Raw genomic sequence first — 68567 nt, forward strand, 5'->3', positions numbered from 1 at the left:
TCTCTGTTCCTCTCCTGTTTGTTCTGTACTGAGTTCTAACCTACCCCAGGGTCTCTCGGACACATGTCCTCAGGCCAGGGGTGGAGGCTTGGCTCACCAGGAGAGTCGAGAAGACTGCCGGACTCCAGACTCCCCTCCCCGCTGCCTCCACCCCGGCCCCCAGGCCCACCGCGTGGAAACAGCCCCAATTGTGGGAAGTCCTGTTGCATCCAGATGCTGAGTTCCTGGGCAGTTTTCCTGCCCTGCTGAACAGAGGCCGGGCAGTGCACTCTGCTCCCCAAATGTACCACGGTAGTCTTGGTTTCTAGAATCAGCAGTGAATAGAGCACGAGAGTCAGAAGGTCTGATTTCCAGAGCTGAGATCCTGCGGGCTGGGCTCCAGCCCTGAAGAGCCTGCAGACTGATAGTAACGAGAAGTACAGAACGGGGGACGGGGCCCTTAAAATGTATTCCTCGCGTTACAGACGAGGAAGCTGAGTCCCAGTGAGAAGTGACACCTCGCTGGTTAAGGCAGATCTGAGACGGGTTTGCCAACTACGAGGTGGTTGGTGTTGGTTCCATTCAAGGTCTAGCGACCCATCCAGCATGTCCCAACAAAGCCGGCAAATCTGTCTCTAACAGACCCAGTGCACCCTCTTTCACAGGGCTCTCAGAACACAGAGGGGACCCAGGGCCCGTCAGGATGCTCCTTGGTCACAGCAGTGCCACCAGAATTAGCACCTTCTCCCGTGAGCCTCCTTCAGGTCAGGAGCAGCTGCTACTCAAGGGATCAAGCCAAGACCGGTTGGGCTCTGCTGTGTCTGATGTTCATCTGTCCGTCTCTCTGGGTCCAAACAGCACTTAGGGCAGAGGGAGCCTAGTGATAACGGGGCATTGCTGGAACTTGCTCCAGCCTGATTCACTGGGATGGAGTGAACTAGAAGAAATCAAGCATTGCTCCTTCTGCTGGCATGGTGAGGAAGGAAATGTCTACATGGACTAGAAGATGACACAGTGGCTGGCCTGGGTATCAGAGACGACACTAGATGAGCTCCTGGGGACAGCTTCCCCAAGCCTCTGGCAGGATAGCCTCATCCTCACTCTCCTCTCTTGGCTCCAGACAGGGAGTGACATCCTTTTTTCTTGTTTTTAAAGATTTTATTTATTTATTTGACAGAGAGAGAGAGACAGTGAGAGAGGGAACACAAGCAGGGGGAGTGGGAGAAGGAGAAGCAGGCTTCCCGCCGAGCAGGGAGCCTGATGATGCAGGGCTCGATCCCATGACGCTGGGATCATGACCTGAGCCAAAGGCAGACGCTTAATGACTGAGCCACCCAGGCGCCCCAGGGAGTGACATCCTTAAGCAGCAGGTGCAAAGACCCTGAAGCCTTGTGTTTCTCGCAAGACCATGCGGGCGAAGGGGGTGGCCAGACGGCCTGGAGAGGAACTCTAGCGTAGGATGCTTTGCAGCGGACCCCTGTGGTAGTGAGCGAGCTCAGAGCAGAGCCAGAGGGAAGCAGTGCCCGGAGGCTGGTAAGGGGTCATGGAAAGGGAGTGAGAGAGGTACCAGTGACAGGCCATCTCCAGTCAGTGTCGCGGTAAGGAGGGCCACTGTTGACGTCCTGGCCTGAGGTCCCATCAGTGCCGTTTATTAGCTCTGTGGACTGGGGCCCGTCCTGGCCTCTCTCGGACTGTCAGCTTTTCCTCATCTGTGCAAAGATACAGGGAGCAACGAGCCGCGCAGGTTGCTGTGGCCCTGAGGCCCACATGAGGGAAGGTCAGTGAGAGGCTTTGGAAAGCGGACAGACAGGAATGGTGATTTTTTACACGTGCGCTGCTGTCAGCTCATCTGCATGGCCGGAGGACTCTGAATCCTAAGCTGCCAGAGAATGGTTTTTACCATAAGATTGTATGCACAGCATTGTTGTCAGGGGTGACAGAAGCAAAGGGGCTTTCCTTCTAGAAGGGACTTCCCAGGCCCCACTAGCAGATGTTTATGAATCTTTAACAGCGTTCAGCAGTCCCCACGGGGTCTCTCTGCTCGCAGAGAAGGCGCCTAAAACTGAGGCTTGCACACGATACAGACGCGGGCATCGTGGCCATGTCGGGTGGCCTTGCCATCGACTGCCCCCCTTCCTAGGCGCCAGGCCTCCTCAGTACTCAGTCCATTAACAGAGTGATCTTTTTGAGAACAATAACGTCGTGATGGGAACCAGATGAAGAACTGAAAGAGACGTCAGGACCCAAGGGGTAGTCCTGCATTCATTAGTTGTAGTTTGCTGAGAGAAAGCAGATACCACTTATGATTATATTTGGTATCACGTTTTGTGACTTTCAAAGGACTGTTACATGTACTATTATTTAAGCCACATGGCATTCTTGGGAGACACTATCATCGGAGGCTTGGAGAGGTGAAGTGCCTTTTCTCAGGTCACCCAACTACTAGGTGACAATCTAGGTCATTTATCACAAATTCTGTTTGCTTTCCATGACGCTTGACTGCTTCTCACCTCCCGTGAACTTCCAGCCCTCCCCAAGGGTCCCTCCTGCCTCAGACCAAAGGCACACACGTCCTGAGTGCTGTACTCCTTCCATATACCACGTACTACTATAGTCTATGATGTTTTTAACTTCCGATTTTGAAATAGTTTCAAACTTATAGAAAAGTGGCAAGAAGGGTACAAAGGACTCCTCTATGCCTTTCATTGAGTTCCTCGATTTGTGTTTTGTTTTTACCACATTTGCTTCCTTGCAAGTATGTCCCATGCACTTCCCCTCCCTCCTCTCCCCTCCTCCTCTTTCATATAACATACATATGTAATTTCTGAGCCACTCAAGAGTGAGTTGCAGGTATGGTGCCCCCTTAGCTCTTAACTCTGCAGTGTCTATTTCCTAAAAACAAAGACATTCTCCCACAGAACCAGAGTACAACAATTACAATCGGGAAACTAACATGGATACAAAACTACCATCTATTCCAGAGGACCCCATTCAAATTTGTCATTTGGCATTCTAATGCAAGGTAGTGCCTTCCCTTCTCCCCATCTATTTACTATGTCTATATTAACTCATCTGTTACAACCTAATAATAAAATTATTTATTTTGATGCCTCAGTTGTCCTAGTCTTGGCCTGTGGGTAACTCTTCAGGCTGGATTCTGTATGTTTTGGACATGTTCCCATCATTCTTTGAGCACATCCTTACTTTACAGCACAAACAGATGCTCCAGGCTCATCTAGTCCTTTCCAGGCTGATCAGCCGGGTTCTTTTTAGTGGAAAATGATATTTAGAGGTCAAGATCTGGGTGCTTGGTATGCTCGCTGCTATTGGGTTAACACTGCTTCCAAGACCTCATAGCAGACAGAGCTAGAAATATATGTGTAAACACACACATACACACTTACATTAAAAACATGAGTTCAAACTAGGTACCCCTTTTCTGATCTACTGCCATAGGGTTTATTCCCTTTCCATAAATGTAACTCCTTTCACTAGCCTTGAAAAATATGGCTCCCGTTATCCTCAATATTTTAAGAATTTTCTTAATTGCTCTACTTGCGATCAGTTTCCTGACTGCATAGGTCATCTTCTCTGCTCCAAATTCAACAAATATGCCAGTGGGCCCAGCCCAATCTTGCCCCCAATTCTCCCGACCACACCAACTGCACTAGCTAAATCCTCCATCCAGATCAAAGGGAAAGAGGACAGGAAGGACATATTCCATAATTTTTTTAAAGGATTAGATTTATTGACGAGTTTGTCTTCATCACACATTGAAATCAACTCCACAGTCATTCAGATAACCTAAAGATATCTGTTCCAATAAAACAGAGCACTTTTAATGTGTCTAATCGAGTTATAGGGCCAATTTTATGAAGTTATTTCTGGATGAATCTGAAAAACAGATTATAACATGTGTGTATTCATTCATTCTGCATCTCTAAAGCTTTCTCATAATCTATTTTATATTTGTGCTAACTTGTGGAGATGACAATGCAGAAGCCCCTTGCCCTTACTGATAAGTTTGGAAACAAAACTTCAAAGAAGGCATGTTTACCAAACCATTTTCTTTTACCTCCTGCATGCCTAGCTCGACTACATTTCCCAGCCTCCCCTGCAGCCAGATGTGGTCACATGACTGAGTTCTGGCAAGTGGAATGTGGGCAAAATTGGTGAACACCACTTCCAGACCTGGCCCGTAAAACCTTCCACAAAATTCTGCATGCTCCCTGTTTCTTCCCCCATCTGCTGATTGAATACAGGGGATCCAGTAGAGGGTTCCAAAGCCTGTAGCAGTTAGCAGAACCACAAGATAGTGCTAGGGACCTGAACCACCACATCAACTGAAGGTCATTAACTGAACATCAGTATTAAACTGTCACGTGAAGGAAGCCTGGGTGGCTCAGTCGGTTTAGAGTCTGCCTTCGGCTCAGGTCATGATCTCAGGGTCCTGGGATCGAGCCCCGCATCGCATCGGGGTCCCTGCTCAGCGGGGAGTCTGCTTCTCTCTCTCCCTCTGCTGTTTCCCCCACTTGTCCCTCTAGCTTACACGGTCTCTCTCTCTGTGTCAAATAAATAAATAAAATCTTTAAAAAAAAATAAATAAATAAACTGTCATGTGAGTGAGAATGACAACTTCTACTGTGATAAGCCACTGAGACTTGGGAGTTATAAGTTGCATCAGTTAGGTCACCCCAACCAATACAGAAAGTAAACGAATTGTCCAAATTTACCCTTTACAAGCAATGAAGCATTGGGATGCGTGGCTGATTTAGTCATAGAATGATCTCAGGGTTGTAAGTTCGAGCCCCACATTGGGTGTAGAGATTACTTAAAAATAAAATCTTTGGGGGAAAAAAAAACAAACAAACAATGAAGCATAATGTTGAATGAAACCTTCTGATCCCTACCTGAGGGTTCTTCCCATCGGATAAAACCAAGCATGCACTTGATACCTCAGGACGCTGTAACTCTATCTTTCAGAATCTCTCACTATTCTAAAAGTGACATTTTCCTCCATTGCCCAAGTATATACTAGTCCTCCCCCCCGCCCCACCCCACTTCTCCCTTTTCTTTTCCCAAGGGGACTGTGACCCAGAGTTTGCTCTGTCATGGGTTTATCTTTATCAGATGGAAACATCTGGTTTGTTTAACATCTGATCTCTGGCAGAGAGCAGCTTACCCACCCCGTAGAGGTGAGTATCCGCAGTGAAAGGGGACAGCCCTTTAAGTTCCTACAAGTAGACTCTTGTTGGTGTGGAGGTAGTGGTAACACCTGTGGTCTCGGGATGAACCAGGTTGGGGTGCAAGCTGATTTCTTCTTCTGAACACAGTAGGCCAGGAGCAGTAAGGGTCACCTCTGCATCCTGGCTTCTCATAGGCTGATAATTACTGGTTCAGCAAGTTAGCACACCCAGGCTGCTAGAAACTTAAACCTTCCCAGAAAGGCTGTTCCTCACCTCTTTCCCACACGTTTTCAAGTTTTGAGAGAGCGAGAGAAGTCGGGTAAAGTGGGGAACAATGCAGTTATACAGGAGAAAGGAAAACTCAGACTGGAAATGTGGACACAAGAGACATCGGGAACTTTCCTAATATCACGGTCCAAATTAGAGAGTCAGAGTCACACAGTCCTATTTCTAGAGTTAGCCAAAGCCCCAAGGGTCGCCTCACCTTTGTTTCATAGAGAGGGAATCAAGGACCAGAGTGATTAAGGAGCACGTCCAGGGTCACAGAGGTAGTCAGGGGTAGGACTAGAACTCAGACCTCTCAAGTCCCAGAGCAGCGCTCTTTGCACTTTTCTTCTCCGCTTGCGGGTCTGATGGGAGCCTCTCAGTTCGAATGGTTGGAGCAGCAGATGTAATTATGATACTAAGTGCTAGAGAGTGTGCTCCCTGAGGACCTGTCTCTCCGTGACCTTGGCCAACTCCAAGCCTCCCTGAAAAACTTTCCCTGCTTCTACTAGAAGCCAGCTCCCCTCACCCTCCAGGGGCTGACACAAACAGTCTGTCTGGGGTGAGTCTCTCAATTCCAAGGTGAAGCCGGAGTGGGAACATCTCCGCTTAGAACTCCAGAGTGTCTGGGAAGGCAAAGTCTCCAGACTGGAAAGGCATGGAAATTTCCCTGAACCCAGAAGCATGCTTGGAATAGTATCAACTGCCGCATCACCACTCCAGGCCGGCCTTGTTAGCGAGGCAAGCCACAATCAGAAGATAATTAGCTTGCTGTTATTTATTCCCCACACTAATCAGCAGCCCACTGCTTGCACAGTGGAGAGGGCTCCCGCCCCCAGAGCTGTGGGGGTTCTCAGGGACCTTTAGTTACCAGCCGGGAAACAAGTAGCAGACAAAGGGCTGGGGAGAGGGGGAGAGGGAGGAGGAGCCCCAACCATAGGACCCCCGGTGGGGAGGGGGCGCTGCGGGCTTCCGCAGGGTGCACAGCTCCCTGGGGAGAGGCAGCCCTGGGACCCCCAGGAGCCCCAGACGGTGCAATACCCCTCTTCGTTTTGTTCTTAGGGTTGGGCTCTGGTCGATAAAGGGCGGCTGGCCTTCAGCTCCCTGTTCTGCCTCGCTTCAGTCAAATTGCCTTTTTCCAAGGCGACTTTCAAAAAAAAGATGACATTTATCAAAGCCTGCTGAGTGGTGACCTTGGTGGGAGGGAGAGAGGGCGGGTGTACTGTCTGTGGGAGCAGGCAAAGAAAATAAGAGAAACCTGGAAGGAAGGAAATGCTTTCAAACCTCAAAGTTTTTGGAACAATCACGGGAGAGACGGCTGTAGGTTTGAGAACAGGCACTCCGGGCTCACCTGCACCTCCTCCTGCCTCCTTCCTCATCCTCACCAGCATGTTCTCACCTCTCACTGGCAGTCCTTGTCTTTCCAGCCCAAATAGGAGACCAAAGGTGCTCCATTCAAATACCAATCGCTGGGAAGAGCTCAGACCTGTGACTTGATAACTTCGCGAGGAACTGAACCTTAGATCAGTAGCAGTTCCAAAATGTCTCTATAGAACAGGCTAGGAGGCTGCCATTTGGTTGGAAGGTGGGGAGTAAGGGGAGGTGAAGGACTTGTCCTGAAGCTATGTTTGCATAGCAGCACATTGGGGTTGTTTCCATATATTGTACATTTGTTTGGAATGGTGTAGATAAAACCCTTCCACACCTCTTCTTGTCCCCGTTGCCACACAGAGGACTTAGGGGACATCTGGTCAACCTCCGCCCCTACACAGCAATCCCCACAAGTTCGTTTAATTCTCTCCTCTGGCCTCCTAAGCCCTTTCTATACACAGGCTCATATGTTACCTGTCACCATGTATTGTGACTACCCGTGTCTCAGTTTCCTTCACCAAACCGTGACACTTGAGGACAGAGACAGTTTCTTATGTGTCTACCTTCGTATTGCATTTTTCTACTCCTAAACACTCACAGGAGTTCTTGCTATATGTGAATGAGGTGTGTGTTGATAGAGTGGATGAACAAACACATGAAAGGATATCTGTACAAAGTAGTCATCCGGCCCCGGCTTGAATGCTTCCTGTGATGGGGAGATCATTACCTCAAGATGGAAACAATCCATTACTGGACATTTGAAATGTCAAAAGATGTTTCTGTCCATGGGATGGAAATCTGCTTTTCTGACACTTCTACCAAGTAGCACAGTTCTTCCCTTTAGAGGCCCAGAAGAACAGAGGTCCTCCACCTAGGATTCCACAGACGAACTTTATGAGATCCCTGCCCCGAAGAAATGTGTATAAAATTGTGTGTGTGTGCCCTTGTGCTTAGGGGGAGGGAATCCATTGATTTCACAAAGGAACCTGTATCACCAAATTTTACAGCCACTCTGCATTTGTTTACTCCCTCTTCCTCATGAAAATGTACACTAGACAAACCAAGGGACCTCAAAATCCTTGCTTTTGTAGATTTTTCCCTCCTTACTTTTCTAAAGAAAGAAGATAGCCAAGTTGTTATGTGTCATGAGCAAAATTAACTCTGCTACTCTAACCACAGATGATTGGATGGGGATCAGTTCACATACTCAAGTTGACCACATATGGGTGGGCACACAGGAGGCCAAAGGAAAGGGCTTGATAGAAATTCTGCTCAAAAGGGTTCTCCAGGGCGCCTAGGTGGCTCAGTTGGTTAAGCGACTGCCTTCGGCTCAGGTCATGATCCCGGAGTCCTGGGATCGAGTCCCACATCGGGCTCCCGGCTCAGCGGGGAGCTTGCTTCTCCCTCTGACCCTATCCCCTCTCATGCTGTTTCTCTCTCTCTCTCTCTCTCAAATAAATAAATAAATTTAAAAAAAAAAGATTTAATATTTAAAAAAAAAGGGGGTTCTCCATATTGGATGGCAGCAATCCGACTCATTCAAAGCCTTTTACGGGGGAAGTACACGTCCTAGCGGTACCCACAGAAGGTGGGTACATCTGGGGCTATAAGCCTCTTTCTGCCATTTCAAACCACTGTTTCAGTTCCGAGTCTTGGAAGCATTGGGTCCACAGTGACGACAGCTAATAAAGCAACCCCCTAGCTACAATAAACCTCTCTGTGAGGTCCTGCAGGCAACCTGTCTTCTGAAAACTATGAGGCACGACTCTTCTTTGTGGTTCCAAAGATTCTGAGTGATACATAACCCTTCAACTTTCCGAAGTGGTTGTTATGACTTCCTCCCAAAATGGAAGGTATCATTGCTAAGTCATCCCTCATATAGGAGCTACCAAAGGATTCACATGCATTTGCATTTAATCCTCATGAAACTCCTTTAATAGTGGTTCTCAAGGGCGCCTGGGTGGCTCAGATGGTTGAGCGTCTGCCTTCGGCTCAGGTCATGATCCCGGGGTCCTGGGATCAAGTCCCGCATTGGGCTCTCTGCTCCTTGGGAGCCTGCTTCTCCCTCTGCCTCTCTCTCTCTCTCTGTCTCTCATGAATAAATAAATAAAATCTTTTAAAAAATATTTAAAAAATAGTGGTTCTCAAATTTGGGGGTACCAAGAATCGCCAGACTTCACCTTACATACAGATTCCCAAGCCTCCATCCCCAGAGGTTCTAAGCAAGTCTGAGGTGGGCCTTGAAATCCTCTTTTGCATCAAGTTCCTTGGAGATTCTGAGGCAAGCAGTCTGAGGCCCACCCAAGGAGAACACTGCCCTAAAGGGCAATGTTTCCCAACTGCCCTGATGATCAAAATGCTTCCCAGACTTTTTCCATGAGATTTCCAGTTCCGTGGATCAGAGGCTCTGGAATTTGTACTTTTAATAGGAGCAGGTATTACAACTTCCATTCTACATATGAGAAAACCGAGGCCCAGAGTAATTTATCCACAGCCATACAGTTAATTGATGACAGGGCTGAGGCTAGAACCCAGCTCTCTTGACACTCAGTCCAGTGCTCTTTCTACTGGGCCACAAAGGCCACACTACCTACCTAGAGTCCTGAATGTAACAGGCAGTTGATAGATGTTTGCTAAGTTGAATAGAATCCACATACATACTTTCTAGGTCCTGGAGGGAAGAAACAATTGTTAAAGCCTATTTGCATCCCACTTCACCCAGCCTCATCCCAAGGCATACAACACAGTGGTCTGCCCTAGGGGTTCAACAGATGTTTGCGAGAGAATGCATGATGATATGATTACTGGGCTGTTGACCATGCCATCAGCTACCACGGGCTGTGTTCCAGACTGTAAAGGAGCTGTCCAGAACTGAACTTGATATTCCAGCTATGGTCTGACCTGAACTGAGTGCAGCAGGAGCTTCTTTGCCTGTGGTTTTAAAGGAACTGCTGCCTGTTCTGGGAATCTGGACCTTGCCCTTCCTGCTGGTCTGGTGTGTGCCCTCGCAGAACTAATAGGAACTGACTGTTCTATTGCTGACCCTGGTACCTCCTCAACTCCCTCAGCTTCCACCGTGGCTTCCCACTCATTAACACATGGAATTCTGCTAGGCCTTTGGGATGCCTGGGTGGCTCAGTCGGTTAAGCATCCACCTTCGGCTCAGGTCATGATCCCAGGGTCCCGGGATTGAGTCCTGTATCGGGCTCCTTGCTCAGTGGGGAGCCTGCTTCTCCCTCTGCTTGCTGCTCCCCCTGCTTGTGCTCGCTCTCTGCCTCTCTCTGATAAATAAATAAATAAAATCTTTAAAAAAAGAAAGAAAGAAAGAAAGAATCCTGAACAAGGACAAAGGATGCAGCCCACTCCTACCCCCTCACACTTATAGAGCACCTACTACATGTTAGAGACTCTGTTAGGTACATGAACTCAATGAATCCCCACAATAACCCCATTAGGTAGGTCTTTTTATTGTGCCCATTTTACAGGTTAAGTAATAGCTCAAGTCACACAATGAGTGGCAGAGCTAGAATACGATCCCAAGAAGCCTGGATCCAGAGACTATGCTCTTAACCACAAAGCCACATGTCCTCTCCAGGTTAACTCAGCCCTGCTGTGAACCAGCTTGTGAACTTGACTGCTAAGGTATCTTCTAGGCCTGGTAGTCTACATTTCTGTCATTATGGGTAAGGGGCTGGACAGGCTAACAATATGATTATTAGCCTTGGGATCAGCTAAAAACAGTTTATGTGGTTGAAGAGTAGAAACTTCAAGCATAAACAAATAGCTAAGGACTCAAAAAGCATGATTAGAGGAAAAAGATTAATTCAAAGAGTTAGTCAAATGGCCTTAGAAAAGGGAAAAGTCCTTAACAGTAAACGTAACATTTAGTTTAATTATAATCCTTCCCCAAATTACAAAACACTGACTTCCTAAACTAGAATATTAACTTCCCAAATATAATACAAACTAATCAAGGATTCCTATGATAAGAATTTGCTGATAAGTCTCACATTAGTTAGGATTTAATTTTAGATATAAAGCCTTTAGAAATCCAAAGAGAGGGTTGCAGCTACAGGAAAACAAAATATTTCCAGACTGATGATGAAACTTGCTTTAAAAAAAAAAAGATTTTATTTATTTGAGAGCAAGAGAGAGAGAGTGTGTGCTTGAGGATGAGCAGGCAGAGGGATAGAGAGAAGCAGGCTCCCCGCTGAGCAGGGACCCAGATTCAGGGCTCGATCCCAGGACCCCAAGATCATGACCTGAGCTGAAGGCAGACGCTGACTGAGCCACCCAGGTGCCCCTGATGACAAAACCTGTTAATGAAAAAAATCCTAAACTCCCTTTGGAGGACCTCCTGGTTATCCAGGTTCACATGGCAGGAGCTCCGAGAAGTCTTATTTATAACAATGCCTTGGAACGAAGCCTTCCATCCCTGGGATGTCTGGTCAGCTGCAGGGTGAAGGTGGTGGTGGAACCCCACCCCTAAAGGCTGACATAACATTTTGTACCATGAATTTCTTTGTCAGCAATATTTCAAAGACACATTTATCTGATGACTCAGTGCTGGGCTATTTTGAGACGTCCATATGTGAGGGTCAAAACTCAAGAAAGTGTTCGTGATTTAGCCATCAGGAATGATCACTTGCCTACGGAAGGAGAATAACCCTGACCAAGAACATGAGCTGTAAATTGAACAAGGTGCCCTCAGATTTATTTGACAAGCCTGAAAAGCCCAGGAACTGGAAGGTGTCTGTGGCACCCCTCCACCCATGCCAATCACTCCTCTTCTGCCCAGAGTTAACATCCGTATCCTTGGGGTTTCTCCAGACCAAGTGGAGCTTCCGGGCACATGGGCAGGGTTGAGGTGGAAAAGGGTAAGGAGTTAAAAAAAAAAGGGAGTCAGATGTCAACTGTCCAAAATGAGGAAATGCTTGCCTCCTGGGCAGTAAATAATGGGTGGGCATGTTAACGGGCACGTTAAAAGGTTAAAAGGATCAGGGAAATGAGTGATAGCTTATGGAGGTGGGGTGGGGGGATGGCAACAGGAATCCTCCAAACTGAGCACCTTCGGGGACAAACCAAAAATGGTAACATGGGTGAACTGCTAGATATATAGAAAGGGCTCAACGCAATGCTAAGGGCTTACATTTTAGCCCTTTAAGCAATACTTCACAAAGGACTAATCTTTATTGCTACCTCTCCCAGAAATAGCTTCATTTTAGAGCCCCCTCTTTATAGAGATACTCCAAGAACCACAAAAATGGTACTGATGTTAGTAATACCACTGTGGTTCTCCACAAAATATAAGAATGTTTAAAAATTCTTTTTAAGATTTTTTATTTATTCGAGAGAGAGAGCGAGAGCATGGGGGGAGGGTCAGAGGGAGAGGGACAAGCAGACTCCCCGCTTAGCAAGGAGCCCAATGTGGGACTCCGACCCCAGGACCCTGGGATTATGACCTGAGCTGAAGGCAGACACTTAACTGACTGAGCCACCCAGGTGCCCCAAGAATGTTTAAAATTTTTTTTTTTAATTTTTTAAGTTTAAATTTTTGTTTAAAATTTGTAAATATTTTTAAATTGTAAAAGATAAGCCAGTGAAGGAGATCTTGTAAATCTGAATGTATGCTCCAAACAAGCAATACCCTAGAATGTGGGAACAAGGCAGATAATTGGGTAAGGTAATTTATATACAGGTGGACAGCAAGACCAAGGGATCTCCCGACTCTTATGGAGAAAACTAGGATTTTTTTTAAAAAGGTAATACTTAAAAATGATAAAGCACTTTCACAAACATTAGCTCATTTGATCCCCCACAATAACCCTATGAAGTGAGCTCAAATGCTGTTATTGTTCCCATTTTACAGATAACAGAATGAGATTTAGTAGAACAAAGTGAAATACCCAAAGTCACACAGCCTGTGTACAGCTGTGATTTGTCCAAGCCCAAATCCTATGCTTATCCTTACTTCTACATCAGGCACTGAGACTAACATATAATAAATGTACTAATTTGGGGTGCCTGGGTGGCTCAGTCCATTAAGCATCTCTGCCTTTGGCTCAGGTCATGATCCAGGGTCCTGGGATCTAGCCCCACATCGGGCTCCCTGCTCCGCGGGAAGCCTGCTTCTCCCTCTCCCACTCCCCCTGCTTGTGTTCCCTCTCTCGCTGTGTCTCTCTCTGCCAAATAAATAAATAAAATCTTTTACAAAAATAAATGTACTAATTTAATGCAATTGTTAATTAATGTTAATTCAACAAACATATTTTGAGTGCCTACTACTAGCCAGACCCGGGGCAAATCCCTGCTCTCAAGGAGCTTACAATCTAATGGGCAGGCAGACCTGTAAACAGACAAAAGAGTAGGTGAGAAGTGCTATAAGGACACACACACAACGTGAAATGGATCACACAGAAAGGAACACCTAAGTGCACCCAGCACCCTTCTTTAGACTACATTGTCCTAAAGAAGGGTGGCCAGCCTCATGGACTCTTTTTTTTTTTTTTTTTAAGATTTTATTTATTTGACAGAGAGAGAGAGAGAGTGCGTGCACAAGCAGGGGGAGCTGCAGGCAGAGGAAGAGGGAGAAGCAGGCTCCCTGACATGGGTCTGGATCCCAGGTCCCTGGGATCATGAACTAAGCCGAAGGTAGATGCTTAACTGACTGGGCCACCCAGGTGCCCCCTCACGGAGTCTTTAAAACGGAGTCAAAGGTAGCTTCTTAATAGGGTGCCTTCCTCCAGTGTTCTCCAGTTCTGAGTCTGTTGGCCAGTACTAGCTATTGAGAAAAGAAAAAACTCCTTCTAGTATAGAAAAAAGTAATCATCGAGTCTCAGAACCTATAGTAGACCTATCCAACCTCTTTTGCTCAAATGCTGAACTGCTCAAACAATCTTCTGAATTGTATTTAGGAACACTGGGTTGAACCATTCCAGCAAGAGGAAATAAACACCCACTAACCTGTTTATCCTACCAAGGTCTTCTTTTTGTTGTGAATTAATAGATAGTTATTCTGGTCTAGAAAGCAGCTGTGGGAGAGTCAGCATCAATCAATTCTCAGTGCCAGCGCCATCCAGTGGAACTTTCCGTGATTCTTTTTTCTTTTTTTTTTTTTTTAAAGATTTATTTATTTGAGAGAGCGAGAATGAGAGAGAGAGAGAGAGAGAGAGTACATGACCGGGGGAGGGTTAGAGGGAGAAGCAGGCTCCTTGCTGAGCAGGGAGCCCGATGCAGGACTCGATCCAGGGACTCCAGGATCATGACCTGAGCCGAAGGCAGTCGCTTAACCAACTGAGCCACCCAGGCGCCCCCGTGATTCTGTTCAATAGGGTAGCTAGCCTCATGTGGCTATTGAACATTTGAAATGCGTCAAGGGAAACTGAAGAGGCGATTTACAATGTTATTTAATTTTAATTAATTAATTTAAATGGTAATTTAATTGGTAGCCAGTGCCTACCAATTTGGACAGCACAGCTCTAGATCTTGCTACTCAAAGTGTGGTCTGCATCACCTTATTAGTTTGTTAGAAATACAGACTCTTGGGTTCCATCCCAGGCCTCTTGATTCAGAAACTGTATGTTAACAAGATCCCCAGGTGATCTGTATGCACATTAAAATTTGAAAATGGCATGGTCACTTCTGGATGAGCTGAAAAAAAAAAAGGATTGACTGAGGACCCTATTTGCAGTAACCTCTCCGAATTGCAGACACCCACACTTGAAACTGGTGTCTAGCGTAAAGGGCCTGCTTGCTTGCTTCTTGCTTTCTTTCCTTTTTAAAGATTTTATTTATTTATTTATTTATTTATTTATTTATTTATTTCAAACAGAGAGAGAGCACTAGCAGTGGGGAGGGGCAGAAGGAGAGGGAGAGAAGCAGACTCCACTGCTGAGCAGGGAGCCCCACGTGGCTGGATCCCAGGACCCTGGGATCATGACCTGAGCCAAAAGTAGCTGCTTAACTGACTGAGCCACCCAGGCACCCCAAGGGGCCTTCTGTCTTTATATCTGCCTCTCCTTTATCCCTTAAACAGAAAGGGCTCTAAGGACTAGTCTAAGTGGTCTAAGTATAGGGTGGGGGTAAGGAATGGGATGGGAAGAACACGTGTCCCAGGGATACTCATACAAAATAAATGATGGAATTCCCTTGATAATTACTGAATATGAATGATGAGTATATGAGAGTTCATTGTACTATTTTCTCTACCTCTGCATATGTTTAAAATTTTTCAAAATTAAAAACTGGATGTGATTTCAAAGATGATGTGTGTGATAACCTCCAAGATGGCCCCCAATGATCCTCTCCTTCTAGTATTCATGCCTTTGTGTAGTCTTCTTTCATATTAAATCAGGGCTGGTCCATGTGACCAAGGGGGAGATAGCAGACATGACCTTGGAGAGCTAGGTCATTGTGACTCCTGCCTTGCTCTCTCTTGGATCTCTTGCTCTAAAGGCAGTCAGCTACCATGCTGGGAGGACACTCAAGCAGGCCTGTGGAGAGGTCTTTACGGCCTCCTGCCAACAGCCAGCTGCAAGAGCGAGTCACATAAGCAAGCCTCTGTGGAGTTGATTTTCTAGCCCCAGTCAAACCTTCCAACGACCATAGCTCCACCTGACATATGACTGCAACTGCTTGAGAGACCTCCAAGTCAGAACTGCCTGCCAAGCCACACCTGAATCTCTGAACAACAGAAACCATGAAAGGCAATAAATGTATGTGGTTGTTTTAAGCCACTGAGTTTTGGGGTAATTTGTTATGCAGCAATAGAGTACTGATGCAACGTCATCTCAGTATTTCCTACTCCCTGAATACTCTCCCCACCTTATCACCAATGCCTCAAATGAACAGGAAAAGACCTTTCACACTACGCATAAGGTTAACATGCTAATACCCCTTGAAGAGATAATACATTCACTTAAATTCAATGTAAAACATATGTGACAGATATAAATTCTTTCTTTTTAAAACTTAGCAGGCTAATGTATTGAGACATTAATTTCAGTCTCGCTCCTGCTGTTGTAAGAGACTGGAAAGAATAAAAAGGTAATTTCTCCCTCAGGGTCTACCATCCCAAGAACAGCTATAGTCTTGAGTTATAAGGTCTAAGCTCTTCTTACAACTGCCTCACTCCATGCCCAACCCCACCACCACACACTGGTTAACAGCTTCTTGGTGTTAAGGGGCGCCTGGGTGGCTCAGCCCATTAAGCCTCTGCCTTCAGCTGGGGTCATGATATTAGGGTCCTAGGATCGACCTTGGGCTCCGGGCTCAGTGGAGCCTCTGCTTCTTCCTCTCCCCCTGCCCCTCCTCCCCACTCATGTGCTCTCCCCTCTCCTCTCTCAAATAAATAAGAAAATCTAAAAAAAAAAAAACCAAAACCCCAGCTTCTATTTTTTTTTTAAAGATTTTATTTATTTATTTGAGACAGAGAGAATGAGATACAGAGAGCATGAGAGGGAGGAGGGTCAGAGAGAGAAGCAGACTCCCCGCCGAGCAGGGAGCCTGACGTGGGACTCGATCCCGGGACTCCAGGATCATGACCTGAGCCAAAGGCAGTCGCTCAACCAACTGAGCCACCCAGGCGCCCCCAAAACCCCAGCTTCTTAAAGAAGACCACCCCGCCATCCCAGCTTTATCTTGAGGATTAGGTAATAGAGAAAATATGTTGGAATTGCTCCATATGGGAAAGGTTTTGGAGTTTCCAGAAGTGGAAGCCCGTCCCTGTCTTAAACGAAGTAAGAGAGACAGAGAGAGTGTGGTGCGTGTGTGGGTGTGTGGTCTGGGCAGGTGGGATCCTGGGGCCTGGAAGTAAGAGAGAGAGAGAGAGAGAGAGAGAGAGAGAGAGAGAGTGTGTGTGTGTGTGTGTAGTCAGGGCAGGTGGGATCCTGGGGCCTGGGAGTGTGTGTGTGTGTGTGTGTGTGTGTGTAGTCTGGGCAGGTGGGATCCTGGGGCCGTGTGTGTGTGTCTATGTGTGTAGTCAGGGCAGGTGGGATCCTGGGGCCTGGCCATGCACCACAGACCGCTCCCCGTTACCTGCACTCTGCCCACCTGGCTTGCAGGCTGCGGAAATGTGCCCTTCGGTGGTACCCCAACGATGGTGGAATAATAACAAGACTGAAACACACAACAAGGCTCTTCCCCAAATCTTTCCCCACATTTTTGAGACTTCGCAGTCCTAGAGAGAGAAGTGGGGGAACCTCAGAACGTGACTAATGAATTTCCCGCCAATACTGACAGGCGGGAGCTGAGCCAGGTGGCTTTAATTTGTAGGATGAGAAGACATGTGACGCTTCTTGTCCCGGAGTCAGTTGCCTCGCATTCATTCCAGCTAGACCTAGTTTCCCCGGGAGCGGTTTCGGTAGGCAGAAGGGTGGCGGATAGTGACAGGAATTCCAGAAGGTGGAGGAAGCAATAGGGGAGCTAGGGGCCAGAATCCCCTGCTGACGACGGTTTCGGTCCCCGGGCCCCGGCCCCGACCCCCGCGGAGGGAAGACGACCTGGCGCGGGGCCGCCCGTCCCGCTCCGACACAAACACACGCACGTGCGCCCCGCCCCCGCCGCGCGCACGCGCCCCGAGGCTCCGGCGGCGGCGACGGGCGCGCGCGCGGTGCTCGCTGCCCCCACGCCGCTCCCTCCGCTCGGATCGCGGCGCCTCCCGCTCCCCGCAGCGCTCCTCGCCGGACCCGCGGAACCGGAGGCGGCGGCCGTGGTCGGTGGGCTCCTGCGGGTGCAGCGGGCGAGGCGGCGGCGCGGGGGAGCGGAGCGGACCCCGGCAAGTCCCCGGGAGGCGATGGGGCCGGGCGCGGGCCCCTGCGTGAGGCGAGCGCCGCGACAGGCCGGCCAGTGAGGCGCCGCTTGGGGGAGGCCGCGACGGAGCTCCCGGACCCGCCATGGGCTGAGACACGTCCTCGCCGAGCAGGTGCAGTGACCAGCGGTCCCGGGGGTGCCCGCCCCGACAGGCCCCCGGGAACCCTCAACCCCGGCAGTAGGCGCCCTACCCAGCCAGGTGTGCCCTGTTGACCTTCCCTGGCTCTTCCCCAGAGGCCCTGCTGACCCCACTGTCAAACCCGGCGCGCGCAGCCCCTAACTAACATCCGGGGCATACCCCCATCCTACACTCCGTGACCCGAGCCCGGCAGGCCCCTGTGCTCGCCTCCTCTGCCCAGTGTTTTGAGCCCACTGCTGGCACAGCGCTTGGGAACTACCCAGCATCTCTTCGTTTCTCTTGTAGCCCAACATAGGGGTGGAGGAGGGGTGGGGGTGGAGTGTGACAGGGAGGAGGAAGGGTCAGTCCTTACCTGCAGAGGCCCTGGTAACCGCAATCCCCTCCTCTCTCTCTTAAGCCTGGGGTGAAAGTGACCCTTCCTTATCCCACCAGAACATGCCCGGGTGACTCTCTCCCCGATCTTCCTGGTGGCCTTCCTCGCCCTTCCCAGTGACACTATGCAACCCCAGCGCGACCCGGGAGGCCTCGGGCTCCTGCTGCTGACCTGGAGCCTGCTCCTCTTCGAGGCGGCCAGGGCCGGCCGGCCGGCGGTTAGCTGTCCTGCTGCCTGCCTGTGCGCCAGCAACATCCTCAGCTGCTCCAAGCAGCAGCTGCCCAACGTGCCGCACTCCTTGCCCAGCTACACGGCGCTGCTCGACCTCAGCCACAACAACCTGAGCCGCCTGCGGGCCGAGTGGACCCCCACGCGCCTGATCCACCTGCAGTCCCTGCTGCTGAGCCACAACCACCTGAACTTCATCTCCTCCGAGGCCTTTTCCCCCGTACCCAACCTGCGCTACCTGGACCTTTCCTCCAACCAGCTGCGCACACTGGACGAGTTCCTGTTCAGTGAACTGCAGGCCCTGGAAGTCCTACTGCTCTACAACAACCACATCGTGGCAGTGGACCGCTGCGCCTTCGACGACATGGCCCAGCTGCAGAAACTCTACCTGAGCCAGAACCAGATTTCCCGCTTCCCTCTGGAGCTGGTCAAGGAAGGAGCCAAGCTCCCCAAACTCACCCTCCTGGATCTCTCGTCCAACAAGCTCAAGAACTTACCGCTGCCCGACCTGCAGAAGCTGCCCGCGTGGATCAAGAACGGGCTGTACCTCCATAACAACCCCCTGCACTGCGACTGTGAGCTCTACCAGCTCTTCTCACACTGGCAGCACCGGCAGCTGAGCTCCGTGACGGACTTCCAGGAGGACCTGTATTGCGTGAGCTCCAAGAAGCTGCTCAACGTCTTCAACCTGAGCTTCCTCAACTGCAGCGAGTACAAGGAACGTGCCTGGGAAGCCCACCTGGGGGACACCTTGACCATCAAGTGTGACACCAAGCAGCAGGGGATGACCAAGGTGTGGGTGACGCCAAGCAATGAGCGGGTGCTGGATGAGCTGGCCAACGGCACGGTGACGGTGTCCAAGGACGGCAGTCTTCATTTCCGGCAGGTGCGGGTTGAGGACGGGGGCGTGTATACCTGCCACGCCACGGGGGACGCTTTCAACGAGACGCTGTCTGTGGAGTTGAAAGTGTATAATTTCACCCTGCACGGCCACCATGACACCCTCAACACGGCCTACACCACCCTCGTGGGCTGCATCCTCAGTGTGGTCCTGGTCCTCATATACCTGTACCTTACCCCTTGCCGATGCTGGTGCCGGGGTGTCGAGAAACCGTCCAGCCATCAAGGAGACAGCCTCAGCTCTTCCATGCTTAGCACCACCCCCAACCACGATCCTATGGCTGGTGGGGACAAGGACGATGGTTTTGACCGGCGGGTGGCCTTCCTGGAACCTGCTGGTCCTGGGCAGGGTCAAAACGGCAAGCTCAAGCCAGGCAACACCCTGCCAGTGCCCGAGGCAACCGGCAAGGGCCAGCGGAGGATGTCGGATCCGGAATCGGTCAGCTCGGTTTTCTCTGATACACCCATTGTGGTGTGAGCAGGATGGGTTGGTGGGGAGATTCTGCCCCAGGAGAGGTAATGCACCCCCTGAAGGATATGAGGGCATGCAAGAGTGGGCTGGCTGCCCAAGGGAGTGGGTTCCTCCTGACCTCAAGGGAATTGGTCATGGGTACAGTAGCTGGCTCGACCTCAACCAGGGTGTGGTTGCCACGACTTTCAAATAGGGATATATTAATCCTCAGGCAAGTGCTACACCCCTACCCAAAGCCCTGGGAATTCTCCATGTGGTAGAGGAAAAGGAGCATGTCTGAATTGGGTGGGAATGAGGAAGGGGTGGGGGGAAGAGCAGATTCCCTAAACTTTTTCGAGGTCATCCTTAGCTCCTTAAGAGAAAATCATTCGGGGGAAAAAAAAATTTTTTTTTTTTTCTATCTCTGCCCACCCACACCTGTGATGTTGTGTGTGTTGGGGGGCGGATCTTCCACAGGAGCCACACTGGGGAAGAGCTGTAGCATCTTCTTTGGCCAGGAAGTCACACTTCACAGCTGGGGAAATTGGAAACCTTGGGAAAAAGGAGTCAGGAAAAGGCTGAGACCTCGATAACGCTCCCTAAAGCTGTTGTGATTTCCCACTAAATGCGTCTCTTTGCCGATGAGTCCTGGGTGGACAGATCTTTGCAGGAGTCTGGCCTGTCGCCTGTCAGATATAGCGACAATGAGAGATGCGGTACCTGTGGCAGGCCCTGGAATCAGTGGCACAGAGGGATACAGCATGAACTGAGGGGGTCTGTGTCACGGGACGGGTGCTGGCACAAAACTCGTAGATGGCAGATAAACTCCAGATGCGCTGATTGTCTGGTTGGTGAAACCCTTGGGTAGCACTTGGTTCCCAGTACCTGTGTGTCAGACCAGGGTGGGGGCTGCTGAAAGCAGAGCTTTTATGCATGCCTGCCACAACCTGGGATGGGGGGCCGCTTCAACACGAGGAGGAGGAGGAGGAGGAGGAGGGGGAGGAGGAGGAGGAGGGTAAATCAGCCTCTGTAATGTAGCATCCAGCTGGACCTACCTGACTGCCTGATGCCATCTCTTCCCTCAGGCTTCTTAGCAAGCTCGGGTCATGAGCGGGTGCTGGATGAGCTGGCCAACGGCAGCTCGGAGGAGGGGGAGGGGGAGGAGGAGGAGGATTGAGTTTTCCCTAATATGCTGCTCTGCAAATGGAGGAATCCTGGAGAGTCTGGCCCCAGCTGCGTTACATTGGGCTTGGGGTGGAGGGGACCAGTTATGTGTCTTCTCTATGTTGACACCCTGCTGCAAAGCCAACGCATGGGATTTCATCATCCAAGGGGTTGGAATTGGGTGGTCTCTCTCCCAGAATGGCAAGTTGGAGTGCGGCTTAGAGCCCTGCCCCTCTCCACAAGGTTCCAGGCAGTCCTGTTAACAGAGACGCTGGCAGTAAACTTTCAGAAGGAAAGTTCTGCCGCCGCCATCCCTCTCAGCCAGAGGTCCGTGCAGTTGTGACGGTCAGACCAGAGGAACTTAAGAGCGGGCCCAACATTCCATTCCATCCAGGGATGCAGAATATTTTGGGTATGGAGATGACTGCACCCTTTGACTATCCTGCAGGCCCCGGGAGATGAGTGCTCCGAGCTTTGGCAAGGGGATGAGCAGGGCAAAGGTGAAAATGTTCTCTGACGTTGGTCTTTTTCAGTGTCTCCCCTTCTCCCAACCAAGCTCCCTGTCCATTGGATGTTCTCCAGATCTTCTAGTTTTCTAACCTGCTCTTTAGGTTCCAAGAGGTATGTCCTCTACCTGCGGGTGAGGGCTGCTTGCTAGGAGGGCCTGACTCCTGCTGCCTGTTAAGATTGGGAAAGGGGACTGGAACTCAACATCTTCCCTTGTCTGTTCCTGGGATGTCAAGACTGCTGTCCATCCTTTCTTAGTAACCTACTTTGTCGAGAGAGGTGCAGCGTTTCCCTCAAGTACTTGCATGCTCCTAGGTATGCATGCTTCCAAGTGTGCATGCACACTAGCACCTTGACTTCCCTCGGGACAGTGATTCTGTAGTCCCCACTAATGTCCCTGGTTCACAGTGGGTTCCACCTATGTGCCCAACTTCATGCACACAGCTACCTTGCCCCAGGGGAGAGACAGTGACCACGCCAGGCTCCCCAGATACAAACACTTGTACTTTTCATTTCTGAACTCCCTGAAGCTTTTCCCGCATCTCCGTGGCACTGAGTAACTTCTCTGCAAAGACTAGAGTTAGGAGAACCGCAGGTTGGCAACCTGGGGAGAAGGGATGATGAGCTGGCTGGTTCTTCACACCCCTCAGAAACCTTCTTGGATTAAAGACAATATATATGAGAAATAAATGTAGAACTAGGTCAGTGATGGACCCAGAAGGAAACAGGCAGGGGAACAAGCAGCAATAAGTTGTTCTTCTTGTGTTAACTGTCCTGGAAAGACAGGGGTATGAAGGAAAAGTTGTCTTTTATATTCCAGAGACGTCTGAGGATTTTGTTACTGGAGCCATAGTGACCAGGCCATCCTCCTCAGACTTATTAAGGAACCGGGGGAAATCTCATCTCCACGCTGCAGTTTCCCACTGGGCACTACCTAGGGCTCTGAAAATCTTTAGGATAAATGTCAAATGAAGTTGGCCTTCTGGAGCATTCTGAGCTCCTGAGGACTAGGAGGGCCATTTTCTTCAGAAGTCCTACCCAGTTTAAGGAATAAGAAAAGACCCTGAGGCCCTATGTCTCCCTACTACATCCACTAGGTAGGCCCCTCGTTTGAAAGACTGGTAGATGTGTCTGGCTGCCCCACCAGGAGAGTGAACTGGTTAGCCTCTTCCCGTCGTTTCAGTTGATAGAACCCAAAGGTAGCTTTCTACTTGGGCGATTAGATACTCAGCATATATAAGCTCACTAGAACCTTGTGTTGGAAACTGCCAGGTCTGATAATAAGAAAAAGCTGAGAAATCCCTCCCTCCCTTCCCCCCATCCTGAACCCATAAACCAGACATATCTCCCAGGAAGCAGGTGTCCCTGGAGACAGAATATGACAGGGCTCTACAATCTGTCTATGTGATTATTTGTGATCTTTTTTTCTTTGCCTGTATTTATGGGGCTCCTAGGAAGGGGCCACAAGAGGGGACAGCCCAGCTGGGGACAGTAAAGCTGACTGATTCCCATTTTCTGTGTGTTCTTACCTCTGTACTTCTTGTCGCCCTGCTGGCGAAGCAAGCAGGCCTCCCTGTGTCCAGGACCCCATCCCTCCCACTTATGTACACCCAGGCTGGCAAACCTTGGAGCCTCTGAGCTCTGAAAACTAGACTATGATCATTAAACCTGGCTTGAGTCTCTGTTCTGGCAATCTGTGACTGGTTTATTTATCTTTTCAGCCTGTGGGTAGGGCTCACTGTGCCTCAGAAGTGTGTGGCCTAAGGAGAGGATATTTAAATGCCGTTATAAAGGCAAGGGCAGAGTCCACATCCAGGCATGAAAATAGACCAGGGTCAGGGAACTTTTTTCTGTGAAGAGCCAGACAGTAAATACGTTAGGCTTTGCAGGCCGGGCGCTCTCTGTTACAGCGACTTAGTCGGGCCACGGTAGCAGGATGGTCACCACAGACAGTACATAAACTGCAGAGTGTGGTTCCAGTACAACTTCATTTACAGACATTGAAATCTGAATTTCATATCATTTTCACGTGGCTTTTGAGTTTTTTCAACCATTTAAAAATATAAAAACTCTTACTAGCTCACAGACCATACAAAACCCAGCAGTGGGGCTGGTTTGGGCCAGCTGACCAGTTTCCCGACCTGATAGATTCTCAAAAGAAACGTCACTGATGCTATAGCAGGAGAGTTTAGAAATTCTTTAACTTGGGGCTACAGCCTGTGGATAATGAAGTCTTCCTGGATCCCTGGGGAGGAGGGCTGCCTCCCCACAGAGTTCTCTTAAAAGTCTGGATGAAGCCTACTAACTGTGCTATGGAAAAACACTTGCACTGGATTAAAAGAATTGGTGGAAAGCAGCTCAGTTTCAGTATTTTGGTTATGGCCTGTATTTTTTTCATACTGTAAATGGTAACTATCTTAGTTTGGCTCAAAGCATATTTATTGAATGGGCAGGTTAATACTCACTGACAGTTTAATGTGTCCCAGGCATTGCATAGACAGAGAAATGCAACCCTCACGTTCTTGGTACAGACACAGCCTACCAGAAATTGGACCCGGCTCTGCTAAACTCTGAACATGCAAATTCTTTGGCTACTCTCTTGGTACTTCTGGAAGGAGATCGTCATGGTAGAGTCCAAGAGGGAAGAGGAAATGATATAAGGAAAACAAATTAAAAACCAGAATTTAAATCATTACCTAATTTCCTACATTGATAAAATCTTGACCAAAGGGCAGCCCTCCTCTGTCTGGAGAGTTGTCTTGTTCTCTTCATGAGGAACCACCGAAGGAGACGCCTCACCAGCCACATCAGACAAATCAACCTTGGCAGGCAAGTGAAATGGCAGATGATGCCGGAGTGCTCCCATAGTCTACATTTACATGGCACTTTTTCATCTTTTCAAAGCAGTTTTTGCTGCAGCTGACGTTGGCCAAGAAGAGGACGCTGGTAAAGAGAATGGGTCTGGGAAGACTGCTAGGCTGTGCCAAGCCCTGACTCTGAACCTGAAAAGTTTTGGTGCTCCTTTCCCCCATCATGCCAAAGAAGTCCATGGCTACATCTCAGGCCCCCCACCCCCAAGCCATAAGAAACTCCCTAAGTTCTGGTCAAGACATGCAATTTTGTCTGCCATGTCTTGCGGCACTCGCCTTAGCTCCTCTTAGGTGGCATTTCGGGGGAGTGGGGGAGGCTAATAGGACAGGTGCCTTGTAGAACAGAAGTTGAGAGTTCAGTTGCACTGGCCAGCCTCATCTCCCTTCCTCTTGACCTCTCACTCCCTTCCCTTCTGCAGCTGTAGTTCTTGTACCACTTACCTTGGCTCCTAGGAAACCACTGTGAAGCTTCTTTCCCCATCCACACTGTAGAAAAGGCTCAGACCTGTGCAGTAGGAAGGTTGGCTTTTCTGGTCTGGCTGCAGTGAGCCTTTCCTTCCTCTCATGGGGCTTGAGAGAGGAAAGCTAAAGTAGCTGCCACATCAAGCCTCTTCATCAGGCTTGTATGCTATTGGGTAGGAGATCCCAAGTGGTAAAGATACACAGACCTGCCCTGAGGCCTTCCAGTCTACGTCAGCGTGGTTACTGTCCCAGAAACAGAGGTGTGGAACTGTGGCCTGAGAGAACCATCCTTCTGTGAGCCAGGACACGGGGCCCGGCAGGGAGACTTCCAGGCACCCTACGGCACTGGCATACATAAGGTGAGAGTCATTGGCCCCAAAGTTAGGGGTATGTGTATGCACATGCACACAGGGTGAAGGAGCACTGTAGCCGGACATAACTTGGTGCTGCTTTCCCCTCACCTCCCACTGCTCCCTTGCTTGGCCATACTTTGCTTTTGATGGGGTCTAGCCAGAAAGACCCAGCTCAGTCCTGGGCTTAGAAAGCACAGTGAAGTAACTCACAATCTGCTTTAAAGAGAGGGGTGCGGGCGCCTGGGTGGCTCAGTTGGTTAAGCGACTGCCTTCGGCTCGGGTCATGATCCCGGGGTCCCGGGATCGAGTCCCGCATCGGGCTCCCTGCTCAGCAGGGAGCCTGCTTCTCCCTCTGACCCTCCCCCCTCTCATGTGCTCTCTGTCTCTCTCATTCTGTCTCAAATAAATAAAATCTTTAAAAAAAAAAAGAGGGGTCCTGGGGGCCCCTCATGCACACTCAGAGTTGAATCCTCTGGTACCACAGAATGGCCTGAAGTGGCTATTTAATCTGCTTTTAGCAGAGGTTAAAAAAATCATCTGGGAAATTCTGATGATAACGGGTAGATTAAAAACGGGGGCTCTTATTCCCTGTACATTGGGGACTAGCCAAGCCTTCTGGGCGGATGGCTGGGGGAAGGCTGTCTTACTGGAGGTATTTTGGGTCTGCTTGAAGCTTAGCCCCATGCTAAGAACGGTCTCCTTCAAACCACCCTCAAGTCTGGGGCCCTGTCCTTCTGCATTGTCACCTGTCTTCTCCATGCCTGTGCTGGTGAGACATGTCAGGGCCATGCCCACACCACCTGACCAGTGTCTCACTGCTGGGTCCCAGGTTGGGAAAAAACAAGATAAAAACCTGAATACACAATACCCAGCCTCTGCACTGCTGTGGTTCCTGCCTCTCTGTGTGCACCCCAGGCCGACTGCTGGCAGTCCTCAGACAAATGGAACAGAAACTATCCTTCCCCGAATTTCACATGGAACTAGAACTGCTTTCCTGGGTGTGTGTGTGTGTGTGTGTGTGTGTACGCGCGTGTATGTGTGTTTTAATTCCTATAAAACCCTGTAAGGAGGAGGGGACTGTGACCCTCCTCCAGGAGCCTGTGACCAAGCTACACATGTCACAGCTCTGCATCTCCAGCGCCTGTTATGAGGGCCTGAGGCAGGCCTTGCTCAGCCTGGGGCTACAGGGGAAACCAGCATGGGGGGTGGGCAGTGTCATGTTCATTACTGTTGCGCCTGCCTTCCTGGCTTGTCTGCTGCACTTTTCCTTCAGAAGTGCAGAATTAGGTAGGAGAGATGTAGACAGACTTGTGACCTGCTCCAGGAACTTCAGGCTGGACGAGGGGACAAGTGCACTCATTTCCAGATTTACAATCAGCTCCATGCCCTGAAACCACCAGGCAGGCAGCACTTAGGGCTGGCTTCGCTAGGCTCATAACCTTGGTGGCATTCCTGACCGGAGTGCACGCAGCTGACCTTGCATCTAGAAGGAGGAAATGTGTGTGTGTGTGTGTGTTCCCTTACCATGGCCAACAACACAACCTCTCTGAGACTTGGGTCCCCTAGGCATCATTATCCATAACCGTTGATCGCCTCCCTAAAAGTAGCATCAAACCCAGAGCCAGGCCGATTAAGAGAGAGTCAAGGACAAGAACATACTTGTAAACACACCTGTTTCCATTTGTTTAATGCTTTGGACTTTCCAACGCCTGTTAACATAAATTCTCTGCTCTGACCCTCCCAACATCCCTGTGAGGCAGGTGGAGCAGGGAGCCGTTTGCCTCTGGCCACACCATTGTTAGGAGCCGACCAAACCCAGACTGCAGCTTTCCTGGCTCCCGGGTCAGTGCGCTTTTTGCTGCCTGAGACACGGGCTCTTACGTCAACCAAACACAGGGGCAACAGAGCACTAACCCAGAAGCCTCCCTGCTCCCTAAGCCTGCAGAGGGCCCCCAGAAATGCTGAGATTGGGGCATCAGGGCCAGGGGTGTCCTCTGGAAGTCAAGACAGGTAACAGAAGGGCAGCATACCTAGAGGAGCCTACACTGTGATCCCCACGTCTTGATCTTTGTCAGGTGAAAAGGCCTTAGCAATGTACTCAGAGGGTGCTCAGGGCCCACTCCCAGAGGAAAGAAGCCTCAAGCCTCAGCTGGGAAGTGAGCCTCTGAACCCCCCTCCTCTCCCCATTCCATTATACTCCAGCAGCCCAGGAGGAGGGGGAAGGTGAGGGCTGGCTGACTCAGCCTGCAAGTGCCTCGAGCTCTGGAGCTGAAAGGCCCCAGCGCGGTGAAGCTAATGATTATTATTAACTCTGAGCAGGCCTGGGCACTGCAGCCATCTGGCTCAGGGAGGATGCCTGGATCTCCCACAGTGAGGTTTGAAAAACAAGACCCAGAGCGGCCACGCACGGAGGTGGAAGGGTGGGGTGTCAGGGACTGGGACGGGCAGTCTGCCCTGGGGGCCGGTAGGGAGAGGAGGAACAGGCTGGCAAGGGACAGCAGCTTACCTTCGATGCAGCTCAACAGCCAAGGTGAGGCTGGAAGGCTTCCCCAGACACACAGCTCCTGCCATTCAACACCAACCCCAGCCCGGTGGGGGGCTCCAGGGAAGAGATGGTTACTGGGAAAGATTGTGGGGAGTGGGGGTCTGAACCCAGAACAGTAATCCTGTTACCATTTGGATTTGGTTACAAAAAACATCTACATTTCTAATGTCCTCAAGGTTGAGTCTGAAATATAATCATATTTGGAATCCAGTCTTAGTGAGCCTGATATGCAAATTTGTGCAAATGACATGCATTTTTTTTATTTGAGCACCCCGCTTTTTTTTTTTTTAAAGGCAAAACAGGGTGACTACTAGCATCTTTCCCCAGCCAGGGAACAAGGGCAAAAGGGCAGCCATTTGCTTCCTGCCCCCAAGGCCTCTGCCTCACTGCCAAGGTGCCCAGCTAACATCCCAGATGGGGAGATACAGACAGGTGGGGGGAGGACACGCACACGAGCAGGAGGCGCACGCACCAGGCAGCCACCCAGCTCCCAGCGGGAGGAAAAGTGCCCTGGCACTGAGGTCTAATGGTTGTCCAGCTGCTGCCCCAGGATGTGAGGGCAGGTGGCGATGCAGGGAGAGACGCAGAGGAGGGGGGCGGGAAGTCCCCCCCAACAATCTGGCCGCCCGGGAAGAAGGGCTCCTCCTGGTGACCTACTCCCCATACTGCAGTCAGCAGGCTCCGCAGAAGACCACCTGTGCCCTCCTCTTGGCCCTGTGCCCCTGCCCTCCAGGCCTCCTGGTCAGAGAGGTGCCAGCTGGGGCCCCTTCCTCCTGCGGAATATAAATGACTTCCCCCTTCCTCCGAGGGCTGGGAATAGACATCAGCTGGCACAGCCCCCGCAGAATGCCGGCTGTCAGCCCGCCCGGCAGCCCCCGCACCACCTGGGAGCAGGCAACACCTCGGGCAGGCTCAGGCTTTGGGGCCCTGGCTGCTTGGCTCGCGGCAGCTGGTGAACCTCACCCCGCCCTGTCACCCTGCTGGAGACAGTGAGACTCCCAGCACTGGCTGTGACGGGGGGAGAGGAGATGGAGTCCCTGAGCAAAGGGACCCTAGATAAGAATGTCCTTCATGCAGCGCCGGGAACCATCTCTTCCGAGTTCAGACCACACTGGGTAGTCTGAGAGGGGAGAGAAGGCAAGGAGACAGGAATAATCACCCTCTGAAGAGCAGAGCCCCCCCCTCCCCCCCTTTAGATGCTCCGGGTCTGGAGAGCTGCCGGGAGACGCCATCTGACCAAGTGAGATCCACTCAGAGGATACTTCTGCCCTTGCAGTCCCCATTCCTGGATTGTTAAACCATACCAATCTCCTTGCTTCTGAACCAGTCAGAGAGGGAGGTCTTAAATCTTAGGAAGACCTGGGGCATCCAAATTACTGCCTTCTAGGAACCTGCCCTGCTCCCGGGACCTGGGGCTCCAGCCCCTACACCCAGGCCTCCCAGAGCTTCCACTGAGCTGTCTACCCGCCTCAACACCGGCTTTCCTGGCGTGGCTGTCTTCAGTCCTTGCCATGATCTATGGAGGTCCCATCCCCGCGCCCCCCCCCTACCCTGACCCAGCCAGACCACTGTTAACCAGTCTGGCACCCAGCTCACCACTAAGGGCAGTCTGGGGAACTACCTTCAGTTTGGAACAAGGAGGGGGTTTCTGCAGGAAAGAGGGCCCAGCCCTTTTTTGCCAGCTGGCGCCACACTCAGCCCCCTCTGGGCCGAAGAGCTGGCAAGAGACGGCAACTGAGAAGAGCTTAGCTGAGAAGGGGAACCAGGGAGACTTTGTTTTTCCTAGATCAGAAAAGCCCTACCCCACTTCCTAGCTCTTATTTTGTTCTGAAAGCTTTGGAATACCTCCACAAAGCTATGTGCTAGGGCAAGTACCTGAGCCCTAGGGAGGGCTCGGAGGTGCTCAGGACTGCTGTAGCGCTCCGAACACCTGGAGGGAAAGGCGCTCGCTCATGTCCTGCAGCCCTCAAGCCCAGATTCTGAGGTGGGCTGAAGACGTTCTGCACTGAGCTAAGAAGCCCAGCCAGGAGCCAGAGGCTTGCTGAAGCCAATGCCCTTCTGTTCCTACAAAAGCTTTAAAGTGACTTTAGTGCTTTTAATTGTCTTGGAGTTCAAAAGAGCCTCATCTGGGACTCTTCTCTCCACAGTGCCTGACCCCCTGTGCCCTAGTCCAGGAGCCCAATCGGCAGATTCCTGGAAGGCCACGAGGGCAGACCTGTCCCTGCAGAGGGAATGACGTCCTGAGTCGGCTTAGTGGTCCAGCCCGTGGTCCAGAGTGGGGAGTGTGTTCTGTGGCATCAACCTGATAGACACTGAATGCTGGAGACTGTTTAGAAACACATCCACGACACGGATGCGGAAACTGGTCCCGAGACACGTGACTTCCTAAGGTTGCCCAATAGATCCTTAACCAACTGAGCCACCCAGGCGCCCCGTTTGCCCAATAGATCCTACAGGAACCATAACCCAGGGTCTCTCTCCACACTGCTTTCCTGAAGACCCCAAAAACCACTGCTGTCATTCATAAGTTACCAGAACCCAATTCTCCATCGGATACACAGGCAAGAAATGACTGCGAACACCATCACCACCACCACCCAACACTTCCGTCTCCCATCGAGTGGAGGCTTCAAGATCAAGCCCCCCGCCCCCATCACCTTCCAATGCACCCACTATACTTCCCCATTTCGGCCCACTGAGTAGTCATCAGAAATAGCAGTTTGGGTTTCTGCAGCCCCCGACCCAGCTAAAAAGTACAAAAACCCTACCACTTCTGAAATGGATCCCCTGAAGGTCACCAAAGGGAACATTTGAGTCCGAGGCAAGTGTCCCACCTACATTCAGAGTTCGCAGGAACTCACATTTCCATTTTCTTCTTTGGCAAGTAGGAGCTGGAGATCTGGTGCATGATCACCAGGGCCGGATAGAGGGGCAGTGCCAGGCACAGGTACCAGGCTGTGCCTTTGATCTGGGCCTGGAACCACACCGAGTACATGCCCAGGAGCACCGTTCCTGTAGCCATCAGGTAGACCACCAGTCCACAAGTCAGATGGTAGAGCTTGAAGCGAGCCACCCTTGAGACCCTGGCTGCCCGAGGACACAGGAGACAGAACCCACACAGTGCCTGACCACCAGTAGCAAGCAGGGTCAGAGCCCCGACCCAGCTGTGCCAGGACACCAGGTGGGGCAGCTCGCTGCGGGTCCTGCTGAAGATGATGAAGCCCAGGCCCAGGGCTGCACAGAGGATGGCTAGCGTCTGCCCTGCCCAGTGGAGTCGGAGCCGGGCCTTTCGGGAGCAGAAGAAGAACAGGGAGTGTTCAGGCGAGAAGAGCAGGATGGCCTCAGCCATGCAGAGGCAGAACTGTGAACACAGGAGAGGGCCAGTGAGCCTCAGGCCCAGCGGGGAGGCCTAAGAAAAAGGAGGTGCTCTCACACATCCAAACAGGGATGACAAAGGGTGGAGGCTAAAGATCTCCCACCAGGACCTCCTGCCTGACAAGTCAGCATTTCTGGGCACAAGTGGGAATCAACACTTGAGTGGAAGTCTTATCATTCAGGCTGACCTCCATGCCTACCTCCTCCACAGACAATGATGACTCCCCATTTCTTGCCCAATGTTAAGCAAATCTTTAGCAAATGTTAAACTGCCTCCTGAACTTTGCGGGGGTAAGGGAGTTGGGGGGGGGGGTGACTGGACAACACCACCTATACTTCTTCCTTTCAGACCCTAGGAGAGAAAGACACATCTTCCATACCCTCCCAACCCCCCTCAACCACCTGACACTAACTACAGCCCAGCCTTCCATGTCTCCCAATTAGGTTTCAGGGGAAGATGGGGCCCTTGCTCTTTCCCCCACCTCTCTGAGCCTTAGAAGGGCTAAGCCTTCGAAGGCTGGATGCTTCCCTAGGGGGCATTTCCAAACAAATCAGCTGCAGAAAAGAAGCCCAAACTCACCGCCAAGGCCATGAATACCGGGTGCCAGGAGAAAAGACCTAAGAATCAAAGAGAAGAGACTGACGGCTGGGTACCATGTTTCTGCCCCTGTGGCTGGCTGGAGCCCAAAGAATCCGGCTACAGGGGACAGGTCAGTGTACCATTCCCAGCCCGAGTCAGGAACTCCGTGCCAAGTGGAGCAGCCAATGGGGCTTAAGGTGAGCAACCAAGGGGGCAAACCCGTCTGGCCTGGGTTCCCCATCCGGCAGCTCGCAGCTGTCAGCCCAGTCCTAGAACGGACCTTGGCCTCCTTTACTTGTATCCTCCACGAGGGGCTCCGCTTCTGATGAACTGGTGAGTTCAACTGAGTGTCTGCCTTCCCACCCCCGCGCCCAAAGCCCCACCCTTCCAGGACCCACCTCCCGGGGCCCGCCCCACGACGCCGTTACTACCCCTTCACAGCTCGCCCCTCCACTGCGGGGCGGGGGGGGGGGTCGTCCCTACTCCAGGTCTCGGAGCGCTCCCAGCGACGCTCCTCCAGCATCCCGGCTCCGCCCCCTTCCCTGGCCCCGCCCCGCCTTGCACACTCACTGGTTCCTGGCCGGGACAACACAGCCATAAAGATGGTGAAGCCTAAAGCCACCAGGTGCGCCAAGACCCCACTGCCTGTCCGCAGCCAGAGGGTCAGTCTCGGCTCCCTCGTCGGAGCGGGAACCAGACCTACCGCCAAGGGCTGCATGGCCCGGCCGGGCCGGCGAACACTCCCAGCAGCTGGAGCGCGCCTTCCGGGTTTGCGCTCGCGGAGGCGGCCGCAGCGGCGGGAGAGGCCCCTCCCCCGGCCGCCGCCGGCAATACGGCGGCCTCGCCCACAGCGCCCTCTGGGGGCTGGGGGGAAAGCGCGCCGGCCCTGGACAGCCCCGGGGGCAGAAGGGGACCAGACAGCTGGCCGGCCAGCCTGGTTTCTTCGGTCAACCTCGTTTGTAATCTTTCTGGCCACAAGGGCTTACGTCTCAAGTAGCCTGTGGAAATTACACTTATGGCAACGGATTCCCCCCAAACCCCAATCACAAACTCCGTGCACTGAACCAAGAATGTGAAACCAGCGCTTGGAACCGCCTTCCAGAAACACTGGATTTCTCGGCCTGCCCACACCCTCCTGCCATCCCTTCTTCCGTCTTGTTAAGGGAGTTCAGAGTCCTCCCTGCCTAAGAGCAAGGACACTGGAAGGTAAGGACCAGGCCAAAAACTAGTGCCCGCCTGGTGAGTTCAGGTTTGAGGACCCAAGGAGGGAGAGGCAAATGTCACCCCTATCGGCACACTAGCCTCCAGTGGGATAAATGGAAGAACCAGGGCACTGCCAGCCCTTCCCACCTTCACACCATCTGCTCGGCCCTGGGGAGCCAGGTGACCCTGAGGGACCAGAACCTCCCACATTCCTGCTGCCTCCCACACCAGAAGTTTTGTAAGTGATCCTACCTTTCCCCTTCCTGCCTCCAAAAAGGTGTGGTTCAGCTTAAGGAGGCCTACCTGGAGCAAACCCACAGGCCAGGGACAGGGACCAAAACAGGCTGTCCCACAGAAATCACGGACATCCCGAGAGCAGTTACCAACTCCAATCGAGCTCCCCCTGTGGTTGAGAAAATAAGGCTGCTAGGGCGAGGCAGCAAGGGCAGGAACAGCTGAAGAGACTGAGTTCAGAGACAGGATGGAGGCCCAGCGTTGCTGGAAGACTGGAAAAGGGCCAACAGCGAACTCCCACAGACCCTCGGGGCAAAGACCTGAGAGGAGAGCCAGAGGCTCCCTTGCCCTCGTCAAGTTTCCCTTCCCAACGGGACCGGAGTCATCTCTGGGATAAAGATTCTGGCAAGCCTTGCTCACTCAGAGCCATAATGCCTCATCATCCTCTCTGGAGAGAAGACTCCCCCATGACACAAACCCCAGCCATTCCCACACCATTTAAAAGGACAAAAATACATGAGCAAGGGCCGGGAGCTTGAGTCTGGCTGCCTATCATCTCTGCCTCCTGGGGTGCAAATGGGGACAGCAAGGACATTCATTTTATTACATCTTTTTCCTTCCTTTTCTATGTTTGTTTTTACATTTTCTTAGCAGCAACAGAACAGGGAGACAGTCTTGAGGTATTTTAAAGAGTTTTTTTTCTTAAAAAAAATAATATAAAGTTATAAAAAGCGGCCGCAGCCTGGGGCCCGGATCTGGAGGGGAGGAGGTGCTGACGGCTCCGTCGCAGTGGGCAGGCACTTTCTTGTTAATGGGCTTTAGACTGCAGGAAGACAAGAGGCAAGAGACACGGTCAGGCTAGGGGCCTACCAGTCCTCCTACCCAGTGAACTGTGTGCACCATAGAGCTAATGCTTGTTTTCCTCCTGGCCGGGCTGGTGACGAACGCTGGACGCAGGGGAAGATGAATGCCAGCCGAGCGGGACAGCCTGAGAACGTCCGTGTGCACACGCACACACACGTGAGGGCACCGTCCGACTCACTACTCTCGTACGGGTGCCAGAGGAGTGGGTATGCATCTGGCCCGTGCCTACAGAGGAAAAGCAGCCCCCTTCTCACCCCCGGTAAGTCCCTCCTGGCCGAGATCCTCTGGACAGCCCAGAGTGTGCCACTCCAGGGCTCCCATCAGAAGAGGCACAGAAACCTGGCTGCTGGCTTTCCCAGAAACCCTGGAGGACTTGCCTGGCACCTGAAATCCTGGAAGTGGGCACCTATGCATACATGGACCTTGCATGGTGTCCCTGCCCTTCCAGGTCCTGACGCCCAGAGGCAGAACCCATGAACAAGACCAGCCCACGCACCCCGCCGCCCGGCATATCAGGCCACGGCTCAGGGACCCAAACTCAACCCCGCTGCCCAAACCTTTCCCCATCAGAGTTCATGAAGTCCAACTTCCTTTCCTTCAGGGGACAGAGGTAGCTCCAGTTCCTGGTGTGGGGGGTCAGAAAGTGGCCCTTTCATTGAAACAGAAGCAGATGCGGGGGCAGGGGAGAGGGAGCATCTCCTCAGCTCAAGGGAGAGCTAGCGGAAGGCCCATCAAGCAAAAGCTGGGTCACCTTTCAAAGAGCTGACCCACGTCTCCCTAGAAAAGACAGCCCAAGAGCTCTCTCAACTTCCCCCTTCAGAATCCCTTCCCTGCACAAACGTTTACTTAGCACCTTCTCCGTGCCAGGTGCCCACTGTGCATTCTACCCTCGTCCATCCTGATCTCTCCCTGCCCGTGCTCTTCAGGGAGCTGGGCTGGTACCTTCAGCGTAGAACACTTCTCCTCAAAGGCCATGGCAGGCCCCGGCTTCTTGCGGCGCACGGAGCAGGCCGCATCGGCAGGGCCACCGGCCTGGCAGTGCTTGGCCTTCACCGGCCGGCAGTAAGTGGCCAGGTTTTTCCGCTTCTTGGCTACCTCCTCCTCAGAGAGGCAGTTGGTGGACAGGGCCTTGGCTGGGTGTCCAGCCGCTCCCCGGTTGTCCAGCTGAGAAGCCTTGACGGGTGTGGGGGGCTGATGAGGGGAGCCCCGACAGTCCAGAGGCCCTGCCCGCTTCACTCTTGGCCCCACCGTCCCATTAAGCCCCAGGCCCAGGGCTGTTTTAGTCTTGGCCGAGAGGCCCCGGCAGCCGGAGGGTTTGCCTTTTCCAGAGGGCTCCAGGATGCAGGTCCGTTTGAAAGTGGTGGGGCCTGGGGATAACTTTCGCTTTCGAGAAGGGGCCTCCACCTCGACCCCGTCCTTGCCTTTGGACGACTTGCTGGCCTTCGAAGGCGGGAGTCGGCTGAAGGATGGGGATGGCGTGTTGGCAGGCAGGGGTGAGGTGATGGCCTGGCTCCCGCCCATGCACTCCGCCTGGCTGCAGGCCGCTGCCACGCTGGGGGAACCTGCAGGGTAGCTGGGGACAAGGCTGTCCTTGGCGGGGGGCGTGGAGGCCGGGCAGGCGAGTCGGGGGGGTGGACCTGGAAGGCGGGGGCAGCTGCCCATAGAGGATGGGCTCAGGGGAGCAGAGAGCGGGGAGCTGACAAGGTGGGATGGAGGCTCAGCCGCCGGTGGGATCTTCCTGCAGTAAAAAGAGCTCCACTGTGACGCCAGGCAAACAGGAGGACCTCCCCACCAGCCTCCACCCGGCTCTCTGCCCCACCTAGAAATGGCCCACAGAGCCCCGGCCTTGCTGCCATCTGCTGGGAGACACTGGAACTGACGCTTAGGAAGAGAGCACACGGGTAGGCAGGAATGAACGAGTATCTAGACCCATTCAGAACCTCATTTCAAATTTCAGTTTCGGCATCTCCTATCCCTAGTTACCCAAAAGGTACTGGAAGTGACGGATAAGAGCCGGGCTTCACTCCCACACCACCCACTCTTGCCCTGCCTCAGCCCAGCCTCAGGCTGTCAAGTTCCCCCACGTCCTCTTCATTCTATCTGGGGTCTTGCCAAACAGCCGAACGGCATCTATGGGTAGGTGAGAAGAATGGGAGCTTCTGAAGCCCATGGATGTCCGGGGCCTGGGGTCTACAGAGGGCAGTTCCGGGCCCAAAAGACTCACTTCCACATGTGGGAGCTGAGGTGCCGTTCCAGCATGGAGCTCAGTGCTGAGCAGAACCGGTCCAGCCGGCGGCTAAACACGTAGCATCCCGGACTCACCAGCCGGCTCCCAAAGGTGCAGAACTAGAGGCAGAAGGAAGGGCCATGGTTAGTGGGGCCTGGGACGCAGGGAGGGCTCCTGCGCAAGGGATCTGTGGGCCGGGAGGGCTGGGCCACCCCCCACCCCAGGTCCCTGCCCCAGGTCCTTACCGCCTGTGGCCGCGGGGGCCGGGTTGCATAATGGCAGTCAGGGGGGAGGTGGAGGTCCTCAGATGTCCCCTCCTCCTCACTCTCCTCGCTGGAGGCCTGGGCCCCACCCCGGGGCAGGGGAAAGGGGAACAGGCCTGGGTCCCCATCACCACCACAGGGGCCTTCATCATCCAACTCACTCTCAGAGGAGGCCCGGGACCTGGAAGGGCCAAAGGGGATGTGAGGGCAAGGAGACCGGAGTGGGTCAGGGTGGGGGTGTCCCTGAACCCGCCAAGCTCCAGAAAGCCAGGGCAGACCCCCTGCTGGGCAAGGAGACAAAGAGGAAGGAGGACAGCAAGGGAGGAACAACAGAGCTCACAGAGTAAGAGCCAGAAAGGTCAGGGGCCACAGCTCCCAAGGGATCCTCTCCCCAGCCCCTTCACTTCCCAGGCCCTGCCTCCTCGGGGGGAAATCTGCTCCAGATTCGCCTCCTCCAGAAAATCTTCTGAGTTTAACTGCACCCAGCTCTGGTCAGCCCAGTCAATTCTCTGAACCCCCTTCTTGCATCACATATTCCTGTGAGCCTGTCTGTGAGCTGAGCCTGTTTCAGGTCTGCCCTTGTGTTACGGGCAGAGATGCGTGTGCGTCTCCTTCGGCAAGGTGGGCTCTCCCCGGGCTCCAGCGCGGCCTCTGCACACGAAGGGGCCAGTGAGTGAGTACACAGTAGGATGGCCTCACCCAGGACCCTGACCCTTGCGGTTCCCCAGGTACAAGTTTTGGCCCATGGGAAGCAGCCAGGCCGAGGTTTTTATCCCGGCCGTGGAAGCGGCACCCTACCGAGAGGCTGAGGTTCAGCGGTGTTGTGCCGGGGAAGGAGCAGGGAGTCACCTACTCCGCACCACTGCCAGGGGCCCCAGCTATCCCCCCAACTCGGGGCAGACTGAGACTCCCTGGGCCTGTCTCCCGGGGTCCCCGATGGCTCGGGACCAAGTGTCCCCAGGTCGGGGACTGGACCCCCCACGTACCTGGGCAGTGCACAGTACGGGTAGGTCTGCTTGGCGCGAGCAGAGAAGGTGCTGCTGGGGGCGGCCGCTGCCACAACCTGGACTGAGGAGGGGGGCTCCTGGGAGGGGCGCTCAAGGGTGGGCTCCCTGCGCCCTGGGCTCTTCTCTTTGGGAGACTCCCCTTTGCGGGAATTGGCCTTCAGCTCTGCCACTAGCACGTCAAAGTCCTTGGCTCGGCCCTGGACCTCCCGGCGCTGGTGCACCGAGTGGATCTAGAAGAGAGCGGGGGGGGGGGGGGGGGTGAGCTGAGCAGGAGTGAGGGGCAGCAGTGTGCGCTAGCCTGGGCAAGCAGAGAGGGGGGCATGAGTGTGTTTGTACGTGTATTTGTCTTTGTTCCACTCCCCCCACAGGCTCAGAACCTTCCTTTGGAGTGGGGCAGTCTGCCTGCTGCTCCCAGCCTGGGCCCCCTGGGGGCAGCCTCCTCTCCCCTTGCCTCACCTGGGCTTCACCCCACCCCGAGCTGAATCTTGGATAACACTGCAGTTTCTCTCCTCGCCCAGGCCCCGTGTCTGTGCTGTCCTCCCTCACTGTGCGTGGGACTGAGATTACCTTGCAGGTCAGCAGGCGAGTGCAGATCTTTTTGGTCTCTGGGTTTATTACCCCACACTGCCTGTTGAGGTCGCACTCCTTTCCTGTGGGGAAAACCGTTCTCATGAACCCCAAGGCCATTTCCAGGAGGCCCAAGGGAAAGCCTGGGAAGAGCTGGACCTACGGCAGAAGAACCTCTGGCCTTCAAGTCCGGGGCTGCAGCCTTCCAGAGAAACTCCTCTGGGCATCAGAGAGAAACTCTCTGCTGCAGAGGCACAAGAACCATCCCCGCCCCCATTCCCAGCCCAGGCACTCCTTTGGGCGATTCCAAGTCTAAAACAGGGCAACACAGATCACGGCACAAAGCTAGCCACAGGCTGGGATGCCAGGGAAACCAGCAGTGGGGGGTCTGGTGCCCTGGATCTAGGTGAGAGGAGAGAGAAAGGTCAACAGCCCGGGGTGAGGAAGAATACCTTCCCCTGCTTGGGCATAAGCTCCCTTTGCCTTGACCAGGAAACCTGGGCTGGAGAGAAGCTTCCTAGAAAGCAAGGAGTTCAAGTGTATGTCCACGTCAAGCAGTGACCAGGGGCCCCGGTATCCTGGCAACCAGGGATGGCCAGGCCCACTCCTTCCTTACCCCTCTCCTTCGGGCCCAAGGACCAAGCTGTCCAAAGGGGTCCCCCACTCTACCTTCCTGACCCCCAAGACCACATGACTACTCACGAGCCATCTTCCGGTGGGTTTTGGGGGGCAGCCTGGCCCCACCAGGCTCCTTTTCAGGGGGACTGCCTTCAGTCCGGTGACTGGGGCCCTCGCTGGGGGTCATCTCGATGTTCTCTCTCCCTGGAGGTTCTTTAGAAGGGGGTGCCGTGGGGTTTCTTCCCGGGGAGTCCTTGGTGAGGCCAGCAGGCTGGCTGAGGAGAGCAGAGGGCGGGGCCAGCCTGATTCCATGTCCGTCGGGCTTCGGGAGACTGGACATCTTCTCCAAATTCACCACAGGTACGAAAAGGCTACACATGGAGAGAGGGTGTGGGCTGGGGGATGGGGGGCTAGGCCTGGGCCCTGGACTCTAGCCCAGAGCCACCTCCTCCCCAGCCCTGGAACTTGGGTGGGCTCCACCAGGGGTGCAGGACGTGGCGAAAGGGCACCCCATATTCCCTGGATCACACGGAAGGGAGCTGCAGAGAGAGAGAGAGTGGCTGCCTCCTGCTATGAGCAGGGCCCATTGCCCCACAGCTGTCTCCATTTATGTTAACGCCTCCCCGGACTAGGGTCAGGGTCAAGGCTGGTCTCAGGGAGTCTCCAGCCTCTCCTTACCAGAGGTTGTCCTTCTGTGTCTTCTCAGGAGGCGGGTGGCCACGGCTCCGGGACCCCTGGCCCTTCTCCCTGGAGGAGGTTTTGGTGGAACCTGGGGCCCTGCAAGCTGGGCCCTGCCCATTCACTACATGGCATTTCTGAGAGCTGGCAGGGGCTGGAGGTGGGGGTGGGGCCCGGGCGTAAAGCTTGCTGAGGGGCCCATGTCTTCTTTCTGTCACCAGGAGGTGGAGAGAGTAATCGAGGTGAGTGGTATCAACTGCCTCCTTCCCCCATCTCCTGACCCTGCTCACAAACTCACGATACCAAAATCTGCAATTTCCCAAGCCTGAGATTCTAAATTTGCCATTTTCCCACTTGAATCTGAGCCTTCCAGACTCAAAATTAGAACTCGGCTTCCTGAACCTCTTTGCTCTTCCCCTAATTTCACTAGATGCTAGAATTTTGCTCAAACAATCATTCTGACCCACCACAGTCCTCTGAAGCCACCCCCAGGACCTTCTGATCCCCAAGCCCTCCCCCCCAGGACCCACATGACCTCCCAACTGACCCTGTCCTCAGAGTTCCACGTTCCACCTTCCCCTGTCCCCTCTATCTCCTCCCTAGGGCTCCCCTCACCGCAGTGCTTCTGGAAAGCTTGAGGCTTCACCACTTGGCTGCAGTGGTTACACACAACCAAATAGAAGTCGTCATGGGCAGGGCAGTGCCCGAAGATGGACATGTCTGCAATGACAGAAGCCCTTATCACTGGGGCTGGGGATCCCAGGGTTTCCCTGTAAGATCAGGCAGCACCCCGCCTGCCCACCCCCGCCAGCTGACATGACAGGCTTTATGCTGCCTGCTCTCAGCTTCTAGAGCTCAACCTAAGAACGTGGGCTGTTAGGTGAGTGAGCCCAATCACCTACGATTAGGATCTCCCACAACGGGTCACAGGAGGCAGGGGAATGGGCTGACTCAGACCTAGCAAAGCGAGGATCCCCAGACCGGCTGCTTAAGCAGCCACCTCCTGGGATATGTTGAAAGAGAGGAAGGTGGTCCTGTCTGCCCTAGGCCCCAGCCCTAACGCATGTCAACTCCCACCTTCTTTAATGAGGGTCATGGCATCCAGCTTCTTCATGTTTTTGTTACTCTCCTCCACCTCAGCCCCTGGAGGAGAAACACAGCTTAGAAGGACCACCCCCACCCCAGGAACCCCGGCTCCCACCCAACCAGTGCTGGCAGCTGAGGAGTAGGAAGCCTGCACTCTCTAACAAGCTCCCGGTGCTCAGGACCCCTTGGAGAGCCTTTCAGTGGGTCATTCTCAAGTGCCCATTCTTCCTTCAGCTGCTACCTCTGGAATCAGCTGACCCCCTTAGGAAGGATCCTGCCACCTTTCTTAGGGACCCTCCACTCCAAAGCACAAATCAGGGTTCCACTGCTGAGTAGCTGGGTGATTGTGAATAAATATGATCTCTTTTCTGGGCCCGCTTCCCCATTTAAATGGGAAACAATCCTTAACATGTTTTACTATAAATCTCCAAGTCCCTTCTTGAGATTTCTCAGATGGGTCCTTCTTGCTACTCTGTGCCACACCAAACAGATATCTCCCAGGTCCCCATCCCCATGAATGCGATTTTCTTCCACCTGGGTTACCATGGTACTGACAAAGTTACACCCAGCTTCTCAGGTCCTGCATTGACAGGATGGTCACAGAGCAGAGAAACTGCTGTCTCGGGGGTCCTTTGGCATCTTCAAAGTCCCTTTGGTCAGCTATGCAAGCGCCTCCCCTCTTTAGGAGGGCTTTGGGCAAGGGTTGCCCTTATACCTCAGTTTCTGGGTTGATGACAAAAACATCTTAGCTGTGCAAAGCAGCTCTTTCCCCCATCCCCCTACCTTACTCCTCTCCCCTCCCTCCTCTATGCCCCCTCCCTGTCCCTTGGAAAAAAAATCAATTCTGAGTCACCAAACCCGTCTGATTCCATTTCCGGTTCTCAAAGCACCCAGACCCTGACAATGGCCCCATCCTAGCCCACCCAGCATGGGGCAGTCCTGGGGTGGCCTGGCCTTCCACTCAGATGTGCTTCTAACACCTACTAACAGATTTGCCCCTTTCTAGGATGAGAAGATCGCTGACAGTCTTACATAATCTCTAGATATGAGGGGTAGTAGGTTAGGCATGCAAGAGACAAGGGGCAGCTCCCACTCTTAAGTCCGTTAAAATGCACTGATGGGCAGAACTGAGCTGGGAGTGGGATGTCTGAGGAGAACAAGTGTCATCAGAGACCGCTCCATGCGGTCTCCTCCTCCACCTCTTCACTTGCAAACTTCTTCAGGGCTGTGATGCCTGCTGTCACCCCAAAGGCCACGAGGCCAGGTGCCCCCTGGGGCCCAGGAGACAAAGATCAGCAGAAGGGGCTGTCAGCACGCTTACCAAAGGCACTCAGGGGCCTAGAGAAGGTGGGGGTCAGGGGAGAGAGCCAAGAGGCAGGGCAAGAGGCCCGGGAAAGGACTGAGGGTTGGAGGCACAGAGGGATGGATGGACGAAAGGAGGGAGGAAGGGAGGATGGATAGATGGATGGACCGACGAACTAATGCGGAGGGGGCGGGGGTCCAGAAGCACTGCAACCCGCAGGCAAACGCCAAAAAGGAGCAGGAGGTGTGGGGCAGAAGGCGAAGGAACAAGGGGGGTTGGGAGGGGGGCACAGAAGTGGGGTGCGTGGGAAACACGTGGAGAGGACTGTTGTGGACGGGGAAAGCCCTAGGCAGGTGCAGGAGGGGCGGAAGCTAGAGGACAGCAGGCGAAGAGAAAGGTAAAAGCAAGCAGATGTTGGGGCAGGTACTGGGCACCGGCAGAGGCAGAGGTGGGCAGGGTGGGCTACGGGCGGTGGGCCGGCGCTAGGACCCGGAGGCGCGAAGGTGACGGAGCAGGCGGGCACTAGGACCCGGCGGGTCCTTTGTTTGGGGGGCCGGGGAGCCGGACGGCGGCTCCCGTCGGCGGCTCCCCTCTGCTGGCGGGGGCCCGGAGAGGGGGAGGGGAGACAGTGATGGGGTCCCCGGACTCTAGGGGAGCTTCACTCACCGTCGGCCGCGGGCAGGTCGGCCCGTTCCACCCACGAGCTCCAGCTCTGTCCCGCGAAGTCATCGAGACTCGGCACCCGCCGCTCCAGAGCGGCCATTGCTGCCGCCGCGCGTTCACGCACCGCCATCACCGCCGCGGACGCGCGCCCGCCCCGGCGCCACCGCCGCGCGGCCCCCTCCCCCTAGCCCCGCCGCGGGCACGCCTCCCCTCTCCCTCCCACCTTTCCAGCTCACTCTTTGCGCAAGCGCAGCACAGGTTGTCTGCCCCTCACTCTCCCTCTCACATAGCCTTCTGGGAAGTGTAGTCTTGGAGGGACTTGCCGGTGCCTACGGAGCTTGCAGCAAGAGCCCTTCCAAAATGCACAATTGCGGAGGGCAGAGAGACCAAAGCCCCAGGACCTCCTCTCCTAACCCTTGTGCACACATTCTTTGTGCTACCAGCACGCTCTCCCAAGCTCACTGCATACACACCCCAGCCCCAAGCCTCTCTCTGCCCAAGACGCCCCTCTAAGCCGTGCCTTCGCCAGCTGGCTGGCGCCCCTTCCCGGGCTGGCGGTCAGGAAGCGACTTCGCTCCCCTGTAGATCGAATAGGGTAGGTGCAGGGAGGTGGGCGCTGTGAATCCGAAGGACAAGGGGAGGGAGTCTGTAGGATATGCTGAAGGACACAAGGGTTGGAGTGGGGGAGGGTCCTCGGCTCTCGTGTTGTGTCTCTTCTGTGGGAAGCCCACGGTGCCCTGAAGCAGGGTAGAGGGCTGGAGTGGTGTTGTCTGGGTTTGGGAGGACCTAGATGAGCTGATCAAGATCACCTGTCAGGATGACAGAAGGCTATCTCTGAGCCAGAGCCAGCCCCGGAACTGGGGTGGCCCCGAGGCTGCTGGTGTTTGCAGCATCTCTGCTGATCCTTCTCTCCTCCTGAGAACTGCGATCGATACCCTGTACCGCCTCTTCCCAAACCCTGGCTGGACCCTGACTCCATCCATCACTTTGGTTTCTTTTTCTAATGAATATTTTCTCTGCTGGAAAGCCTGCTACCAGAGCCTCAGCATAGGGAGATTTCTCATCAGATCTGTCATTTTCCTTGCTAAGGCCTGGAAAATACCTTAATCATCCTCTTTCTTCTTCTCAGCTGATAACATTTCTTCCCACCCTCCCACAATCAAGAGACAAAAGCCTGCCCCCCCCCCAATCACATCAGAAAAGAGAGACTAATTCTCTTTTCCCTTTTCAACTCTCACAGCTCACCCCATATTCATTCCTTCAGCTAAAGGAAACCAAACTGGAGGCAAATAAGTCAAGGTCTGTGACTTCAAGACCTCAGACTTTCTTCTCATTTTCACCCAGGGAAGGTTTAAGTACTGTGAAGATAATCTCTGAGGGCAGAGATTCTTAACCTGAGAACCACAGATGATGGGGCGGGAGTGGGGAGGGGGAGGTGGTCCAGGAACTTGTTGAAATTGAATGTAACATCGTGTGCAAGTGTGTTTTTTCTAGGGAATGTAAGGGTCGCTTGTCAGAAGGGGGAGAGATGTGCAAGTTTGTTCAGAAAGAACCTTTATAGTTAAAAGAGCAAGGCATACGGCCCTCACCTCCTGACAGGAAGCTTAGGAGAGCAAATGGAAACAGCACTGTGAAAGCCACTATCTCTTGCCTTTTGAGTTTGCTCAAATTTGCTAACCAGTCTCAGTTACTTTGGACTAATTGGTGCCACTAAAAGAGGAAACGCAGACTCTATTGCTTGGGGTGCAGAGTGGAGAGGAGTGGAATGATGTTTTGGCAGAAATGCAAGAACTTAAAGCAATGGGAAGAAGAGAAAAAAAAAATCCCGGAAGGGCTCTAGTCTTAGCTCCTTCATGGTAAATGCTTTGAAGCACTGTTTATTCAAATGTGTAATAACAAGCATCGGAAAACAACATGCAACATTCTCCCCCCACCCCCCATCCCGATCTTCAATCCCAGAAGGAAGAGACCTATGATCATGATAGTGGAGAGAACTCAAAATTCCGAAAAGGTCCTCAGTGGGCACTCTGGCAGTGTCAGAGTTTAGTAGGGCAGAGGGCAAGCATCCTACCTGTTGGCCTCCTGCAGTCTGGAGAAACCAGACACAGTCTCCTACCCTAATCCCCACTAGGCAAAGCAGTGGTGCCAGCCCTGATTGGAGGGGACATGAGGCCTATGAGGACAGCTCTGCCCTCGGCACTTGGCCTAGCCCAGCCCTCTGGAGGTAATGAGGTGAAGTAGCCTTTCCTCTTAGGGTGGTCATGGAAAGCAAGGCCATAGCCAAAATCAAGGCCCTTCTCAATGAGAACAAGCCAGCCTCTTGAGGAGGAGAAAGAGCCTTCTCTGCTCTAGGGAGAGTTCTGGGCTAGGAGTCCTTGGCAGGAGTGCATACCCACCCCACCCCACCCCCCTTCCCCTAGCTCAAGGGCCAGTTGCTAACTTCAGCCCCCAAATGAGAACACTTTATCCATCACATTTCAAATAAATTATAAATACATACACAGAATCCAAACAAAGTTCCAGTAGAAGCTGCTCACAGCCCCTCACAGGGGCCAGCTTAAAGAAAAATGGTCACCTCTTTGTTCTCTTTGTCTCTGGAGCTATAGGCAAAACTGTTCCCCCTCTTGCTTGAGTAACCATGGGGACAGTTCAGGACAGAGAGAGGTTCAGACTTAGAAACACTCTCATCCCCATCTCCTCTCTTCCCTCCTCAAATCCCTTCCCCAAAATCCAAAAACAAAACAAAACAAAAAACCTAATTCTTTCACTGAAGGGTTCTGGAGCATTTGAGGAGGTAAATCTCACACTCCCCCTGTCAAGTGGGGAGACTCTGACCCAAAGAAGAAATGATTGGCCCAAAGTCAAAGATCCTGTCTTCTGGGTACTCCGGTAATGTGCACATTACTATGGATGGTGTTTAGGGAGGTGAGAAGGTTGGAGGGGTTGTCTCAGTCCGGAGGAGAAATTGGCACAGGGCACATTCACCTTTGGGATGATAAGTGGGCTAATTGGCACTGGATTGGAAAATGGCTGGATTCTTCCTTCTCCATCCTTCTCTGAGCAGCCCTATGGCCAAGGTCAGACTAAAGTGCTTTGAGCTGGGTAGGAGATGAATGGCCCTTTTCCAGTCAGCACTGACTCTTAGGCCCTGGGGTCCAGAGAGGGACTGAAGGAGGTGTCAGAAAGAGGAGACATATCAAAGACAAATATGGAACTGGGTCCCAAAGTGAAGAAGCACCAATAGCATTGGCCTGCCCTGGACTGGGGTTCGGGTGGGGAGGGATAGAGCCTGGGAGAAATGAGGAAGCAGGGGTGGAACAGAGGGCAAACCGAGAGGGCATGTCCTTTTGTAAAGGTGAGGCACGGAAGTATGAAACAGAGGCCAGAGAAGGAGTTGTGGGTTGGGGGAAAACGAGGAAGAAATGGGCCCATCCATCCATGTCCTGGGGCTCTGGGGCAACTTAGCCTCATGATGGTCCTTTGGGCCCTTCCAAAGTCCCTATCTGGACCCACAGGAATGAAAGGAAGGCCTGGACAGACATGGAAAAGGATCTGAATGCCTCAAACCCAAGAGGCTGGGGAAGGGAGATGGACAGAGAGGTTGGAGGTGGGGAGGGCTGAAATGGAGATGCTCCTAGACCGCTCATCTTGTGTCCCGTACGTGAGACTAAGCCCAAGAAGGAGGGCAGGGAGGAAGGTCGGGAGTTTCTAGGGCAAGTACGAGTGTAGCGTTGGTAGAAAGTGCCCCAGCCTAGAGAGGTGGGAGGACTGAAGGAACAGAAGAAATGCTTCCCCAGCAAGTTTCCTGGCTTCAGGATCTTGAAGTTGCAACCCAGTTGCAATATATCTGCTCCCCACTGAGTCCAGGCCACATCAGGACCCTCTACAGAGCTGTTTTCCAGGCTAGTTGGCCTCCTGGGTTCCCACATGGTAGGCTGTGTGGCTGAGCAGAGGCCAGAGGGAAAAGTGGGAGAGTGCGGGCTGACTGGAGATGGGGGCAGACACAGGCTTAGATGACAGCCATTGAAGAGGGGTCACTGAACTGCTGGTGGGCCCTTCATGCAAGGGACCAGGAAGAAGGCTGCCAGCCAATTTCCCCTCCCCCCACTTTTATTGAAGCCGACACGTTGATAGAAGTGGCTGCTAGGAACGAGTCTCAGGACTCTGGTCTCCTGCCCCCTGCAGTAGAGGCTCATTCTCAGAGGCTATAAGGGTATAAGTAAGACCCCAAGTAAGATGCTGGGGGTCCAGGCAGTAGACAAGAAGCCGTGAGCTCCTGCCATCTGAGGCTCCAGCCAGAGGAGGGCTAGGAAGCCACTGGGAGGGCTGCCTGGGTTTCTGACAGCTGATGCCTGCCCATCCATCAGCGACGACGTCTCAAAGCTCAAAGTCCAGAATGACAGGGGAGGGGAGTTGGAGAAGGAAGAAGAGGGAGGTCCTGGAAGCTGGAGGTGGTTGAAGAGGTGCTGTCCTGTTCGGGAGGAGCCAGGTGGGGGCTGCTTACTGCTTCTCCACTGCTCCCTGCTCAGCAGCGCTCTCCAGGCTGGGGCCCTGGCCCTGGTCCTGGCCCTGCCCGTGCCACGGAGTCTCCTTGAACACAAACCAACAGTTCCCGGCCCACAGGAAGAAGTTGATAAAGCCAAAGAGCTGCAAAGACACCAGGGAAGTTTGTGAGAACAGTAAGGAGGGCATTGTGGGAACTGAGGGGGGTGGGGCGGGGGAGTCCCTGTGGTGGGTGGGGGAAGAGGCTGAGGGCTGGGAAGACTGAAATACAGAGAACTGGATGTAGAGGCAGGGTTCAAAGCCGATACCCACCACCGGTTCTCTGATGAAAGTCTCTAACTGTCCACAGCACGCACCTGAGTTTGTAGCTTGATCGCTAGGAGAATCTGGCCCCTGGAGTGAAGCATCATGCAAAGCATAGAAAGGAGCAAGGGCTCTAGGGCGCTCTCCACAGCACTGTTCTGAGTGCCTTTTTTCAAGGGTGGGTGTGGCCAGAGCTGTCCAAGGTGCTCCTTTCCCGGGCCAGGGACCCAGCCAGGGCTATATTCAAATATTTATTCAAAAATACTTAAGGGGCACCTGGGTGGCTCAGTCAGTTTAAGCGTCTACCTTCGGCTCAGGTCATGATCCCGGCATCCTGGGATCAAGCTCCATATTGGGCTCCCTGCTCAGTAGGGAGCCTGCTTCTCCCTCTCCTGCTCCCCCTACTTGGGCACTCGCGCACTCTCTCTCTTTCTCTCTGTCAAATAAATAAATAAAATATTTTAAAAAGATACTTAAAAACCTATCAGCAGGTAGTATTTGGGGGGGGACTGTACTGATGTCTGCAATTGACTTCGAAATGCATGAAAAATAAGATGGTTTGATGGATGAAGAGGGGCAGACAGATATGTGATAAAGCATGTCTAGGAAAATGTTAATGGTACAGTTTAGGCGACGAGTGTGTGGGTGTTCACTGTAAAATTCTTACAACTTTACTGTATGTGTGAAAATTTTTACAATAAAATGTTGGGGGCTAAAACCTATCAGCAGGGTTCTAACAAGGTCTAGAAGGTTCCCTGGTGTGCCAGCGATGAAACCCCTTCAGTTGCTGGGCCTTGGGGAGTTCTAAGCCATTTTCAGGACAAGGCTAAGGTGACGGGGGCATTTGAAAAGCTTGAAGCCTCAGCTATGTGCCAACTGATATGGAAAGATTTCCACATTCTAACAGCCGGGATGGCCAAACCTCTGTGTACCAGCTGGGCCCACCCTTGCCCAAAGCCCCTTTCCAGTTTAGAGGCCTGGGTGACAATGAAGCCCTTCTCTTTCACTCTGGGTCTGCTCCCAGTCTTGAGCCCAGCCACACAGCCTGCGCGCCCCTTCACATGCTCGCACACACATTGTCAAGAGGCAGGAGGAGTGGGAGGCAGTCACGGAGAGCATGCCTGGAGGTGGGGAGAAGGGAGATGGGAGGGCAGAGTACAGAAGGAGGAAAGAACAGGAGGCTAGTGGCTCTTGGGTTCCCCCCCAAAACCAACATGTCTTCTCGGGGTCATCCAGGGGCCAGCAGCCGCCCGTAGGTGCTGGGGTCACCAGCTCCAGTTGCAGGGGATACGGGCTGGAGAGACACCCTCTCTGTTCCTCTCAGAACCTGCCAGCTGGGACCGGCCTCCCCCAGACACCAGCAGCGGCTGCAGGTCTCACCACAGAGATGTTGGCCAGTCCCATAGAGGGCGAGGCCCCAGCACTGCACACCGCTTCCTCTCCATGGCACACTGACATGGCTGCCGTCAGGCTGGATGGCCGTGTGGCCCCCTTGATGTCCGTCAAGCCCTTGCCCCAGGCGGCTGCAGCTACCAGCCAGAAGAAGGTGAAGGAGACAGTCACACAGAAGTCCTGGGAGGAGCAGAGGGACAGGAAATGCACTCAGAAAGGTCCCCCTGATGGCCTACTTCTCTTCGTCTGGCCATAATGCCCTGGGATCCTGCGGTCCCAGGACAGCTACTTCTTGCTGTCCTACCCAACACCTGGAGCCTCAGGGAGCCCAGGTCATCTTAAGGAATCTGTTTACTGCCACTAAAGGAACGCTGCCACTCAGGGCTACCCCTGCCCAGGCCCTCAGAACGGAGGTCAAGCAACGAGGTATCAAGGTACCTGCTGGTGACTGTCACCCCCAAACCCAGGTGGCCTAAACTCCCCACTCTCGCCTTCAAGCCTTTCCTTTGATCACCATTGCTCAGCTACCCCTGGTGGCAGACTGCAGGAGACAAATGGGGTCCTCAAGGGCACCCCTTCCACCTTGCATGCCTCGGTTACGGAGATAGGAGAGGGGGAAGAATATTAATGATAGCTAACACTTATTGAAGCTAACTATATACCAGATATCTTACCTGTATTTTCACTCATCTCCCCCAAACACTATGAGATAGGTATTATTTTATCCCCCTGTATATTGAGGAACCTGGGGTTTAGAGGGGATAAGTGACTTGTCCAAGAGCACACAGCTATAAAGGACTATCCTGGAATCTGAACCCAGGCAGTCTGGCTCCAGAGCCCACTTCTTAATGCTGCTACACCCTCTCTGAGCACAGCAAGCGATGGGGGATTGCTAGAGGCAGAGTCCTCGGAGCTGTGGGAACCACAGAACCTGAAGGGGATGAACAGCAAAGAGCTGGCAGGGAGACTCAGGAGTTTCCACATCGGGGTGTCCTCCCCGCTCAATGTGACATCAGTCCCAGGAGGCACACCTCCTCAGTTTCTCCACCCCATTCCTCCTGGCCAATGCCCACTCACCACCAGCGGGAAGCGCTTGTTCTCTGTGTAGAGGTTGTGGAAGCGCAGGTAAAGGACCAGCGCAGCCATGGTGTAGAAGAAGGAGAAGATGCCCAGGGTCACAAAGAATTCGGCGGGAGCAGAGAAATCCCCCATCAGGTGCATGGTCTTGGAGGTGGAGTCCTCATCGCAAAGGGGCATCTCATACTGGACCCGGTTCAACCTGTGGGTGGCAGGGGAGTGTCATCCTGAGCTTGGGGCAATACCCTCCCTGTGGAGGCAGGGGACTGTCCCTGCGCTGGGAATAGTCCTGCGCTACTTCTCACCCTGGGACTCTTAACAGAGCCAAGAAAGGGGACATGGGGGGAGGAATGTTTCTGGAGGCAACCTTGCAGTCAAGACAGAAACATCCCCAGAAATCTGGTCCAACTCTACCTCCCATTCAGCCACTACCGCACCCTCATCCAACTTGCCCAGATACGGTGACCATGTATTTCCAGGTATCTCCAGGGCCCTTTAGGTCACAACCACAATATACATAGTGCATCTATTTCTGGTAGCCAAACCACCAGGGAGATCAGCTTCATTTTGCCCCCCAGAGAGCACAGGCCCACAGTGGCCAGGTTAAGGTTGGACTTTCCCATTCTCAGGCCTTATTTAGCACCCCTTCCCCATGAGACTATATGGGACAAAATAAGGACAGAAAACAAAACAAAACAAAACAAAACAAAACCCTGTTATATACAAGAGATATTAACCTAACTTGGCCGTTGGTACTAAAAATTTCTGAAAAGGCGAGCCCTGTCCCCAGCTCTCTTCTGAGCAGTTGGGACTCCCCTCCCTAGGCTCCCAAATAGCCAGGAAAGAGTATTCTTTTCTACCTCCTGGTCAAGGTATATCTCCTTGTATTCTAGTGTACCAGGTGAGGTACCCCACATCAACTCTTTAGGATCTAAGTACTAACAAGCTCCCTAACCTTCAAGGCAGGGAGGAGGTCGCTGAAGGTCAGAGAGACCTGTCCAACTAGCCTCCATTCCAAACTGCATGGGTTCTTTCTGTAGGAACTTTGTTACCTGCTATTGGTTATCTATGGACTGGAACATTATTATAACAATGACCTATCTGAGTTTCCCTGACATTTTTCTATGGTTAGTGTGTCTGAAATTCCTAAAGGGCAGGAAGGACCGAAGTCTTGTAGTTCTATTTGAACCGAAGTGGCACTAAACAAAAGGTCTTTAGGCTTCTGGAAGAGGAAGAGTCCAAGCAGGTCCTGCCAAACCAGCAAGAGAGGCTGTGTGGGGTCAAAATCAATTCCTGCTCACCTGAAGGGATAGCCGAACAAAACAATGATGGAGCTCACATCCTTGGCTTCGTTGTTGCAGCGAACTGTTGCCCCTGTCTCTCCACTGTAGGAGCCGCAGGACCCGAAGGCGAAAATAGCAAAGAGCTGAGGGAGAGGGAAGCCCTTTGAGAGTCAGAAGGCCTCAACTGGCCAAGGTATATCCCCTCAGAACCACCTTCTGACTCTCAGCAGGTACAGTTATGGGGGTGGAGGAGGATTTCCTTTAATCAAATCCCTCCTGGGCAGGGACTCATGGCTTCCCTTGGCCTTCCTGCCTCAGGATGCTGTGTTCACTGCACCCGAGTGCCAGACCAAATAGCCAAATGAATGAGGTTGACTTGGAGTGGTGTCTGCTCCAAACCCCTCCTTGTACAGATGAGAAAACTGAGACTCAGAGAGCAGAGCAATTTATTAGAGTTCACCCAGCTAATGAGTGACCAGGGCTAGAACCCAGATTTCCAAACTCCTAACCCAGGTCTGTTTTTACTCCATAATGCTACCAAGCATTAGCAAAATCACGTGCACACAACTCTATTCTAAACTCTGGGTGCAAGCCTGGGATGTAGATGAACTGTCTTCTAGGTGCTTAATGTCCAAGACACCAAGACACAGAGAAACACACAGAAAACAATCACTAACAGAGGAAGCTCTGTGCTTACTAAGAATGATTCCATCACGTACAAGCGTGTCTGGAGGGAGACGTACAGAGAGCAAATGGATAGTTTCCACATCTTCCCATTGGGTGTGACAGGTAGCGTCCTTAAGATGACGACGAACACAAAGCAGTTCAGGCTTTTGGAAACGTCTAGCATAAAGCTGGACCTGAATTTCCTCCCCAAGGGAGAGGCACCCTAGAAATAGATAGCTCTGTGCCAACTGGGATCAGGCATGTGCTGGAATTCCTTCCATTTCTCCTCTGGAGCTGTCATTGAATCTTGTTCCCTTGTCGCTACCTTCCAGTGGCTTCCTGCCTCACGTATAGCTAGAAGGGACAACTTCTGCCAAGCCTTCAGAGGGGCCAGGCGGGGAGCTGTCCCTCGCTCTGCCAGCCTAACTTCTCCTCCCCCAAAGGTCCTTTTCCTTGCAGCGACAGTCCTGGCTCAAGCCCAGAGAAAAGTAGCTTCCACTTGCCTTATCAGCCTCCACTCTTTCCCCAGTGGTGTTTCCCTTTGTAATCTGCTGATGCTGCCATTGCTCAGTGTTAAGAACCAGAGGCATTTCAGATCACTTGAATTGTTTTCCTCTTCACCTTTCATCACATTTTGCTAAACCTCCTGTCTTAAGTGAAATGAAATGTCCTCAACCTACGGTTTTAGCATTTCTTTCTGGGGAAACACACTGGTTCGAAAAGGAGGTGAGAAGCTGGAATCTCTGATCCTCCCACCTCATCTGTTCAGGCCCCATTTCCTGTGCACTTACCTTGTACAGGCTTGTACATGGTGGAATCATTCTTAGTAAGCACAGAGCTTCCTCTGTTAATGATTGTTTTCTGTGTGTTTCTCTGTGTCTTGGTGTCTTGGACATTATTAAGCACCTAGAAGACAGCTCATCCACGTCCCAGGCTTGCACCCAGAGTTTAGAATAGAGTTGTGTGCACATGATTTTGCTAATGCTTGGTAGCGTTATGGAGTAAAAACAGACCTGGGTTAGGAGTTTGGAAATCTGGGTTCTAGCCCTGGTCCGGGTCACTCATTAGCTGGGTGAACTCTAATAAATTGCTCTGCTCTCTGAGTCTCAGTTTTCTCATCTGTACAAGGAGGGGTTTGGAGCAGGCAATCGAGAGGCCTTGCTTTCACTGGATGAGGGTAATGCAGTCAGTGTGCTCTTGGCTGGGCTGACCAGCAGCTGTGCTCTGCCCCTGGGTCGTGCCCGTTGCCCCTGCCCCGCCTTGCATCGCCTGGCCTGGAAGATCTTCTCCATGCTGGAGCCGCTGACCCCTCTCTAAAGGTCATAATGGGCACCTCTCTGTTTCCAGGAGGTTTAGTTCAGACAAATGAGAATGGTCTCCATTTTTAAAACACATCCAGTAGGGCCGCCTGGGTGGCTCAGTCGTTAAGCATCTGCCTTTGGCTCAGGTCATGATCCCAGGGTCCTGGGATCGAGCCCTGCATCCGGCTCCCTGCTCCAAGGGAAGCCTGCTTCTCCCTCGCCCACTCCCCCTGCTTGTGTTCCTGCTCTCGCTATCTCTGTCTCTGTTAAATAAATAAAATCTTAAAAAAAAAAAAAAAAACCACACATCCAGGAAAGGAGAGAGCATAACTCTCCCCAATGCCTGAATAACCTCCTCATCTGGCTTAATTTACAGAGGCTGAAGTGTAGAGCCCTGTTTGCTCATGTTGACCGAGCTGAAGAGAAGTTGCCCAAAGCCTCTGCATCATTACCCTTTATATACTCCAAGCGTCCTCACTGGCATAACAGTGGTGCTTCTCCAGCTCTTCTTCATGGGAATTCTCGAATTTTTGTCAGCTCTGTGAGCCTCTTACAGGTTTCTTTATTCCTCCTAGCTTCTGGCCCATTAGGGTGTCACATTCTAGGAAGGGCAGCACAGTTGGATATATTTTTACCCATTGGCAGGTAGCTCTATATAGGTCCCCTAAGAAAATAGGTATTCCTAACTTGGGGCAATGAATGGTCAGTTGTGGGGCCTTCTCTTCACCAGCACTTCCCTGACAGGCATATCTACAGAAAGATGACACTTACTGAGCATCTACTGTGTACGAGGTACGGTTCTAAGCACTATCATTTAGTAGTGAAAAGAAGAGAAAAATCTCTGTCTTCATGGAACTCGTACTCTAGAGCTGCATTATCCACCATGGTAGCCACCAGCCAAGTGTGGCTATTTACATTCAAATTCATTCAAATTAAATAAAATAAAAAATTCAGCTGCTCAGTCACACGAACCACATTTCAAGTGCCACATGTGACTAGCAAGTACCATATTGGACAACACAGATCACAGAACTTTACCATCACTGTGCAAAGTTCTGCTATGGCTAGATGATAACCTTGAAGTTCTGAAAATCCTGAACCCTGCTCTATGATTCCTCAAAGAGTGAAATATACCACGAATAGCTTTAGTCCTAGCTGTATCCTCTTCTCTTCTGAGTCTTTGAAAGTCAGGAATCCCTAACCACCTTACACAGCTCTTTGTCAATCAGAATATATAATTAAATCTGAACATCACACAGTCATCTGATGTCAGAAAACATAAAGTTTGCTAGGTAAGTGAATGAAGGGAAAAATCTGAGGGGAACCTCACAGGTTCACAGGACAGCAGAGCAAAAAAGATCTCAGACAGGGATGCCTGGGTGGCTCAGTTGGTTAAGTAGCTGCCTTCGGCTCAGGTCATAATCCCAGGGTCCTGGGACTGAGCCCCACATCGGCTCCCTGCTCAGCGGGGAGCCTGCTTCTCCCTCTGCCGGCTTCTCCCCCTGCTTGTGCTCTCTCGCTCTCTCTGACCAATAAATAAATAAAATCTTAGGGGCACCTGGCTGGCTCAGTCATTAAGTGTCTGTCTTCGGCTCGGGTCGTGGTCCCAGTGTCCTGGGATGGAGCCCCGCATAGGGCTCCCTGCTCGGCGGGGAGCCTGCTTCTCCCTCTCCCACTCCCCCTGCTTGTGTTCCTTCTCTCACTGTCTCTCTGTCAAATAAATAAATAAAATCTTAAAAAAAAAAAGATCTCAGAGATTATTAAGCCCAATGGTCTCATTTTACAGAGGTGGAAACTAAAGTCCCAAAAGATCAAGTGACTCTCCCAAAGTCATATTTAGCTATCATGAGAGCCAGCCTTGGAATTCACATCTCCTGATTCCCTGTCCAGTGCTCTTTCTACTTCATTCATTCATTAATCAACAAACAGTTATTGACCATCCCCTATGTGCCAAGTGCTGGTGACACAAAGATGAATAAGACCTGGTACCTTCTCTTTCGAGTTTACGTCAAGGAAAAAAGTGTCATGCTCAAACAAGCAAAATAAAATTCTGCATCACAAAGTTATTAAGGCTAAAAAAAAGAGAGAGAGCTCCTATGTTCAGTGAAGATTGTAAGGAGGCAGGGAGTAGCTCTGCACCTGGGATGCAGGAGCAGAGGAAGACACCCTGACCCCGTCCCCTCCACCTTTCCGAATCAGATTTGCCTTCTTCCCTAAATGTGCCAGGTGACTGAGGCACAGAGAAGAGCAGGAAAGAACTGAAACCATCCATGTCACCCAACACAAGGGTCTGAGTTGGGCAAACTGCTCAAAAAGAACAGGAGCCAAGGAGAGATGGAGTCCCTGAGACAGTGGAGGAGAGGGATGCGGATCTCTGAAGTTCTGATGCCAACCAGCCTTCCTCCTCTTGGCCCTGTATTGCTGGGGACAGCGATGGTCATACACTGCTCTCCATGCCCTCCTCCTCCTGTCTCTGCTTCTCTTTGGGAAGGGTGTCAGAATAACCTCACCAGTTTGGTGCCGACTTGCTTGATGGTGATGATCCTTTGACATCACTCCCATCCCCAGTTAGTGCGGGACACAAGGAAGACAAGGTTTCCCCCTACTCTTACCCCAACAGTCATCTCATTGGTTTTATGGACTCTGATGGTATTCTTTCGCATTCCCCCACACCAACTGAAATAGCTTATTTTCATTACAGAGACCCGAGAGCCAAGTAAGTGGCTTTGGCAACTCAAAGGTAAATTACTGATCAGGGGTACACCCAGTTAATGATAATATGACTTACTATGGGAATAGTGACTGAGTAATCCAGGAGATTCCTTTGTGCCTTACCCTCAAAGCGAGGATTTGGCAGTGACATTTGAGTAATCTAACTAAAGGACAAGTCTAGCTGACAGTCTGCATAAAGAAGAAATTTAGGGGAAAGAGGAGGTTTAGGAACAGGGGAAAGGAGAACCAACACTCATTGAATATCTCCTGGACTGCTTGGACTGAATGCTTCAATGCTTTACAAAAATCACCTCCTATATCCTCCCAGTGAACCCATGAGATAGATCTCACCCTCATTTACATATACGAAACCAAGGCCCACAAAGATTTTGTTACTTACCCTAGGTACCCTAGACTCTATGGCTAGAAAATAGAGGAGACTCAATTTAAACCAAAGCCCCTCAACCTCAAAATCTGCCTTTTTTCTTTTTTTAGGAAACCATTCTTTAATAATTGATCTATACCCATGTTATTTTGCTAGCTTTGTGAGGACTTGGTGAGGACTTGGTCCAGAATTGGAATTGAGGTGAGATTAATTTCTGAATTTTAAAAAAAGACACTCTAAGCCAAGCCCCTAACTGATAAAAGCCTAATATTGCTTTCTTCTTTTCAGGATTCCAGCAAAATTGCTTTTGGATAACAATGACAACAAAAGTTTTCAAGCATCATTACAATAAATGCAAGATCTGTGTTTTCTTTTTTTCCTTTTCCAGCCCAGGAGCATTTGATCCCCCCAAGCAGGAAATGAGTGAAAATCCCAAATGACATTTTCTCTGTCATTTCTGGTGCTGGTTCCTGTGCACCTTTACATGAGCTCATCCTGCAGAGACTCAGGGCAAGTGAAACTCACGCTAGGCTGCCAGGATGGCAGTGAAAGCCAATCATGTCTCCCTTTGATGCTGCCCTTCGCATGAAGGCTGAGTTCAGAGTCTAGCCCTGGGCCCCCGGATTTAGCGCTATGAGAGAAAGGCATCACCCCCTCTCTAAGAAGTTGAGGATCATAAAAGTCAAATGGGTCTTAACTCTTAGGGATCAGTGCTGACCCTGAGAGGAGACAGGATCATTTTCCTAGGCATTGTTTTGTGCAGCCTTTATAGAAATGTGGATTGGGGGTGGTGGGGGGGCATTGAGAAAAGGATAGAAGGATTGAAGAGGGAAGCTTTTCAGAATCCCCCCACGAAGGATGATTCCATGGTCTAATAACCTCATTGTTTTCCTTATCCCTTGACAGTCTTTCTCAAATTTCCCTTAGATCCATTTGTCTAGTTTAATGATAAAATTATACTCTTACCTTTCAGGTTCTGCTCCTCATAATGGCTCCCTAGTTGTGGATGGCAGTCACATGGAGCCTTAATATCATTCTTACATGGCCACCACTGGTACTCAAGTGGTGGGTCAGAATAGGGAAGTGGAGGGGGGGAGGTGAAATTGCTCAGTCAGCAGTCCATCCAACTGCTCTTGAGGCAGTAGGGAGAGTGGAAAGTCCCCACCGGGTCCCAGAGTTTGCACTTGGGAGCTCCTTGCCTGGCTTATAGCCCCAGTCAAGGTCTCAGATATCTGAAGATAACTCCAAATGCACTATTGCCCCTGAATTCCAGATCTGATGATTCCCATCCAAACGATGATTCAGGAATCAGTGACACAGTGCTCACTCTTGTCTCCTATGATTTAAAAGTCCTTTAGAACTCAATCCTCCTCAGTCTTTTTTTTTTTTTTAAGATTTTATTTATTTATTCATGAGAGACAGAGAGAGAGAGAGAGAGACAGAGGCAGAGGGAGAAGCAGGCTCCCTGCTCCGCAGGGAGCCCGATGCGGGACTCGATCCCGGGACTCCAGGATCATGACCTGAGCCGAAGGCAGTCGCTTAACCAACTGAGCCACCCAGGCGCCCAATCCTCCTCAGTCTTAATGGTAACTTATTCCTTAGCTGAATTCTGGGCTGAAAGCACATTAATTTAGTCACACACCATTTGGTGTGTGGATTGTCTAACTTAAATCTCCTCTGTTATAGTGTACTAAATGCTCCCAACAAGTTTCCATGATTTGAAAGAGTGACTGCACCTGTCCACATTCCTAACTTACACTCAGGAGGCCTTGGGCACTGGTAAGGACAGAGAATATACCAATATCTCAAAGTACCAGTGAGGTAACGAGATGTATTTCTCCTAGACTATTATAGAGGAAACTGAGGCAATGAGCAAGTGATTTCTTCAAGGTCACGGGGTGAGTCTAATGAAGGGCAATATTCTGGCATACCAACCAGTTGAGAGCAGAAGGGGACCCTGGGAATGGTGTGATCAACAGTTAACTAATGTTGGAAGCTGAGGTCCAAAGAAGTGACTTGCCCAAGGTCACAAAGCTGGAAAAGGCAGGTCCACGTCTGAAACCCAGAGCCCCAGCTTCCCTACTCAGTGTTTTATCTTATTCTACAAGCCACATTTTGGCCACAGTGTGATTTTTATTGTCTGAATATTTTTTCTTTTATTTAATCCTAGAGTCATAGACTTCATTCATTCATTCATTCATTCATTCATTCATTCACCCTTTCACTCAGTCACAGGAACCCAGATTACTCTAGTGACCTCAACAGGACAACTGCCAGCCAGGACCCTGTCCCTGGAGCCCACCTTCAAGATCTAGTGACGGTGGGTTGGGGGGCAGGATGGTTTCCATCGCCCACCTCCTTCCCTCCTCTGCCCTCCGTGGCTTTCCTCGTCCTCCTTGTCCTCCTCCCCCCTCCCGCCACCGAGGAGTGGTATGTGCAGGATCAGAGTTCTGGAAAGGTTACACCCGGCTCCTCTCGCCCGGGTGAAATGTGAGCGCCCTGGGCAAGGGCTCCTTGCACATAGAAGGACCGAATCCCGGACTCCGCATGCCTTGCTCTTCGCCCTCCTGCCACCAAGTGCTGGAGAAGCAGCCCCAGCCCGCCCCTCCCCCGCCCACCTGTCGCCGCCCCCCACCCTGCCGTCACGGCCGGCCGCAGCACCTCCCCGCCCCCCACTCCGGCCACATTGCTTCGGGTCAGCGTCACAGCCCAGGCTCCCGAAATAGCCCGCGGCTAGAGCATCGACTCACCCACTGGAGAACTTTGATGAAGCCCAGCGGCTCCTCCAGCCGCCGCCAGCGCAACCCCACCAGCAGGCGGTCCACCTGCGGAGACAGGGCCGGCGAGCGGTCAGGGCGGCGGGGGACCCGAGAAAGCGCTGGTCCTCCTCCCACTCACAGTCGGGAGAGGGGGCGGAAAAAGGGTCCGGCCTGACACCCAGGTGGAGAAGGGGTGGTAAGACAGCGCCGGGGGCGCGCGGGGAATACCTGCGGGCGCGGCGACTTGTCCGCCGCGTGACTCGAGCCCTCCGTCGAAGACATGCTGGCACAGCGGGGCCGGGGCGCAGCGCCGGGGCTCGGCTCCCTGGCCGGGAGGCTGCGGCGGGCACGGCGGCGGGGCTGGGGGCTGCTGACCGGCGGTGGGGGCAGCGAGCGGTGCGGTAGCGCGGGCCGCGGTCGGCGGCGCGGGCTCCAGGCTGGCGGGGCGGGGGGCGCGGGCGCTGCAGCGGGCGCTCGCCGCGGCCGGGACCGCCGCTCTGCCCCTGCGGCTGCAGAAAGCCCCCGAGGCCGATTCAAACTTCTGTCAAACTCGCGAGCGCACTTGGCAGCCGAGTCACGTGGCGTGCGCTCGCGAGCCGTCCTCCCGCCCCCTCTGCTCCGGGTCTGCCCGCAGGGCGCCTTAAAGGGGCCTGGGGCCTCTGCGGGCAGTTCGGCCGCGAGGGGGCTCAAGTTCCTTGCCAGAAGCCTCCAGGGCCAGTCCCAAGCCCTACACCACAGCCGCTCCAACTCGCGGCCGAAGTCGGAACTAGCCTGGACGCCCCGGTTCCTAGTTCATCTGTCCCTATGTGCCTGGATTTGGAGCCGCTCTGCTCTCCTTCCACACCAGGATACCCAGAACCTACAGGATTTTCATAAAGCAGGATCAGTGTTGATACAAGGTTCTAAACATTACGGTGAACAAACGGCTTGCTTTCAAAAATCTCCGAGAGCCACTACAGCGGGGAAGGGCAATGCAACAGAAATTGATGACTTTTTATTCTGTCTGGTTAGGCGTCGGTTTAATTTTTTCAGAAAAGGCATTCGTAAGTTGGTGACAAAAGTTATTCATCTTCAGAAAGTATAAATTCATTCTCCTTTAAAATAGACATCACCGGGCGCCTGGGTGGCTCAGATGGTTAAGCGTCTGCCTTCGGCTCGGGTCATGGTCCCAGGGTCCTGGGATCGAGTCCCACGTCGGGCTCCCGGCTCGGCGGGGAGCCTGCTTCTCCCTCTGACCCTCTCCCCTCTCCTGCTGTTTCTCTCTCGCTCGCTCTCTAAAAAATAAATAAAATCTTTAAAAAAATAAAATAAAATAAAATAAGACATCACCATTTAAATGAGAGGGGAAACAGTCTTTGAGGAATAAGGGGCTTGGAGAATATTTGCATTGGAAAGTTGACATTGTTGCATTATGATTGACCTTAAATCGGTCCCTAATTTTCAAAAAAAGTGTTTGGCAGGAGCCCTGAGTGAGCAGTCATGAATATTACCCATTCGGTTTACTGGGTTGTAAATAGTGAAAGGTTAAGTGATTTGTCCAAGGTCACACTGAGTGAGCCAGGGGGCGGTGGCCAGCAGAAAACCCGCCTGTGCCTCCGAAGAATTGACTTGTAAATATGTATCCTCCGCGTCACAAAGTCATTATTGGAGGTCTCCTCCGGTACTTTCGAATGACTACTTTTTGAACAAACGTTTAGCTATTGTTAATACAATTCATTCCCCCATTGAGTAAGTGCCTTACCAAGGTTTCGGTAGGAGGGAGTGGCTGGACTTGAAGGAAACTTCACCAGCGTATTTCCATGCAAATCATATTTCCACGAAATAAGAAACAACAGAGTCCCCAATCCAATTTTTAACAAATTGTTCTGCAGTTTTAGGTTCCTTAACTGTAGAATAGGAATAATAATAACTGCCCTACTTACTGCATAAGGTCATCATGAGGATTAAGTGGTGTGATGTGTGTAAATGCCCACATGACACAAATATGAAATAATATTTATTACCAATGTTTACAACAAAGCAATATGCATACGGAATATAACACAATCAGAAAATTCGGAATAATACAGCAAAAATCCCACACATCTACCAACTAGCCTTATTAAATTTAACAAAATAAAAATTGCATATAAAAACAAAGCCCTGTGTGTTCTGATATCATTCCCTCCCTCTCTCCTTCCTCCCCAGAAGTAACCACTATCCTATTCTGAATTTATCAGCTTCATACATATTTTAACACTTGTACTGTAGAATGACTATATCTGCAAACAATACATTAAAATTCACTAGACTTACTATTGTTTCTCACATGATTTTAAACTTTATCTAAATATTGGGCTTTAGGTAACCTTTAACTTGTGGGGGGTTTTTTGTTTTTTTTTTTTTTAATACTTAATGGTGGGTTTATGAGAGTAATCTAGCCTGATGTATGTACCTTTAGTCCCTTCGTTTTAACTATACAGAATTCCACAACATACATATAACTCTATATTATTCTCGTATTAATGGGCATTAGGTTATTTCCAAATATTTACTTTTACAGTGTTGCATTGAATGTACACATACGTCCGTAGTCGCCACACAACACTGAATATCCAACTTTCTTTCTTTCTCTTTTTTTCCCTTAAACACAAACCCTGGCAAAAGACAAATTTTTAAGTCATGAACCATTGTATAAAATGAAACAAATGTTTAATAAAACATTCTCATTATTTTCTATTCCATTTCATTTAAAAAAATCTGGCCATCCAGAGGCAATCTAGGTTTTGTCTAAATTTGCCTAAAATTTATACAATTTGGGGACCCCCTTTAGAAAAAGAATACAAAATTATGAATACAAAATTAGTAACCAGGCCTTGGAAGAAGCTTTGCAAGTGAAGGAGCCTGAAGCTTAACCATCTTTAGTTTCAGGGTAAATACCCCTCTAAGGAGTCACACTACATTGCTTTAATGGTTCACTAATAATGGGCCTCTACCAGCAGTTTAATAAACATCACTCTATATCTAAAAGTGAGCTGGCTAGGTCATAAGATGTGAACATTTCAACTTTGAATTTTAATAAATGTCTATACCCATGTAACCACCACCACGATCCAGATATAGAATATTTCTATCACTCAAAGAGCTCCCTCTTGCCCTTTTGTAGTCAATCCCCCAACAACTACTGATCTGCTCTCTGTCATTATAATTTACTTTTGCTTTTTTCTAGAATTGCAAATAAATGGAATTATGCACTATGTACTCTTTTGTGTCTGGCTTTTTTCACTCAGCCTAGTTTTTGAGATTCATCTATATTGTACTTATCAGTGATTTGCTCCTTTTGGTTGCTGAGTAGTATTCCATCATATTATGAAATATGATCCATCACCATTTATCTATTCAACTGCCAGAGTACATTTGGGTGTTCCTTTTCTTTTTCTTTTTTTGCTATTATGACTAGACCTGACACAAACATTCTTGTACAGATTTTTGAGTGACTATAAGTATTTATTTCTAGGGTAAATACCCAGAACTGAGATTTCTGGGTTATATGTAAATATGTGTGTTTAACTTTATACAAAAATACCAAACTGTTTTCAAGAGTAGCTGTTTCATTTTGCTTTCCTCCCAACAATGTATTCCAATTGCTTTACATCATCTCCAGCACTTGGTATTATTAGTTGTTTGGGTTTTTTTGTTTTGTTTTGGTTTGGTTTGGTTTGTTTAGGTCGGTTTTGTGGGGGGAGGGTTCTTTGCTTGTTTGGTTTTTTAGCCATTCTGAAAGGTATATAATGGTATCTCTTTGTGGTTTTAATTTGCATTTCCCTAACGGCTAATGACGTAGAGCATCTTTTAATGTGCTTATTTGCCATCTGTGTATCTTCAATGAAGTGTCTGTTCAAGTGTTTTGCCCATTTTTAAATTGGGTTGTTTCTTTTTTACAACTGAGTTTTAAGAATTCTTTATGTATTCTGAATTTAAGTCTTTTGTTGAATATGTGATTTACAAATATTTTCTCCTAGTCTGTAGTTTGTCTTTTCATTCTTTTAATTGTCTTTTGCAGAGCAAAGTTGTACATTTTGGTGAAGTGTATCTCACTATTTTTTTAAATGCATCATGCTTTTGGCATCATGTCTAATCATTCTTTGCCTAACCTTAGGTCACAAATATTTTCTCCTTTGTTTTATTCTAAATGTTTTATAGTTTTATTTTTGAGTTATTTTTTGTATAAGGTATGAGATTTAAGTTAGGGTTATTATTATTATTTTTTTGGATATAGATATCCAATTGTTCTAACACTAGTTTTTGAACACACTATTCTTTTCCATTTAATTGCTTTTGCACTTTTGTAAAAAAAAAAAAATCAATTGGCCATATTTGTGTGAGTCTATTTCTGGACTTTCTATTTAATCTATGTGTCTGTACCTTTGCCAATACCACACTGGCTCAGATACTGTAGTTTTCTAGTAAATCCTAAAATAGGCTAAAACGATCCCTCCAACTTTGGTCTTCTTCGAAATTGTTTTAGTTATCTAGTTCCTTTGCCTTACAAAATAAATTTTGGAATTAGTTTGTCTATATCTACAAAAAATTCCGCGGGGATATTGATTCGAATTTCATTAAATCTATAGATCAATTTAGGCAAAATTGACATCATTACTATGTTGCATTTTCTAATCCATGAACACAGAATGCCTCTCCACTTATTTAGGTCTTCTTTGATTTCTGTATCAGCATTTGCAGTTTTAAGCATACAGCAGCATTCATGTACATGTTTTGGTAGATTCATACCTGCCTATTTAAATTTTTGGAGCCACTATAAATGGTATTGTTTTAATGGTATTTAATGGTATTGTTCAAGTTTCCATTTGGCAATCGCTAGAAACTAGATATTTTTCTACTGACCTAGTATCCTGTGACTTTTTTTTTTTTAAGATTTTATTTATTTATTTGACAGAGACAGCGAGAGAGGGAACACAAGCAGGGGGAGTGGGAGAGGGAGAAACAGACTCCCCGCCGAGCAGGGAGCCAGGTGCGGGACTCGATCCCGGGACTCCAGGATCATGACCTGAGCCGAAGGCAGTTGCTTAACCAACTGAGCCACCCAGGCGCCCCTCTTTTTTTTTTTTTTTAAGATTTTATTTATTTATGTGACAGAGAGAGACATAGTGAGAGAAGGAACATAAGCAGGGGGAGTGGGAGAGGGAGAAGCAGGCTTCCCGCTGAGCAGGGAGCCCGATGCGGGGCTCGATCCCAGGACCCTGGGATCATGACCTGAGCCGAAGGCAGACGCTTAACGACTGAACCACCCTGGCACCCCCACAAAACCTTTCTAAACTCGTGTTTAGTTCCATGAGTTTTTGTAGATTCCTTTGGGTTTACTATATAGACAATTATGTTGTCTGCAAATTGGGACAGTTTTCTTTCTCTCTTTACAACCTGAGTGCCTTTTACTTATTTTCCTTGCCTTAGTACATGCGCTAGGACTTCTAGTACTGTCGAACATGTGTGGTGAGAGTGGACATCCTTTCCTCATTCTTCTTAGGAGAAACTGTTTAGCCTTTCACTATTTAATATGATGTTACCTCTAGGTATTTCACAGACTCCTCTTATCACATTAAAGATGTTCCTCTCTATTCCCAGTTTGCTGAAAGTTTTCATCATGAGTGGATGTTGAATTTTGTCAAATGTTTTTTCTGGACTTTTTCTTCCTTGGACTATTAGTATGGTAGATTAAATTGATGTATTTTTTAGAATATTTAAAGAATATTTATTTAAAGAATTATATTATATTAAATAATATACTATAATTATAATATAAAGTACATAATTTTTAAAGATACATATATCTCCCAGTTCTTGGCTTGTCTCTATATATACATAACTACACTTTATTTTTAGAGCAGTTTTAGGTTCAGAGCAAAACTGGACAGAAAGTGCAGAAAGTTCCCACTTCCCTCCCCCTCTCCACATATAACCTCTCCCATCATCAACATCCTGAATCAGTACAGTACATTTATTGGTCACAATCAATGAGTCAACATTGACACATCATTATCAACCAAAGACCATAGTTTATATTGGATTTACTCTTTGTGTTACACATTCTGTGGGTCTTGACAAATGTATAATGACATATATTCACCCATATAGTATCATACAGAATAATTTCACTGCCCTAAAAATCCCTTATGTTCTCTACCCATTCATCTCTCACTCCCCCAACCCCCTGACAACCACTAATCTTCTTACTGCCTCTATAGTCTCGCCTTATCCAGAACATCATATAGTTGGAATCATTCAGTATGTAACCTCTTCAGTAATATACCTTAGTAATATTAACTTTAAGTTTCTTCTGTGTCTTTTCATGACTCAATAGTTCATTTCTTTTTAGTAATGAATGATATCCCATTGTATGGGAGTACCACAGTTTATGTATCCATTCACCTTCCAAGTTTTAGCAATTATGAATAAAGCTACTATAAATATCCATGTGATAAGATCCCCAATTACCAATTTTGTCAAATAGATCTGTGGATATCTTGATCTTATTTAATTGATCACAAATATCCCCTATTAATTGGGACACCTTGCAGGAGTTAATTGTAATGTTAAAACAACACATATGAGGAAATTTTTCACACCCCAAATGGTGTAGCAATAGTAGACAGTCAATAATGGTGTGGTTCTCAAGAAGTCCTTCTCTGACTTCATTTAATTCTTGGCTGAGTGCATCCAGTGCTTGGGAAGTATCATTTAGAGTCTTGCCGAACAAACATACTGTTTTGCTTATTTTATATTGCAGTCCTAACATAAGTCCTGGAAGTCCCATAGTGAGCTTTGAGGCTTTTTTTTTTTTTTTTTTTTTTTTTACCAGGAGGGCTGTGGTATGCTTGGTTAAAGCCTTTGTTTGCAGTTGTATGTCAGGACAGTGGCTTCTAGGATAAATGACTTTGAGAGATGAAACCATCAAGAAGCTCTTTTTGTTTGAGGTCCAGCCTTAACACTATGTTAATTATAAGGAATCACTGGCAAATGGGAGAAGACTTGTCTCAGGAGATAAGGGCATCCCCAAGTGCATCATCCAATCTAATCATAAAGAAAGTGGGGCCATCCATTATCTCCATGGGGTACGCTCTGCCTTTTAAAGAGCGATTTTGTCATCCCAGCCGCATAGAATTGGTCAAGGTGATAGCTGAGTTATACAATTGTTGGGGAATCTATCCCATTTCCCAGTTGTTCAAGTAATCATATGCCCATGGGGTCCTGTTATCCCCCACAGAATAACATGCAAGGAGATTGTCTATACATGAGCTATTACGGCAATTTCTCTGAGGTTTACCTCAAGTTGTCTAGCTTAGGCAAACAACATTCAAAGACAATCAGAACTAAAATTTAGCATCCACAAAGGTGTGTTATTGAAACATAATTTTTCTCTCTAAAATAACCCTCATTTCCAGAGATAGCCAAATAAGACTAATTTGATTGAAAAACAAGTCCAGTTTTAACAAACGGCATAATTATTTACATAAGCTCAGCAAGAATGATTGATCATATGGATCTTTTAGAATCTGCTTTGCTGGAACTTTTATAAGGAATCTTGAGGTTGAACTTTTAGTAGCCCCTCCAGGCCAGAAGCCAAGCCAGCACTTGCCATTAGACATGCCTGCAATACCTGTCGATTTGGGCAGATTCTTCTTCACGAGGTCCCCAATATATCCTGAGGTTCCTGCACCCGCCAGGAGGTGACATTCTTTACTTACCTGGTGAAGCTGCTGGAACTCTGTAAGAAAGTTATCAGGCCAACATTTCCAAGGGGTCTTATGGCTCCAGGTTTCATGAAGTCAACCTTAGTTCCTCAAAGCTGTTTGGTCATATCTGAGTCTGTACGTGTCTCTCTCAAACATGACATTCCAGTCAAAGCCTTAGGAAAATAACCAGTGTTTCCAATGGTGTTGCAAGGAGAACAGATTCTTATTGAACTTATGCAAATGACTGTGATTGCCATGGAAGAAAGAATACTGAGACCTTTTGAATTTCAGAGGGTTCTAGTAGAGAAAAAAGCTAAATGCTTCAATATGTTTACAAATGAACACTTGATCACATTTCTGTAAGTCATATCTTAAGAGAAAGTGTCCTCAGTCTGGGATAGCAAACATTAGAGAACCAGCAGTGTTTCAAACAAAAGTCACAAAACTATAATCATCTTTTTAGTTCATTTAATCCTATGTTACTAATTCTTGTTTAGTTTGAATGCAGCTTTAGTTCTGGAAATTTTTACCTATTTCAGTTTTAATCTTAAAGATATTGAATACTTGTATTTTTCCTAAAATCCTTTTTATGAACCTCCTTGAAGATGAAACTCATTTTGCAAGAGAATAAGAACAATTATAAACGACAAAAACTCAGAAATGGACATTGTTAATGATCTGAGAGTTCATTATGATGCAATTGACAAAGAAACTCAGTTATTTTTGTGTCACATAACCCTTTCAATAATCAAAATATCAAATGATGACCTTATATTAAAACATTAAAACTTTAGGAATTGCGTATCATCTCTAGAATAGTTAGAGCATTTACCCAAATGTAACTGAAGGCTTATCATTTGTTTAACAGTACTACCAGAGTAATTTAACATACCAAATAAAAGGCATAATGAGTCAAAGAGACTTTGTTCATGATTTAAATCTTGGGGAAGTTTGTTAAAACTTCAGAAAGTTTTAAGGCACATGCCTAAATAGGATTAGGGATCGTCAAAGACTTGATAAAGGCAAAACATAGAAACATACCTTAAAAAAAGAAAAAGAGCAGACCAACAGTTCAAGAAAACTTTGTCTTTTTTTTTTTTTTAAAGATTTTATTTATCTATTTGACAGAGAGAGAGATAGCGAGAGCAGGAACACAAGCAGGGGGAGTGGGAGAGGGAGAAGCAGGCTTCCTGCCGAGCAGGGAGCCCGATGTGGGACTCGATCCCAGGACCCTGGGACCATGACCTGAGCCGAAGGCAGACGCTTAACGACTGAGCCATCCAGGCACCCAAAACTTTGTCTTTTGAATAGAGAGAGAATTCCAATTTTATTTTTTTTTAAGATTTTATTTATTTATTTGACAGAGAGAGAACACAAGCAGGGGGAGTGGGAGAGGGAGAAGCAGACTTCCTCCATAGCAGGGAGCGCGATGCGGGGCTTGATCCCAGGACCCTGGGATCATGAACTGAGCCTAAGGCAGATGCTTAACGACTGAGCCACCCAAGTGCTCTGAGAATTCCAATTTTATATACCACTGTGCTTTTAAAATCCCTTTATTTTAATCTTAGTCTGTCCTGACCACACTTAAAATTCCTTTCCAAAGATTTTCCTTCACAAACCTTGTACAACTTTCTTTTGCATTCAGATTTTGTCCCAAGCCATTTCTCTCCAAACAACCATCTTATTTAGGACAAAATTACCTTCAACAAAAATGTATTCCCATTCTTTATATCTTTCTTACATATCTCTTACTTTTCTACATACAGAGTTGCTGAATTTTGCACTCTTAGAAATCTTAGTCTCCAATGAAGACTTAGTAACCAATTGTGAACTGTCACACCAGAATTCTTTAGATGGCAAATTTATGAAGTGGTTAAGCACAAAGCATGTTTACCAGCAGATTTAAATATCCTTAGTTTCTTTGCAATAAGTAGTCAAAAGCACAAACCTACAGCCAGTAATCAATGATTTAGCACCTTATCTTATTTGGAAAAGACCTAGATGTCCAATGAATTTAATCCCAAAGACTTTGAAAGCTATTTTAACAATTTCCTATGAAAACTTTGATGAGACAGACAATTAACCATCATTTTAGTCATCTTTTTGCTAACAAATTGCAACAGAGATAACACGAGCTTATTTGACCTTCAGCAAACCTTGGCAGAATAAAAGTTTTACATTTAATTC

At 50.3% G+C, this 68567-nt stretch overlaps 4 protein-coding genes across 12 annotated transcripts; 1 reads left to right on the top strand and 3 right to left on the bottom strand.

Moving 5' to 3' along the window:
* The first annotated feature begins 17429 nt into the window (after positions 1–17429).
* AMIGO1 (adhesion molecule with Ig like domain 1) lies at positions 17430–29776 on the top strand. 4 transcript variants are annotated; one of them, XM_035017840.1, is made up of 3 exons: positions 17430–17721; positions 18181–19765; positions 29749–29776. In XM_035017840.1, exon 2 carries the CDS (start codon positions 18246–18248, stop codon positions 19725–19727), a length of 1482 nt encoding a protein of 493 aa, XP_034873731.1. In that variant the 5' UTR covers positions 17430–17721; positions 18181–18245; the 3' UTR covers positions 19728–19765; positions 29749–29776. The 4 variants fall into 4 exon arrangements, with proteins under 4 accessions (XP_034873731.1, XP_034873729.1, XP_034873728.1 ...); XM_035017838.1 differs by lacking the exon at positions 29749–29776 and having other exon boundaries at positions 18146–20679; XM_035017837.1 differs by lacking the exon at positions 29749–29776 and having other exon boundaries at positions 18181–20679.
* On the bottom strand, positions 26729–34851 carry LOC118019033 (cytochrome b561 domain-containing protein 1). 4 transcript variants are annotated; one of them, XM_035017844.1, is made up of 4 exons: positions 34800–34851; positions 31557–31594; positions 28689–30962; positions 26729–28653 (listed from the first exon to the last, which is right to left on the bottom strand). In XM_035017844.1, the coding sequence occupies exons 2-3, from the start codon at positions 31566–31568 to the stop codon at positions 30459–30461; spliced, it is 516 nt and encodes a 171-aa protein (XP_034873735.1). In that variant the 5' UTR covers positions 31569–31594; positions 34800–34851; the 3' UTR covers positions 26729–28653; positions 28689–30458. The 4 variants fall into 4 exon arrangements, with proteins under 4 accessions (XP_034873735.1, XP_034873732.1, XP_034873734.1 ...); XM_035017841.1 differs by lacking the exon at positions 34800–34851 and adding an exon at positions 32127–32332; XM_035017843.1 differs by lacking the exon at positions 34800–34851 and adding an exon at positions 32260–32304.
* ATXN7L2 (ataxin 7 like 2) lies at positions 30932–42399 on the bottom strand. 3 transcript variants are annotated; one of them, XM_035017835.1, is made up of 12 exons: positions 42273–42399; positions 40295–40360; positions 39833–39937; positions 39218–39428; positions 38624–38910; positions 37922–38004; positions 37334–37584; positions 36330–36528; positions 36082–36203; positions 34800–35595; positions 31557–31594; positions 30932–31010 (listed from the first exon to the last, which is right to left on the bottom strand). In XM_035017835.1, exons 1-12 carry the CDS (start codon positions 42397–42399, stop codon positions 30992–30994), a joined length of 2304 nt encoding a protein of 767 aa, XP_034873726.1. In that variant the 3' UTR covers positions 30932–30991. The 3 variants fall into 3 exon arrangements, with proteins under 3 accessions (XP_034873726.1, XP_034873727.1, XP_034873725.1); XM_035017836.1 differs by lacking the exons at positions 30932–31010; positions 31557–31594 and adding an exon at positions 33579–33816; XM_035017834.1 differs by lacking the exons at positions 30932–31010; positions 31557–31594 and having other exon boundaries at positions 33579–35595.
* Positions 42400–44116: 1717 nt separating this feature from the next.
* On the bottom strand, positions 44117–59808 carry SYPL2 (synaptophysin like 2). The gene is made up of 6 exons (XM_035017845.1): positions 58879–59808; positions 58642–58716; positions 50846–50970; positions 49545–49746; positions 48456–48647; positions 44117–46916 (listed from the first exon to the last, which is right to left on the bottom strand). Exons 1-6 carry the CDS (start codon positions 58930–58932, stop codon positions 46770–46772), a joined length of 795 nt encoding a protein of 264 aa, XP_034873736.1. The 5' UTR covers positions 58933–59808; the 3' UTR covers positions 44117–46769.
* Between the last annotated feature and the right edge of the window lie 8759 nt (positions 59809–68567).

Source organism: Mirounga leonina, unplaced genomic scaffold (genome assembly GCF_011800145.1).
Source record: "Mirounga leonina isolate KUSES-001 unplaced genomic scaffold, KU_Mleo_1.0 Mir_173, whole genome shotgun sequence".
Classification (NCBI taxonomy): domain Eukaryota; kingdom Metazoa; phylum Chordata; class Mammalia; order Carnivora; family Phocidae; genus Mirounga; species Mirounga leonina.

What these genes read in the sequence shown, in the direction of transcription:
- AMIGO1 (XM_035017840.1), top strand. Translation starts at nt 18,246, where the DNA reads ATGCAACCCCAGCGCGACCCGGGAGGCCTCGGGCTCCTGCTGCTGACC.
- LOC118019033 (XM_035017841.1), bottom strand. Translation starts at nt 32,274, where the DNA reads ATGCAGCCCTTGGCGGTAGGTCTGGTTCCCGCTCCGACGAGGGAGCCG. An exon ending in GTTGTCCCGGCCAGGAACCA is followed by an intron (nt 31,595 to 32,126) that starts GTGAGTGTGCAA and finishes TTTGATTCTTAG; the next exon opens with GTCTTTTCTCCTGGCACCCG. An exon ending in CGGTATTCATGGCCTTGGCG is followed by an intron (nt 30,963 to 31,556) that starts GTGAGTTTGGGC and finishes CTGTGTTCACAG; the next exon opens with TTCTGCCTCTGCATGGCTGA.
- ATXN7L2 (XM_035017834.1), bottom strand. Translation starts at nt 42,399, where the DNA reads ATGGCGGTGCGTGAACGCGCGGCGGCAGCAATGGCCGCTCTGGAGCGG. An exon ending in GGCCCCCGCGGCCACAGGCG is followed by an intron (nt 36,204 to 36,329) that starts GTAAGGACCTGG and finishes TTCTGCCTCTAG; the next exon opens with TTCTGCACCTTTGGGAGCCG. An exon ending in CTCAGCTCCCACATGTGGAA is followed by an intron (nt 35,596 to 36,081) that starts GTGAGTCTTTTG and finishes TTTTTACTGCAG; the next exon opens with GAAGATCCCACCGGCGGCTG.
- SYPL2 (XM_035017845.1), bottom strand. Translation starts at nt 58,932, where the DNA reads ATGTCTTCGACGGAGGGCTCGAGTCACGCGGCGGACAAGTCGCCGCGC. An exon ending in ACAAGTCGCCGCGCCCGCAG is followed by an intron (nt 58,717 to 58,878) that starts GTATTCCCCGCG and finishes CTGTCTCCGCAG; the next exon opens with GTGGACCGCCTGCTGGTGGG. An exon ending in TCATCAAAGTTCTCCAGTGG is followed by an intron (nt 50,971 to 58,641) that starts GTGAGTCGATGC and finishes CCTCTCCCTCAG; the next exon opens with CTCTTTGCTATTTTCGCCTT.